Source organism: Cannabis sativa, chromosome 7 (assembly GCF_029168945.1).
Source record: "Cannabis sativa cultivar Pink pepper isolate KNU-18-1 chromosome 7, ASM2916894v1, whole genome shotgun sequence".
NCBI lineage: Eukaryota > Viridiplantae > Streptophyta > Magnoliopsida > Rosales > Cannabaceae > Cannabis > Cannabis sativa.
This window is the reverse complement of record NC_083607.1, coordinates 49962247-50034335: the sequence shown is the minus strand read 5'-3', so window position 1 is coordinate 50034335 and position 72089 is coordinate 49962247. Positions and strand designations below refer to the sequence as shown.

Here is a 72089-nt window from a genome sequence, read left to right as displayed (position 1 = left end):
CTTCCTAGCATTGACCAGCTTGTCGATGCCACTGCAGGTCACGCGCTTTTGAGCTTCATGGATGCGTACTTGGGATACAATCAAATCCCGATGTATGAACCAGACCAAGAACATACCTCGTTCATTACTGATCGAGGATTATACTGTTATAAAGTAATGCCTTTTGGTTTAGTAAACGCAGGTGCGACTTATCAAAGGCTAGTGAATATGATGTTCGCAGATCTTATTGGAAAGACGATGGAGGTATATGTTGACGATATGCTCGTAAAATCGCAACATGCGGAGGATCATATTGCCCACTTACAGGCCATGTTCGACATATTGCGGCGATACAAGATGCGTCTAAATCCGTTGAAATGCGTCTTCGGGGTAGGTTCTGGGAAATTCCTTGGTTTTATGGTAAATCAGCGAGGAATAGAAGCCAATCCTGCGAAGATCAGGGCATTGGTATAGATGCCATCACCGACTAAGCCAAAGGAGGTTCAAAGCCTCACAGGTAAAGTCGCAGCTTTAAACCACTTCATATCCAGATCCTCTGACAAGTGTAAAGAGTTTTTCCAGACTATGAAAGGCAACAAAAGGTTTCAATGGAACGAAAAATGCGAGCAGGCTTTCCAAGCTTTAAAAACGCATTTGGGGCAACCTCCAATTTTATCAAAACCGTTGTCTGGAGAAATTTTGTCTATCTATTTGGCCGTCTCCGAATATGCGATTAGTTCAGTGCTAATCCGCGTGGACCAAGGACGCCAATACCCGGTATACTACGTTAGTAAGCGATTACTAGACGCCGAGACGCGTTATCCTCAAATGGAGAAACTGGCTTTCGCCTTGATAATATCCTCAAGGAAATTGCGACCTTATTTCCAGGCTCACAGCATTGAAGTTTTGACAAACTTCCCCTTAAGACAGGTTTTGGCGAAACCAGAAGCATCGGGGAGATTGTTAAAATGGGCAATGGAGTTGAGTCAGTTCGATATCAAGTATAAACCGAGAACTGCGATCAAGGGGCAAGCCTTGGCAGATTTTATACTTGAATTCCCAAGCACCGAGGTGGCAGTTATAGAGGGTGGAAATGACATTGTCAAAGAAGCATGGACATTGTATGTTGATGGAGCCTCAAATAACGAAGGTTCCGGCAGCGGGATCTTGTTAATCAGTCCCAATAATTTCAAGGTACACGCTGCTTTACGTTTTGAATTCTCTGCATCTAACAATGAAGCCGAGTATGAGGCTTTAATCGCAGGTTTGAAACTGGCCCTCGAGATGAAAGTTGAGTATCTACAAGCTTTTAGCGACTCTCAAATCGTGGTATGCCAAGTGAATGGAGAATACCTAGCAAGAGGCGGAAGATTGGTTAGATACTTAGCCATCGTTCATGAAATAATGCAGAAGTTCAAAAATGTAGTTGTGTCTCGAGTACCGCGTGCTCTAAATGCCCACGCAGACGCATTGACCCGATTGGCCTCAACCAGAGAAGCCGAATTACTCGATGTGATTCCGGTAGATGTATTGGCTCACCCAACCATAGATCGAGAAACAATCATGGAGATCGATGATGTTCAGGAGATTACCTGGATGACTCCTATCCTCGCATACCTTGAAAAGGGGCTCCTACCTGATGATAAAATAGAAGCAAGGAAATTGCGACAGCGAGTAGCCCGTTATGTGATATATGATCAAAGGTTGTATCGCAGGAGTTTTAGCCATCCACTTCTCAAATGTATCAGTGGAGAAGACTGCGGTTATATACTGCGTGAAGTACACGAGGGGATTTGTGGCAATCATACCGGAGGTAATTCCTTTGCCTTAAAAATTATGCGGCAAGGGTATTACTGGCCAACATTGCGACAAGATGCCCTCGCATTTGCAAAAAGGTGTGATAGATGTCAGCGAATAGCCACTTACACACACCAGCCCCCGAGTAACCTCCATTCTATCACAAGTCCCTGGCCCTTTGCAATATGGGGAATCGATTTAATCGGCGAGTTACCCAAGGGAAAAGGCGGAGTCAAATATGTTGTAGTCGCAGTTGATTACTTCACAAAGTGGGCTGAAGCAAAAGCACTCGCAACCATCACTGCAACAAAATTACGCGAGTTTGTCTACACCTCCATCATTTGTCGTTTTGGCATTCCGCATAAACTCACTTCAGACAATGGAAAACAGTTTGACTGTAAAGAGATGCGACAGCTATGCGACGATTTGGGGATTAAAAAAGCCTTTTCCGCAGTTGCTTACCCGCAGAGTAATGGACAGACTGAAGCCGTTAATAAGATAATTAAACACACCATAAAGGGAAAATTAGAAGATCGCAAAGGGGCTTTGCCAGACGAGTTATCGCAAGTCCTATGGTCCTATAATACGACCCCTCGATCTACAACTGGCGAAACACCCTTCTCACTTTCTTACGGGTGCGAGGCCATGTTGCCAGTTGAAGTTGGGGCAGGTTCCCTACGCAGGGATATTTTCAACATCTCGCAGAACAACGAGAATCAGCTGTTCTGCCTTGATCTTTTGGAGGAAAAGTGTGATAAAGCGCACCTACAAAATGCGGCTTACCAACAGCGAACCGCAAGATACTTTAACTCCAAGGTGAGGGTAAAAGCCCTGCGAGCAGGAGACTTGGTCCTTAGAAGAGTAATGCCAAACACCAAAATCCCGTCGCACGGGGTTTTCGGGGATAATTGGGAAGGACCATACCTCATCGCAGATCAAATTGGTGATGCAACTTATCGACTCGCAACACTCGATGGAACTGCGATTCCACGAGCATGGAATAGCGAGAGCTTAAAATTTTATTATCAATAGTATTCGCATTATTCGATTATGTTCATTCTTGTACTTATACTTAGATATTTTTAATTCAACAAGAAAAAATCCTAAGTATAGGGGGATATATGCCCGAATGTACTATTGATTATATGAATAAAATTACTTGCCAAATTTTCAAATATTTGGTTTACCAGCTTTGCAAATTTTCCTACTTATTACACCAAGCTGTAATCAAAGTCGCAAATATATGTAAAATCGCGATTACACCGAGCTGTAATCAAAGTCGCAAATATATATAAAATCGCGAGTACCCGTGTACTGCGAAAATGTTAAAAGATAGCTATCCCCGCGAGGATAGAAATTTGTCCAAAACAAAAAGTAAATTCGTCTAAGTACATAAGTGCGAGTACCCTTGTACCGCATATATATATATATAAAAAAAAAAGGAGTGAAATTAAAAAACAACATAAGGGTAATTAAGTATCTGGAGCAGCAGGAGTAGTCTCATCCGGAGCAGTCTCGTCCGCGACTTTGCTGATGACCTCATTCTCGAATTCTTCAGCTTGTGCGCCGTCAACCTCGTCCAGAAGGTTGCCTCCCCCACCTTGAGTCTGAGTAGGCGACATGGCGCGAAAGGCCTCAGCCATCTCAGCAGCTTCAGCTCCAAGAAGAGAGAAGTCGAAGTCTGGGACTTTGGAAAGAGTGGTATAGATATAATCAGACACTGCCTGATCATACTGCCTCTTCCCATTCTCTTTCTCAGCCTCCAAATCGCGAGCCATCTCCGCGATCGTTGTCTGCGACTTCTTGACCTCGAGCTCCGCCTATTCTTTCGCCCTGCTGAGTTCCTCGAGCTCCTTCTCCTTGGCCTTGTTGAGCTCCTCAAGCTCTTTCTCCATCCTCGCCACATCCTGCTTCAGCTTTTTTATATTCTCCTGAAAATGAGCGTTCTGCCTCTTCAGCGAGTCGGCTTCCTTCGAAGGAGTAGCCGCAGCTTTTATGAACAAAGCCATGGACTGCGCGGCCAGTTCAGTGGATCGAGTAACAAGATCCTCGTAAGGGATCTCAGCCAGGAACTTTTCCTGCATGGCCAGGAAGTCGCGAGCGCGAACAGGAGGGTCAATGACGACTTTCTTTCCCTTGTCCTGAGTGGTCTTGGCCAGCTTCTTGGAAGAGTCTGCGACAAGCGAAGCCATCACATCGCTCTTCCTCTTCTGGGCAACGACCGGCGAAGTCGTCGCTGTTCCACCCTTTGGTTTGATCTTCAGGACAGGGGCAGACTTCAGAAAAGTCATATCTGTGAACATGAATGAAAGATAAGTATAAATCACAATTCTACCCGTTAGTTTATAACAAAAGACGAGCTACCTGAAATTTGTTGAGGAGTTTGCTTAGAAAGGCGCTTATCTATTCGCTCTTGCTGCTTCTCGGATGGTTCTTTGTATACTGGCTCCCGTTGAAGACTTGCGTTCTCGGGAATCAGCTGATGTTCTCGCAACTTCGCAGTTGTACACAATAATCGCCAGTCGCGATCTTGTACCGGAAGGCTCCCGAGAATTTCAGCTGTCTCCTTGCTAGTCGCGTCAAGAGTCGGTCGAGCTGGTCTATCTGCGAAGACAACAAAAAGCGAGTAAGCAAAAGATTTCAAAAGCAATGCAAAAAATGTCTAAGTCAAAAAATACGCGACATACTGGGTCTGCGATTAAAGTCGGTTCTAATCCCAGGAACCTTAAAGACGTAAAACCACTTCGACTTCCAATCACCCATGTTCGACACCATTCCCTCAACACCGTTTATTTCAGAAGTCGCCCATTTGCTAAAGCAGTAGAAGCCGTTATGGAGACCTACGCTCTTTATGTCGTAGAAGTAACTGAACTCTTCTACTGAGGGAGCCCTATGAACGTACTCCATGTACATCGCATAAAAAGCCAGGACAGTGCGATAACTGTTGGGAGTTAACTGAAAGGGTGATACGTCATATCGCCTGAGGATGGCTGCGACGAAGGGGTGAAAGGGGACTGATACACCACACCGAAGGATGGGTATTGAGACTACCACATCCTCTGTGGGGATGATCGCAGGGTTAGTGAATGGAAGGTGCGCTCTCTGAGATGGTTTAGGACGTTGAAACGCGAGTCGCAGCAAATTCAACCTCACAAAGGTGGTGAAGTCTGATTTGGCAACCCTCGAGATTAAATCCTCGCACACGAAGGGCTCGTTCAGTTGGGAGTCGTCGACCGAATCTGTCCCACTCCCTTCCGCCTCCTCCTCTTCCCCACTTGACTCGCGGGCTAAAGTCGTCCATTCCTCGTCCATCTCCTCGACCTCGATGTCGGGAGCATGCCTCGTATGAATGAGATAGTCGCGCGCCGACACTGTGGACTCGCTGTCCCGGATATCGATGGTCCCAGGTTCTGCGAGTTCCTGCACCATCCTCTCGATGTCTACAGAAGACATCGGACCTAATTCTATTTGAGCGGCCTCCACTTTAGAAATATCCGTGGGGAGAAAACTATCTCTCTCCTGGTCCGACTCACCGTCAAATGCGTGGCCTCCTGAGCCGAGCTGCTAGCTATCCGATAAATCGCTCATCTGAAAGATAGAAGATCTTTTCAGCGTGATGGATGTGTGAAAAATAAAGTAAGTGATCTCACCCGCAGTAGATTATAAAGTCGGATTCGACAGAATGGTCAGCCTCCATGCGAATACTGACCATCCCGTCAATGTGCGAGAAGAGATACAACTATCTTGGGCAAGTAATTCACGCATCCTCGGTTAAATGGTATACCTCCAGAAACGGCTGGGAGTTTCCCAGTGACTCAAGAGGTATGCATTTTCGAGCATAACCCTGAAGTTACTGGGAGACCCCCACCGTTCCGAGACTACCTATCAACCAAAGAGTGCGATCATTCGAGTATTAACGCACGTCAACAAATGGCTGGGTGTATCTCAGTATCTCAAGGGGCATATAATCGCATATATGGCCATTAGAATACTGTGACACACCCACCATTTGGAATGGTAATTAATACTCTCACAACTCGGCCCACGACATATACAAATCCTAAAAGATCTAGCTAATAGTCAAATGGAAATAAGTCTTGGAAATATGCGAGTATTCAAGCTTTTCATCTGAACACTCGCGAACATTCAAATTGTTCATCTGAATATCCGCGAGTATTCAAGACATGAAACAGTGCCTACGAATTGTGTGCGGTTATGACAGTTTACAGGTCATATTCTATGAATTTTACCCAGGTTTTCTTACCTAAAACACATAACCTCATCAACACCCACTAGCATACATTCCTAAAAAAAAAAAAAAAAAAAAAAAAAAAAAAAAAAAGCCTTTAAAACACCCAAACCCAGAAAATAAAGCATATTTTCTCCAAAACAGAAAACGAAAGTGCAGTGATTTGGAAACTAACCTTTAGTTCTGATTTCTGCGATTGCTCTCGATCACTTCTGAGATTGAAGATGTTGTGGAAAAATAGTAGAAAATCTGGGAATGGATTTTTCAAAGTGTATGCAACGGAGGGAGGTTAAGAGTAAGAGGGAAAAATGGGAAATTTGATTCGTATCAAAGCGTTTAAATACCCATATCCCTTATTTATTGGGATTGTGACACGTGGCAGCCAGAATGCTTAAGGTCGCCCAATCTAACGGCCAACTATGGCCACGCCTGCACGAAAACCGAAGAGTTTTGTGACGTGGCACCCTAAAGATAATAAAAACTAATAATTACAGCCGTCATTTTTCGAAACCCTCGATGGGACAACCAAAAGGTCACCTCCTCGTGACAACCTTTCACCTGTCTCTCGAGTAATAGTTTCCCACAGTGACCGCTCTTGTCACATCGCGAAACTAGGGGCATGTGTTATAGTGAGATTTCTCTCACCTAGAAACTCGAGACCAGATTCCTCTTTAAAGGACACGTGTATTCAGATTTCCAATGAAAGTTGAATGTCCGTGAGAGACTTCTCGAAGTTTAGACCTCACCCAGGATAAAACCAGCGAGATACTGCGAGTGCGACTTAAGTCGAACCACGTAACCGTAATTCTCATCATGCAGGGTAGATCCAACTCGCATGTGTCAGAACATGTGCGAGTGTCCCCTCTATATTTCCGCGACACGTATAGAGACCAACTCTCTATGATGCAGTTTGGTCCCAACGACCCAATAGCCCTGACCGACCGATATAAATTCGCATGTCCAGATTTTACCAGCTCCAACATGCGATGTCTACAAGGGGCGATTACCTAAGGGCGCAGACATTCCAAACGTACTGGCGACCCTGCGAGCTCAACAAACGGAACATGAACAGTCAACTCGCAGATGCGGAAGACGCATACGTTGATGAACTTAGTAACTGTCACGCATTTATTAATGTTAACGTTGTTTGGGTTTAATTATTGCAAATTCAATGTGTAAATAATGGATTAACAATGAATGTGATCCTTACATAACCGATTGGACACCTACTTTGTATATAAAGGGGTGATCCACCATGAAAATGCAGCTACGAATCCTTTGCTACAGTGTACTAAGCAGATCACAATCTGACTGAACCACTATAATTCTTTGTCTTATTTGCATTTTCCAGCCTTGTTATTTGTTCTTGCATTCCCAGTTGAGTACTCGCCATTCTAGGTCGAATACTCGCACTTGTCATTTCCCTGAAAATTCTCTTTTATATTAATTAAATAATACTTTTTGGTGTTGCGAAATTCACTCGACAACAATATATATATTTTTCTTAATCAATTTCGAAAATTGCATTTTATTTATGCTATATTTTCGAATTTTTATCTTGAAAAATAGATTGAGTTGTAAATTAATTATTTATTTTAATTAATTCTTGGACCAACTCAAGTCAATGATTTTTTCATTTAATTGATTAATTTAAAATAAATGAATTTAAAATATATATATTATTAGAATTGAATTAATTAGTCAAAAGAAAATCTAGATAGGTGATATTTTTGCTTGAAGTATTTCTTTTCTATTTTTTATTATTTTTTCGAAAATTGTATATTTTATATACTTTAAATTTTTGAATTCAATAAATATATTCTCAAAGGAAATTTTTAAGTTGCTAATTATTTAATTTAATTCAACTTAAATTAATTTCCTTAATATTTATTTTTAAAATTATTACTAAGATGGAAATAATTAATTTTATTTCAATCACCATCTAAGTATAATTTTATAAATATTATATTAAATTCTTATTTTTGAATTTCAATTCTAAATTTCGAATTTAATGAGAATTTATTTATTAGAATAATAAAGAAAATACATGTTAAAGAATGAGCTTTATTATTATTAAGATATTCGATCTCCATTGTGGGTTTTACACCGCGTTTGTTTTAGTGAGTAATCCTCCCTAATGGAGGAACGTTCATTAGCAATTTCGCACCGTTTAATCTCGCATGATAAGTGGTTTGTAAGTGTTTTATATGGTATAGATCACCGTAATGGTGGCGACCATATTTGACTTGCCAATTGCAAAACAATGGTAGAAGCTCATGAGATAGAATAGCCTTGACTCTCGCCTAAACGGGACAACGCTGGATTCCAATCTTGATCGAATAAAAGGTTGCTAGAATGTTAACATTTTAGATGAGCTGACAACTCTATTCAATGGATGGTAGCTTTGACTCTCGCCTAAATGGGACACTGATATCAGTTTGTTGAAAAACCTTGGAAATTATTTAGGATTGAATTTTTTTTAAGTATTTTCTTATATCATTCATACTTGTTATGTGCTTATAATTTCTGAATTGATTTTGTGTTAAACCATTATTTAATTTCTATTTGTTGATTTCTATTATTTTGTAGTATCCTATTTTGTCAAAATGAATCCCATGTTATCACTGTTGACTGAAAACAAGCTGGATGGATCTAACTTTAATAAGTGGAATGAGAACATTAATATTGCTCTCATAGGAGAAAGTGCCTTGTTTGTTTTAACTGAGCCGTCACCTGAAGTGCCTGGGGACAATGCTTCCAAAGCTGTGAAAGAAAAGTATGAGCGTTGGCAGAAAGCAAATGACAAAGCACTATACTTTATGCTTTCTAGCATGGTTGACACCCTCAAAACTCGGTTTTCTAAAACCGAGAAGGCTGCTGAAGTGATGACAAAGTTAAATGAGCTATTCGGTAAGGCATCACTTCAGTCACGCTTTGACGCGACTAAGAAGTACATTAATGCACGGATGGAACCTCATCAAAACGTGCGTGACCATGTTCTCCTCATGTCAAGTTATTTCCAAGAAGCCCAGGATCATGGTGCTGAAATGGACAGTGCTACTCAAGTAAGTCTTATCTTGAATAGCCTGACTCCAGCATTTCTACCATACACATCAAATTATGTCATGAATAAGAAGGAAATTGACTTTCATGAATTAGTCAATGACCTTCAAACTTATGAAAATTTGATTGGAGGACCCAAGAAGAAAGGGAGTAAACCTCACAATCCTGGTAATGGTAATGGGACGATGAAACCTGAAGCAAATGTTGCCTTTGCTTCGAAGCCCAAATCGAAGAAGAAGTGGAAGAACACCAAGAAGCGAACAAAAGCCATGAAGAATAAAAAGGCTGCTCCTTCTGGTGATGCTACACTTAAAGGAAAGTGTTTCTACTGCAATGAGAAAGGTCATTGGAAACCCCAGTGTCCTAAACTTCTTGCAAAGAAACAAGGTATTTCCATTTATAAACTTTAAGAGTTTTAGTGAATTATTATCCAATTGGATTTATGATTCTGGACTAACTTTGTTTATTTGTTTTCTTCTTCTTATAGGCCAAGCTACTTGAACTCAGATGAGTTGGATCAGCAAGCTGGACCAAGGGTGAAATCGTCCAGATGAAGATGAAGCTCTTCAATTTATTTTGAATTAATTTTTTTAGTTTAAAGACAATTTGGATTTCAAATTTTAGTTAGGGATATTTATCCCTGTTTCTCTCATATTGTTACAATACATTTTTTTTTATTAATAAAGTTTATAATTTTCAAAATTTACTATTGCAAATTATGAGATTGAGCTTCATTTAATTTATCTTCATCAATTATTACCACATTATATTTGTATGTTTGTATATGTAAGTGTTTTTATTATTGATGCAAATTCTATAATATTTACAACTCTTCGTAGAGTTATATTAAATAAACACTAGAAACTATTTCTATGTTTATTGATAATTGTTAATTCTAATACAATTATTAAGAATTTGTTTAATAAAAGGATCTTATGATCTGATAGGGGTGGAGAAAAGTTAAGAAAAATATGCAGTTCAACGATCTTTTATATCTAATGAACTCTGGATAGTATTCAACTCCACATAAACTCTATCACACTATGAGAACCATGATCTTTACAACCTTTAGGGGTGGATCATAATCTTTATATACTTAGGGGTGGAGGTTATCCACAAGTACCCTATATGTATATTCTTAGGGGTGGATTCTATTCCACAATTCCCTATATAACACATATCTTCTTTAAACATCGAAGTAATATAATGAGTCAGCTATTGTCTATATAAATTCTTGATCTTGATTGTATGTTCCATTTCGATTTTACTGTTGTAAGTAAAAGTATGATACCTTTTAAAAGTTCTTTGTTAAAGTTTCACACTACCTTAATTGAGTGGGAGAATTTTAAAATTCTATACCCATCTTCATTAGGTTGACACTTGTGATAGGTACTTAAGAACACTACTGAAAAGCAAATCTAACCATTCACATGGATAGGAATAGCTTATCAGAATTATGAGAATAAGATAAAGAACTCTAGTTCAGTCCATTCGAATGACTTGAACATAGAATTCTTAATCCTCATAAAATTTGATGGTATCTTAAAATTTTGATTACTTTAACTCTGGCATGTATTTTTCACTTCAAATACTAGTCTGCTATGTTGATGACTTAGTCTTAACTTAAAGTTTTAGACTAATACAAAAGTTACAACTAGGTAACTCTCTAAACAATCAGAGGTTAAAAGTATTATTTAACCAGACATCTGCTATTGAGTGGGAGCTATCTGAGATGTAATCAAATAGGGAACATTAGAAGATATTCAAGAAAGATTTATGAAAGTGATCTATATGTCAGATATTAAGGAACTGTGTATCAGTTGTCTTTGTATCACACCATCTAATTTCGAAATTCTTAAGATGGTGCTTACTTTGGGGTGGAGGAATTATTGTATAATAATTCAAGCTCTACCAGAGAAGAACTGTAACTTGGTCTATTCGAAAATACCAGAAAGTTATATCACTGAAGAAAAGTCTACACTATATTATCTCAATTACATATTTTAAAATATGAGAGATATGTCTTCTGTTAATTCAGATGTACTTTTAAAACAGTAAAGATTTCAATATCCCTTGATGAGTAAAGCATATAGTAAAGGATGTTTCATAAGTGTATTTATGAACTAGTTTCCAGAAGTTTGGATGGATTCAAATATACTACACTTGATCTGAAGATCAAGACATCAGATTGACCTATTTGCACAGTTTGTTTTATATTAGTGCAAGTGGGAGTTTGTTGGGTTTTATGCCCTAAATAAAACTCTTTACAATCTGATTAGTTATCAACATAAGAAATTTGAAGTGATTGATGTTTGCATGAATTTTACATGCTAATGGTTTAATATGTTTGATATGTCTATTACATTCATACACACAAAATCAGTTAAATCCAGATCATATGTTTATTCACAATTACAGTATTGTCAACACAATGGAATGTGATTGTGATCATATGAATCAAAAGACTTGGTCCCTGTTTCATCAGTGTTATTGAATTTACACTAATGTGATAATCAGCGATGATGTGTACTTACACTTGGAGTAAGTGTTATGTTCTTTCCAGGACATTAGTAAAGTATACTAGTTTCGAATGTATGGAGTATACATTGGACTGGACCGATATTGCAACTAAGTTAAGATATTACAAACTTATTGTTATACATATCTTTCCAAGTCAATATCAGTAGTTGATCTTAAGATTAAAAGAATCTAAATCCTGATATGCTTAGGCTCAACTCAAGAGTGCTATTCATGTTCTTAGATTTATTAGTTAAGCCTACTTTTGGGTCAGGGTGATACGTATATTTTGGGAACATGATAGTATGATTGAGTGGGAGTGCTGAACATAAATATGGAATCTATAGCTTCTACTGGTGTATAGAAGTCAAGTGATGATTCCCTTCGAGCTTAGCAAATAGAAGTAAATGGATGAGCTCTTGTTTAACTGACTAATTATTAGATCACTAAACACCATTTACAGGTAGCTAAGTATTTTAAGGGGCAAAATACATTGAGGGGTGAGAACGGTAAAGAAATCCCATCTCGATGTAGATCATCTATATAGAGGATCTTTAAATCACAATAAGATTATAACAATGGTTAAACGAGATAGCATATTGATATCGTGGAACATACAATATGCTCTATATAAGTCTGAGAGTGCAATTCTAAGTTCTAAGAGTGGATTCAACGAAGAATTAATAAGTAGGAATTTACTTGGTAAATTTGGTTCACTTATTGGAAGCTCAGCATACAGATCCATGGTCCCCATTCTAGTTGAGAACATTCTGCTTGTAAGACACATTAATTGATTCGCGATTGGTCAATTATAATTCCAAAGTTAGACTATGTCTAATTTTATGAATTTTCACTAAGCAGGGGTGAAATTGTAAAGAAAAGAGTTTCTAGGTTTATTTATTTATTAATAGACTTTATATGTCTAATTAATAATTAAAATAAATGACAATATTATTTAATAATGTATTTTAGTTATTAAATAATTAGTTTTGGCATTTAAAAGGTTAGAATTGGAAAATTGGCATTTTTGAGAAAGTAGAGATAAAATTTGATAAAACTGCAAAATCAAGTGAGGCCCACTAACACACCATGGCTGGCCACTTAAATAGGTTTTTCAAATTAATATTTTCATTATTTTAATGCCAAATAATTCCTAACCTAAACCTAGTAGTTGGCTATAAATAGAAAGTGATGGCTCAGTCAAATCATAAGTTTTCAGATCATCTTTCTGACAGAAATTTCTCTCTTCAGAAAAACTGAGCCTTCCCCACTTTCTATACCTGGCCGAAACCCTCTCTCCTCTTTTCTCCTTCTTCTATTTCGACCCTAGTGAAAGAGTAAGTGCCCACACACAGCAAGCAGTAACTCAATCATAGATTGGAAGACTGTGAAGGATCAAACTTGAAGAAGAAGGACATTCGGGCTCAGATCTTGATTATACTCTGCTACAGAAAGGATACAAGGGTTAGAGATCTGAGTGGAAGGAGACATTAATTCCGCTGCATCAATGTAAGGTTTTCTTAACTTTATATGTGTTTAATTTATCGTTTTAGAAAGTTCATATTTAGGGTATTTAAACAACATACTTTTGAGTAGATCTAAGATCCTGGTAAAATAAATATTCCAACAAACTTAGTGATATTGAATTGAATAGATATTACGGTAAGTTTTATAAATCTATTTCAAAGTTCAATATCGGTCCATTCCAATGCATACTCCATGCATCCAACCTGAGCTTTACTTTAACCAATGTTCTGGAAAGAACATAGCATTTCTCCAAATGCAAGTAAACTCTGTTGTAGATTGTCATATCGCAAAACCCGGTTCGATAAATCTAGGAATCCTTTATTCACATAGTCATGTTTACTTTCCACTGTGTTGACAACACAATAAACATGATCAAGTATGTGAAAGGGGTTTGAATGAATTTATAAATCAAATAGACAAACAATTGATAAGGTGAACCAAAACATACACAAATGAATGAAAAATACTTCTATTACTTTATTGATATTGAATAATCTGGATTACATTGAAATAGAGTTTTATTTAGGGCATAAAACCCAACAATCCTGGGCATCTCCGGGGGGAACAACTTGAGCCAATACTCCTGTCGCACCCTCTGGTGTTCCCTGTGGCAAGGCTCCAGCCGCTTGACCCGGGTTGAGATGAGGCAACCGATTCTTGATCCACTCGTAGAGGTGTCCCAATCGGATTAAGTTTTCGATCTCGCCTTTGAGATTTTTGCATTCATTGGTGCTGTGCCCAATGTCGTTATGGTACTCGCATCTCTTGTTGGGGTCCCTCCGGGAACTATCCTTGTACAGAGGAGGTGGTATTCGGTAGTGTGTATTTTGCCTAGTAGCAAAGTACACACGTTCTTGGGAGTCCGTTAACTCTGTGTACAGGGTGTATTGGGGAGTGTACCCCCTTTTCTGTCGCTTTTCCTCCGTCCAGGTGCTGCCTTTGGAGGACCTTTTACTCCTCGAGCCCTGGGAAGGACTATCTAGGCTGGCATTCGGAGCGGAGTGCGAGGGGGCTTGTCCATTTATCCCTAAGGGATTTCCAAAATGGGACGATGCGGGGGCCAAGGCCTGGCCCTGGCTATATCCTGGAGTAGCGGAAAACTGTATGCCGCTCATCTAAGTGGAGCCGTCGCCGGCACAAAGGCTCCGAGGGCTGGGCTCCGGGCACATATCCCGCTATCCCGGTGGGATAATATCCTCCATAGGCCACTATTTGGGCCTCTTCAAGATTGATGTATTTTTGGACTCTCTTCTGAAAATCCTGAAGGTTTGCAGTTCCTTCCTATTGTAGTTCGTTCCAGAATGGAGTCCCGGTACGGATGCCTGCCTGGAGAAGGGCAAGCTGTTGTCCGTCATCAACTTTCTTGGTTTTCGAGGCTTCCTCCCGGAACCTCTTTATATAATTCTTTAGGGTCTCCGTAGGCAGCTACTTGATGTTAGTCAAGGCGCTGACCTCCAGATTGACCTTTCTCGCGGCGACAAACTGTCTCCAGAAGTTGGTCTGTAGTTTATTCCAGCAGCCCACGGATCCTGGCTCCAATTTCTTGAACCACTCCTCCGCGGACCCGCTTAGAGTAAGCGGAAAGCACAGAAATTTAGCGTCATTGCTGACTCTCATGACTGTCATGACCCGGTTGAACCGTGACAGATGGTCGCTTGGATCAGAGTTCCTGGTATAAGCTGCCATTTCGGGCATTTTAAAGTTCTTGGGGAGCTCTGCTTCCAGGATGTGCTTGGCACATGGCTCCCGGTCCTCACAGTCTGAGTCGGAGTCGTCGCCCTTCTGTCTCCGGGAGACTTGGGCGATATCTTTTCGGAGTATGGCGAACTCTGCCATGATTCCTTCGTTTAATGTTCCCGTGGAGACCGCGGGTCCATATTTCTTCTGGTCAAGGTGATCCCGGAGGTCACCTTGATTCCCATTGATTTGATTCCTCAAATCAATGGGAGGACATTTCTGTCCTCTTCTTCCTCTCCCTCCGGGCTCCTGGTGCACGGAAATGCTTTTTCGATCCTCTCGATCCTGAGGGCCAAGACTCCCTTTTTGGAGTTTGCCCCTCTGCGGACCTTTCCCTTTCGGGAAATCTGAGCGGACCTTTCGCGGATCCTGCACCTTTTTCTTTTTCCTGGGGGTAGAAGTACGGTTTTTCTTTTGGTTCTCCTCAGCGGGATACCTTATAGGGCTTGGTTCCCTAGATTTTTGCCTTTGGGTACTTGGCGAGGATTCCTCTGGTTCCTTTCCAAGTCCAACTGACATGGCTTTAGGATGCATGTGGATTCCAGTTGCCTCCATGGCTTTTTGCATGGCCAGCATTACCTCTTGCATCTTTTTATTTTGTGCTTTTTGGGCTGCGATCTCAGCTTCACGATCAACAGCCTTTTGTCTTAAGAGCACCAATTCTGAGTAGCTACTTTCATCGTAGGCGTACTCATCGAGGTTTCCCTCGTAATCATCATTAGGAATTCCTTCTTCTTCCTCGGAACCCTCAGTTGCCCTTGAGGCCACGTCTTCCTCATTTTGGTCTTGAGCATCTTCAAGAGGGCGAGGTTGGCGAGTGCTTCGAGTCTCCACCATTGTTGTAATGCATTGTGTGTTTACAGAAGCTTTCTTCAGCTCTCAATGAAAGCACCAAAATGTTGACCGAGGTTTTCGGCAATCAATAAAATAATAAGAGTTTAAAGAGCTGTAAGAAATTAAGAGAGAGATTTTTACGTGGTTGGGGCGTTAATGAGCCTTAGTCCACGAGTCTGTATATTTATGATTGTATTTAATATAGAGAATGTTCTTGGTGAGTATTTACTCTTCTGCACTTATGCAACCCAGAATTCTCGACCCCCATTAATGAGCTTTGAGGGGGTATTTATAGTGTTTTTGTGGGGTGAATCCCCAGAATTATAGTACATGTATTTCTGTAACTATCAATAAAGTTGTGTATTCCCATTGAATATACCATGGGTAATGCATGGTCAAAACCCTAGGTGCTGTAGGGATTTAATGAGGGTTGTCCTTATTCTCTTTTGACTGATGTGATTCTTCACAGAGTAGCTGTCATTAGACTTTATTGGTCATCGTCTTGTAGGTGCAGATCGGGGGTTGTGTCGTCAGACTTTATTGCGTGTGGCAGTCCCAACACGCCTCCTCCCATGCGGCATTAAATGCGAGATGATTGCTCAGAGGAAGCCTGACACCTCCCGGAGATGCTTTGATGCCATCTTGATCTCCGGGAGCATATAAAACCTTGCATGCCTTCTCTGGGAGGCATATCCAAGATAATGCCTTTCTTAGCAAAGACTTAGCTATTAATTTAAGTGCTAAAACCTTTGTGTCCACGTGTCCTTGTCTGGTTGGTCCACGTACATTGGGCAAAATCAGGGGCAACAATTTTCATGACTGTTTTTTTTTTAAGTAACTAGTTTTCATAACTGGTTTTTTTTATTGTTGTTCATAATTGAGTTTTAAGTTTCAATTTTTTATTTGATTATTTCAAGAAACTGGTTTTTATTTTGGTTGTTTTACTAACTGGTTTCTCACATTTCACAATTTTTTTGTTATTCTTTTATGGTTTTTATTGCATTTTTGTCTCTTTAATTTTCTTTGTTTCTTTTTATCTCTTTGATTTTAATTTCTGATTCTCTTTGTTATATTTGTTGCGTATTGTATGTTTAAATCAACTCTAATTTTTGAGCAAGCAAATAAAAAATTAAATGCCAAAATAAAGAATAAAGTTAGAAGTTTGGTTATTAGGTATTGATATAAAATTTATATGTTCAAAACTGGTTTTTAAATTTAGTATCGTTTGTAAAAAAATTTACTTATTAGACATTGTGTATTTTTCATTATGTTATTGATGAAACTATTTTTTTTTTGCCTCTTTTAATGAAATAATTAGTTTCTTTTAATATTGATGAAACTGGTTTTTAAAGTTAGTATCGTTTTTAGATTGTAATTTTCTTATTATCTTGTTGATGAAATTTGTAAAGTCCTTTTTTGGCAAGTTAGGTGACAAAATAATTTTTCCATTTATGGTAAGATTGCTATGCATTCATTTTCGATTTCTTGCCTTATAAATTCGGTTTATAGTTGCCCTTTTCCTTGTTAGGAAAGTTACACTTTCAGCTGAACTTTCCTTTGTTGAAAACTTCTCAAAAGAGAAGGAATTCTCTTTTGGAAAGTTGTCTTTTTTTTAGGGAAACTTTGTTTATTGCCTTTTCCTTATTGATTTCGATTGTATCTTGATACAATCAGAATATCTAATCTATTTTTGGCAGGAATCAAGCATTGAAAGAAGATCGGACCCGGTTTTAGTAAGTTTCCCGTTTCTGGGCAGATCTGTTGCGTCAGCATCCGAATCTGATGTAGTAGATCGTGTTTCTTTTGGAAAGTTTTTGTACAGCTGCTAATTCGAACTTGTGGTTGCCTCTTTGGTTTCTATGATCTATAAATAGAGCCTAGAGAGCAACCATTCGAATTACCTCTTCCATTATTCATTTTCTACATTTATCTTTTGAGAGAAGAGAGTCTTTCTTTGTTTTGTGAGAGCCTAGTTGTTCATCTAGGTTCTAGTTGTTCTATTTCTATTCTTACTCTATCCTAGAGGTTGTGAAGAACTACTTGACTGAACAAGAGATTGGTCTTCGGGAGAAGACTTGATAAAGCCTTACTTCGGGAGGAAGTAAGCACTTGGTCTTCGGGAGAAGACTTGTTAAAGCCTTACTTCGGGAGGAAGTAAGCACTCACACTTCAAAGACGAAGGGAGTTCGGGCTTGAAGGGTTTCAAGAAGTCAGATTCATAAAGTGGATTACAAAGGATTGCGGCAATACTTTAGAGGGAGTCTAAACTTGTTTAAGTCAATTGTCTTTGTAATTTTGATACTTTATTAATTGATTTCATTCTCTGGGCGTGGCCCCGTGGACTAGGAGTGTTCGGGAGAACACTGATACCACGTATAAATCTCTTGTGTCAAGTTATTTATTTTTCTGCAAATATTTTATATTCTGCCTGTTCAGTTTTGTTGTAGCAGAATTACTTTCTGCTGCAGCAAACGCTTACAGTTTTTATATTTTCTTATATACAACTGACATTTGCAAAATCACAATTTTTCAATTGGTATCAGAGCGGGACACTAAACTCTTAGTGTGGTCCTATAACGTTTTTGTGTTAAAATGTCATTTTTTGCAGAAGGAAGTTCTATTTCTAGACCACCGTTGCTTAATGACTCTAACTATCCTTATTGGAAAGTTAGAATGAGGGCCTTCATCAAATCTCAAGATGAGAAGGCTTGGAGAATGGTTCTATCAGGTTGGTCTCTTCCAGTTGAGACAGATTCTTCAGGTAATACTACTATAAAATCTGAACTGGAATGGTCTATTGAAGATGATAAACTATCTGCCTACAATAGCAAAGCCTTGCATGCTATCTTTAATGGTGTAGGTGAGGGTTACATTAAACTTATATCATCTTGTGTTTCTGCTAAGGAAGCTTGGGAGATTCTTCAAACTCAGTTTGAAGGAACTTTTGATGTGAAAAGATCTAGATTTATCATGCTTCAAACTAAATTTGATGAGCTTAGAATGTCTGATAATGAAACTTTAACTGAATTTTATGAAAAATTATCTGACATTGCTAATGAATATTTTGCTCTTGGAGAAAAGCTTGATGATTCTGTTCTTGTGAGAAAAATTGTTAGAGTTCTTCCAGAAAGGTTTGATACTAAACTTTTGGCAATGGAGGAAGCTAAAGATTTTAGCACTATGAAAGTGGAAGAATTGATGGGTTCCTTACGTACTTTTGAATTAAATCAACAGATTAAACAAAAGGACAAACCCAAATCCATTGCTGATAAAGGTAAAAGTATTGCTTTGAAAGTTGCTGATAATGAAAATTCTGATAGTGAATGTGATGATGAGATTGCTTTATTAACTAAGAATTTTCAGAAATATATGAAAAAGATGGGAAATAAAAAGAATATTTCGAAAGGTTCAAAAGGTAATACTTTCATTAAACCATCTGTCTCTAACAAAAAGAGAATTCAGTGCAGGGAATGTGAAGGTTTTGGGCATATTCAAGCTGAGTGTGCAAACACTTTGAAAAAGAATAAGAAAAGTTTCAATGTCACTTGGAGTGATGATGAAACCGAAAGTGATGAAGATATTGCTGAAAATGTTGCCCTAACCTCTGTTATGACTAATGTGTTGTGTGATTCACAGGTGAAAGCTAGATTGGTATGTCTGAATAATACCACCAAACAAGAGGAATCGCATTCGGATGAGTCCGAAATCCGTGAAGAATCTCTTGCCGAATCATACAAAGTCATGTATGAAAAATGGATTCAAAGTTGCTTCGAAAATAGAGAGTTGAATAAATTGAATAAAAAATTGTCTCATCAGATTGAAATGTGTAATTTGAAAATAAAAGAATATGAGACAAGTTTTTGTGATAAAGATGAAAAAATCTCTCTATTAAAGAAGGAACTTGAAAATTTTAAGAAAAATGTTCAAATGCTTAACCCTGGATCTTCTATTTTTGAAAAAGCTCAGAATGCAGTCGAGAGGTTTCGCAGGCCTTGGTTCTAATGGAATGGAAAGTTCTGAGTCACGAAGTTTGTAAAATCTAGTGTTCCAACGAATCACCTTGAGGCTACAAACTCGCCGTAACGATTTCACGACTGTTGCAGCAAGAACAGCTTCTGATGCTGCAAAATCTCCAGGATTTTCAAAAAGGGTAAGATCTCAGGTAAAAAGATTTGTTCCCATTTGTCATTTTTGTGGTAGAAAAGGTCATATCAGACCTAAATGTTTCACATTGAACAATCTCTTTAAAACAAATTATTTTGATAATTTGAAAAAATCTCAAAAGAAACATAAAGGTTTGAAACAAATATGGGTGAAAAAGAAGTGTCTAGCTGGTTTTTCTGATAAAACTGTTGCATCACAAATGTGGTATTTTGACAGTGGTTGCTCTAGACATATGACAGGTGACAAGGATTTTTTGACTAACATTCGGCCTATGCAATGTGGAGAAGTCACCTTTGGTAATGGCCTATCTGGAAAAGTTGTTGGTATGGGAACTCTAAATTTTGAAGGGTTACCTAGACTGAAAAATGTGATGTTAGTTGAAGGACTGATGGCTAATTTACTTAGCATCAGTCAAATCTGTGATCAAGGGTTTACTGTTTCTTTTGATAGTGATCATTGTTATGTTCTGAATGATGACAATGAATGTATCTTGCAAGGATTTCGATCCAATGATAACTGTTACACTCTAACCCCTGTGTTTACTTGTCACTCAGCTATCAACAACACCACAGATTTGTGGCATGCCAAGCTTGGGCATATTAATTTTAAAAACCTGAAAAAATTGTCAAATGCAGGTATTGTTCGAGGTCTTCCCAAGCTTGGTAAGGAAAGTGAAGGTAAGTGTGAACCGTGTCAACTTGGGAAGCAATTAAAAATCACTCACAAGCCAGTGTTTGATATCAATACCTCAAAGGTATTGGAATTGCTTCACATGGATCTTATGGGTCCAATCCAAGTTGAAAGTTTGAATGGTAAACGATATATCTTTGTGTGTGTTGATGATTTCTTTCGTTTTACTTGGGTAGATTTCTTAAGAGAAAAATCTGACACTTTTGATGCCTTTAAAACTCTTTGTCTGAGATTAAGAGTTGAGAAAGGTTGTAATATTGGGAAAATTGTTCGAATTCGAAGTGATCATGGTAAGGAGTTTGAAAATTCTGTATATGATGATTTTTGCAAGTCTACAGGTATAACTCATGAATTTTCAGCTCCCAAAACTCCTCAACAAAATGGAGTTGTTGAGAGGAAGAATCGAACTTTGCAGGAAATGGCAAGAGTGATGTTAAATAGCAAGAAGTTGACAAAGCGCTTATGGGCTGAAGCTATTAACACAAATTTTGCTACATAATAAACAGAGTGTTTATTCGTCCAGGTACCTCAAAAACATCTTATGAAATCTGGAAAGGTAAGCGCCCCAATGTAAGTCATTTTCATGTTTTTGGATGTGTGTGTTATGTCTATAGAGATCGTGAGCATATTGGTAAATTTGATGCTAAAAGTGATGTTGGTGTATTTATTGGATATTCCTTAAACAGTAGAGCTTATCGTGTTTATAACATGAGAACTCAAACTGTTTTGGAATCAGCTAATGTGATTGTTGATGATTTTAGAGATTTTTCAGAGTTTTCCACAGAAGCCAAGATAGATAGTCTCATGGATACTCCTCCAGAAGTTGTAACAGCAGATCCTGATGCAGCAGAACTCATTGTTGATGCTGCAAATGACGAATCTACTGTTGCAACTGAAACTGGAGAACCAGAACCGTCTATCTTGACTCATCCAAACATCATCACTGACTCTATTCAGAAAGAACCAAGCACCAAAATCAAACTGAATCATCCAAAAGATCTCATCCTTGGAAATCCTGAAGAAAGCATGGTAACTCACAGAAGGTATATTAATTTAATCAGCTTTCTTTGCTTTGTTTCTCAATATGAACCGAAAAATGTGAAGGAAGCCATGACCTTTGAGGAATGGCTCAATGCAATGCAAGAGGAACTCAACCAATTTGTTCGCAACAAGGTATGGATTTTGGTCCGAATACCAAAAGGTATAAATGTTATTGGAACAAAGTGGTTGTTTAAAAATAAAAGTGATGAGTTCGGTACAATTGTGAGAAACAAGGCTCGTTTGGTGGCACAAGGATACACACAGGTAGAAGGTATTGATTTTGATGAAACTTTTGCTCCTGTTGCAAGATTAGAATCAATTCGTTTACTTCTGTGTATTGCTTGTATTATGAATATTAAATTGTTTCAAATGGATGTGAAATCTGCCTTCCTAAATGGTATTTTGAATGAGGAAGTTTATGTTGAGCAACCAAAAGGATTCGAAGATCCTCAATTTCCAGACCATGTATACAAACTTGAAAAAGCTTTGTATGGTCTGAAACAAGCTCCTCGAGCTTGGTATGAAAGGTTGACTCAATTTTTACTTTCTCATGGCTATCACAGAGGAAGTGTGGATAAAACTCTTTTCATCAAACGTATAAAATCTGATTTTATCATTGCTCAAATTTATGTTGATGATATAGTTTTTGGTTCTACATCTAACCATGAAGTGCAGGTATTTGTTGATCAAATGAAAAGTGAATTTGAAATGAGCATGGTTGGTGAGCTTAATTTCTTTCTGGGTCTTCAAGTGAGACAAATGGAAGGAGGTACATTTGTATCTCAAAGCAAGTATGCTAAGAACCTTGTCAAGAAATTTGGCCTTGAATCGGCTAAGGTGTAAGTACTCCTATGAGCACCACACTGAAATTAACAAAAGATGAGAATGGAGTAAAGGTAGACACTACACTCTATCGTAGCATGATTGGAAGTCTTTTGTATTTAACTGCTAGTCGTCCTGATATCTGTTACAATGTGGGAGTGTGTGCTAGATATCAAAGTAATCCTATGGAATCTCATGTATCAACTGTAAAAAGGATTATTAGATATGTTAATAGCACTCCTGATTATGGAATTTGGTACTCGAAAGATACCAATTCAAATCTTGCTTGTTTTAGTGATGCAGATTGGGCAGGAAATGCTGATGATCGAAAGAGCACAAGTGGAGGGTGTTTCTTTCTTGGGAATAATCTAGTATCTTGGCATAGCAAGAAACAGAATTTCATCTCCTTATCCACTGCCGAAGCTGAGTACATCGTCAGCGCTGTTGTACTCAACTATTGTGGTTGAAACAAATGCTGATTGATTATGGGTTTGAATTGGGTGTTTTGACTATTTTTTGTGACAATACTAGTGCCATAAATATTTCCAAAAATCCTGTTCAACATTCTAGAACAAAGCACATTGACATAAGACACCACTTTATCAGGGAACTTGTTGAAAATAAATCATTGCAATTAGAATATGTTGATACTGAAAAACAATTAGCTGATATTTTCACAAAGGCCCTAGATGCAAGTCGCTTTGACTCCCTCAGAAAGTCTTTGGGAGTTTGCATTGTTTAATTTTATCTGTTCATAATTCGTGTACAATAGTGTTATGTGATTCATCTCTAGCTCTTAATCGTCTATCATTGTATTTTGACAAATCATGTTTATGCTTTTGGTTTATAATTAGTTAGGATCTCAGTCTGATCATACTTTGTGATGTTGTGCTAAAAGGTTCATGTTACTCTTTATGTGTGTCTAGGATTAAATAATGTTCTTATACAGAGTTGAGCAATTTTTGTTTTAGTCTTGTCAGGCCCCTTGCTGAAATAGAGCTACCCATACTGAGGTGTGAAAGCCATCTGATGAGTAAGCTGGAACATTGTAATTAGCAACTATGATGAGGATGCACTACCATAGAAAAGGGCTACCTTCAGTATGGTGTGAAAGCATCCAGTTGCGGGATCAAATTGAAAAAGGCGAAAATGAAAAATCTTGCCAAGGACAATGATCCTATTTTCACTGCACACACTTATGTTTGACAAGTGTGTTCAAATCTGTAAGTCTCCTCTATTAAAATTAAATTGATAATCCTGGTTCACAATTTTCAGTAACATGCATATCTTTTTCCTCAACATCAATTAAGTATGATTATTTCATGAGATACTAATTAGTTATTTTCCTTAGAAGCATAACATGTAATTTATTTTGTCAATTGTCAATGATATTTGATTTCTTTTGCTTGGTTCGAATCACATATATTTATTGTACACATTATATTTTCTTTTCAGTTTTAATTTAAATAAAAAAAAAAAAAAAAAGAGGGAGGCGTGTGACTTGCTTCATGGGTTAAGAAAATCTTGTGCATAAATGGTAAGTATCAACATTCATTCTTTCTTTGATTTATTATGATATTTTTCCAAGTAAAGATTAATCTTTATATGGTAATGTGCCTTTATTCTTGAAAGATTGATTTATTTTTGGAAAAATTTGTTGGCTTTTCTAGTTTCCTTTTATTTATTTTTTTTTAAAAAAAAGGAAAGGAGTTGAGAAGTGGGCGGTTTCCTCTTTTGGTTCATGGGCTGGCGGTTACCATTTGAATTTTCAAAATTGGTTTCTTTTTTCTTGTTTTGATTCCAAGGTTATATAAACCAAATTTTGACACTTATTTCACCACCTACCCGAACCTTCTTTCTTGTTCTTTGTCTGTCACTATTCATCTTCTCCTTCAGTTCCAAAATGGTGAGAACCAAGAATCTAGGGCACACTAAAAAATTAGAAGAAACCGTTCCAACTCCTTCTAGTGCACCCCCCGCCGCCTCGCTCCTCCTCCTGCTGTTGCAAAGCCTGGAGATTCATCGCTTCCCCAGCGTGAATCTCAAGCCGTGAAGCCAAAACGTCCACCCAAGCAAGTTTCTCACAAATCGGTAAGGCCCTATCGCACCTGGACTTCCTCATCTGAATCCTCTAAGGAATCTCCTCCTCCATTGGCTGTTCCTCCTCCTGCTGCATCAATGGCTGGCACCACTCCAACAGGCCCTTCCACTCGAACTCGAGCCCAAAGAAGCCTCTACCGAGAAAGAACTTCAAGCCTCTCAATCTCGAGAGAAGACTGTTCCTCCAGCCAAGAAGAAACTCAAGTCTAATCCTCCCTCGGCTTCCTCGAGTTCCAGTTCAGAAGAAGAGGATCCAATAGAAGTCTCTTCAGACAAATCAGTATCTCTGCATACTGAGAAGGACAGTGAGGACACAGAACTCGAGCCAGAGCCTCCTCGTTCAAAAACTGCTTCTGCAGCAAAGGCCTCTGCTGCTGCCAAAGGCAAGCAGCCCATGGAAGATCCTACATCTGACTTTATCGGAGAGTTTATGTTAGGGGTCATTGGTTCTCATTTTCTGAAAAAGACATTGCTCAGGCTCTGCAATTGCCTGAGAATGTATCCAATGCCGTGATGTCCATGGATCGTGAGTTGATGCACTCTGAACTCACTGGTGCTCGTTCAGAATTGAAACCAGGGGAGAGTCTTCGAATCACTCACCTCACTTTTGCTCATGCTTCCCTTATGCGGTTTGCACTAAGCAATTGGGTTCCAAATTCTAACAAGACCGTGGTGTCTCAAGAAGTGGCTACACTCCTATACCGCATCACTTCTGGAACTTCCATTGATCTAGCCTCACATATTCTAAACCAGATTGTCTCCTTCCGAAGAGGTAAAAAGCCAACCTTCAAACTTGTATTTCCAAATCTAATTTATAAGGTTTTATCCTCTCAGAAGAATGTGGCCCAAGCACATGAAACACTTGAGCCTCCCATCACTGGTCCTACATTCCAACCCTCTGAATACTTTGAGGGTGTGTTTCACAAACGGCCAAAGGCTGGTGCCGCCGTCGCTTCGCAGTGCAAGTTCGTGCTCGCCGCAGCAGAACTCCTGGAGGTCAAGTCTGAACTTCAGAATGTGTATAGTCGTCTTGAAGCAATGGCAGATGTCCAGCATAGCATGTCCAGGCAACTGTCCACTTTGGTTAAACTCTACAAAGATTAAAGTGTTTTTCGTTTGTCCCTTTTTAATTAAACTTTAGTCTATTTTTTGTTCTTTGTTTACTATGGCACTCCGATAAACAAAAAGGGGGAGAGATATTTATTTTTTGGTTTGTTGCCCAACTCTGGACCCTTTTTCCAGGGGGAGTTGTGGTTTGTTAGTACTTGTGAACTTAATGTTTAAAGTTAGCATGTTTCTGTTTTTATTGTGATATTCGATTGTGTTACTCAGGGGGAGTAGTATCTTTTGCTCTTGCTAACTTTGCATTGCAGGTACTTTATGGTAAAAATTATTTTGTTCATCTAAAGTGCCAAAGGGGGAGATTGTAAAGTCCTTTTTTGGCAAGTTAGGTGACAAAATAATTTTTCCATTTATGGTAAGATTGTATGCATTCATTTTCGACTTCTTGCCTTATAAATTCGGTTTATAGTTGCCCTTTTCCTTGTTAGGAAAGTTACACTTTCAGCTGAACTTTCCTTTGTTGAAAACTTCTCAAAAGAGAAGGAATTCTCTTTTGGAAAGTTGTCTTTTTTTTAGGGAAACTTTGTTTATTGCCTTTTCCTTATTGATTTCGATTGTATCTTGATACAATCAGAATATCTAATCTGTTTTTGGCAGGAATCAAGCATTGAAAGAAGATCGGACCCGATTTTAGTAAGTTTCCCGTTTCGGCGTATCCGTCGCGTCAGCATCCGAATCTGATGTAGCAGATCGTGTTTCTTTTGGAAAGTTTTTGTACAGCTGCTAATTCGAACTTGTGGTTGCCTCTTTGGTTTCTATGATCTATAAATAGAGCATAGAGAGCAACCATTCGAATTACCTCTTCCATTATTCATTTTCTACATTTATCTTTTGAGAGAAGAGAGTCTTTCTTTGTTTTGTGAGAGCCTAGTTGTTCATCTAGGTTCTAGTTGTTCTATTTCTGTTCTTACTCTATCCTAGAGGCTGTGAAGAACTACTTGACTGAACAAGAGATTGGTCTTCGGGAGAAGACTTGATAAAGCCTTACTTCGGGAGGAAGTAAGCACTTGGTCTTCGGGAGAAGACTTGTTAAAGCCTTACTTCGAGAGGAAGTAAGCACTCACACTTCAAAGACGAAGGGAGTTCGGGCTTGAAGGTGTTTCAAGAAGTCAGATTCATAAAGTGGATTACAAAGGATTGCGGCAATACTTTAGAGGGAGTCTAAACTTGTTTAAGTCAATTGTCTTTGTAATTTTGATACTTTATTAATTGATTTCATTCTCTGGGCGTGGCCCCGTGGACTAGGAGTGTTCGGGAGAACACTGATACCACGTATAAATCTCTTGTGTCAAGTTATTTATTTTTCTGCAAATATTTTATATTCTGCCTGTTCAGTTTTGTTGTAGCAGAATTACTTTCTGCTGCTGCAAACGCTTACAGTTTTTATATTTTCTTATATACAACTGACATTTGCAAAATCACGATTTTTCAAAATTATTATTTTTTTATTCTTTTAATGAAATTATTAGTTTCTTTCAATGTTGATGAAACTAGTTTTTAAAGTTTGTATTCTTTTTAGATTATGAATTTTTATGTTGTTTTTTTTTTTTTCAGGATGATGTTGATGAAACTGGTTTTTTTTTTTTTTTTTTTCTGTTTTTAATGAAATAACTAGTTTTTAACCAAAAAAAAAAAACAAGTTTAAATTCTGTAAAAAAAAATGATATAAAAATGTACACTTATTATCTATATTTATATGCATAAAAAGAGAAAAAAAAATAGTTTTAGAAAAAAAAATTAAAAAAAAAAGAGAGACAAAGAAAAATTAGAAAAAAAAAAATAAAACAGAAAAATAGAGAGAGAGAAGAGAAAGAAAGAAAAAAAAACATAAAATAGAGCTAAAATTGACTAAAAAATATATAGAAAAGACAAAAAAAAAAGCTTTTTTGAAGCTTTAATAAGTAAAAAATAGTAAAAAAGAAAAAAAAAATAACAAAAGTATAATTGTAAAAATTTCTTTTTCAAATTATAAATGTGTGCCGTTTGGTAACACTTTTGTTTTTTAATTTTTTAATCATAAAATGAAAGTAAAATTTTTGTTTTTAAAAAAATTATTTTTAAAAAACAAAAATGCGTTCTGTAACCACTTTTGTTTTTCAATTTTAAAAACAGAAAACAAAAGTGTGTTCTGTAAAGTTCATTTTCGTTTTTATTTTTTGATTTTATTTAAGTCGGGTCAAGATCCGGGGTTGGATTCGGGTTCGGGTCGAAAGCCGGGTTCAGCGCCAAGGCCGTGAGGAGAGGATTTTAGTCCGGGTCTGATTGTAATCCAAAAGATTGATTAAGAAAAAAAACTGTTTAAAAAAATATTAAAAGTGATTTTTTTTTTTTGTTTTTAAAATTTTAATTTCTAATTATAAAATTAAAAAGTAAAAACAGTTTTATAGAACATGTTTTTCAAAAGTATTTTCACTTTTTCACTTTTAAAAACAGAAAACTGATTAAAAAAGTGTTACCAAACGCCACCGTAATGTTTGAAAAAAAGTTTGTATTTTATGTAAATTTTTTAAATAGAAAGAAACTCTAAAATGTAAATGTAAACTATGACACATATCAAATATCATAAAAAATCTTAAATGTGAAAAATACCATAGAAGAGTGGCAAACTTAAAATGACATATATTTGTAATTTTTTTTATAAAACTCCATATTTCATATAATTTTTCCAAGGTGACTGAGTGAGCGAGCTGGGGTTTCGTTTCGACCCTCGGAATCGGGCTGGGCCTTATGTGGCCAGTGTAACCCATTCCGGCCCGGTTTCCTATTAATTAGAAAAAAGAAAAAATTAGAATTCTCTATCTGACTAACACTCAGTACTCACCCATTCTGAAATGAAACCCTTGAGAAATAACGGCACTCTCTCCCACTCCCTCACTTTTCTCTCTCTCTAAAACTCAAGAATCAAGATCCAGACCAGCACAGCACCAAGCAAGCCGTCGATCAACCCATCCCGTCGCACCGTCGGACCGTCCCAGTCGCACCACGATTCGCCGCCAGCCACCGCAGTCGGAGCCATTCTTCCACCGCACTCCCGCACCAGTCGCACGCCCTCCTTCCAGTCGCACCACCAGTCTTCGCCAGCCGGAGCCATTCGCAGGTAGTTTCTCACTCTCTCTTGTCTCTTTTCTTTCATTTTCTAATATGTATATATTATTATTTTGATTATAGTATTGTATTGACTGTTAGGATGAATATAACAAATTTTTGTTAATATTTTTTCAGATTCTTTTATGTCATTGTTGTAGTTTTTTCTTTTACAATTTTTTGTTGTCTTGATTTTGTGTGTGATGAGTGAAAATTTTTACTATCGAGCTGATAATTTTTTTGAAAGTTCTATAACCAATCTGTTTGAATTGCTTCTATATTTATATTTAAACTTAACTAAGACAGAAATAGCTACCCTCTCTTAACAGAGGAGGTTAGCTGTTACAAAATTCCTAGTGAGTTATGTAAAAAGATTTCTTCGAAACTTTCATAATTTCATGTATTATAGAATTATTTAGTCTGGTCATTGGATTTTTGGATTGTTCTTTTGTGAATTATATATATATATATATATATCAAGATTAGTTAGTTAGGTGTAGTGTTAATTAGAAGTTCGTTGAAAGTTGGTTAGTTTGTTTTAGCTCTTAGAACTCTGTATAAATACAGATTGTATTCATTCATTTTCATTAATGAAATTTAGAATATACATTTCATTCTCTCTTGGTCCTTAAACTAAAATGGTATCAGAGCCACACGATTGGTGAGCTCTTAGCTTCCACCACTCTTCGTTCTAGCTTTGTTTCCTCTTTCTTCTACTCGAGCTACTTTATTCTTTCATGGCGTTAACTCGCAACAGCAACAATGGAGGTGCTGGATACTCCAATCAATTTGCAGCTCTCAATGAAAACAATAGATCTTCTACCATTGATCCACGCATGCCATATTTTCTTTCCAATGGAGATAATCCATCGTATCTCTGGTTTTAAAGATCCTCACTGGTGTAGACAACTACAGTTCTTTGCGAAGATCAGTGGTGGTTGCATTATTGGCGAGGAACAAGATCAAGTTCATCAATGACAAACTTCCAGCTCCCGACGAAGATGATGAAGATTTTGTTGCGTGGATCAGATGCAATAGTTTTGTAATTTCATGGATCTTACATTCTGTTTCTCCTACTATAGCTGATAGTATCATGCATGTAGAAGATGCATCACACATCTGGTCAGAATTGGAGGAAAGATTTCACCAAAAGAATGCTCCAAGGGTGTTTGAGGTGAAAAGATCAATGCAGACATTAACTCAGGGATCCAATGATGTCACTTCATACTACACTTGACTCAAAGGACTATGGGATTTGCTGCGCGAATACAGGCCACAACCTGTTTGTACCTGTGGCGCAATGAAGATCATACAAGAGTACAAAGATGAAGGCAAGGTTCTTAAGTTCCTGATTGGGCTCAATGACTCTTATCTCAAAGCCAAATCTCAGATTTTACTCCAATATCCACTTTTGAATGTTAACAAGGCTTATGCCTATATAATCCAAGAAGAAAAACAGAGAGGATTATCATTTCTCAACCTGAAACTCCCAAGCCTACAAGTGACAATTTAGGGAAATTTGCAAGGAGTACACAAGCTAATCGAGGCAACAATCGATCTAATAATCGACATGTTTGTTCTCATTGTGGAATTATTGGACATATTATTGCAAAATGCTACAGAGTTCATGGATATCCACCTAGTCATCAATTGTATGGCAGATTTCCAAGGAAAATTCTTAACAAACCAGGAAATCAACAAAATCAACCAATTTCAAATAATGATATGAACGAAGATTAGGATTTGTCCATACAATTTCCAAAGCTCATGGCAATGCTAGCACAGAAAATGCAAGAAACTTGTTCACAATCTCAACCATCTGATCAACCTGTTGTATCAAACATCTATGGTAATGTCTTTTTTGTCCTTAAATCTAGTTGGATTATTGACATTGGTGCTACACACCATGTGTGTTTTAACTGTTCTTGGTTCTCTTCCATTCAGAAAGACATTGTTTAGTGATTGAGTTATTATATTATATTTTATTTTTAACCCTATGCCCTTCGACCCTCCTCCGCCACTACCACTAGTTTTTCTTTACCTTTCTCTCTTTCCTTTAGCCTTTTCTTCTTGGAGTGTTAAACCACACATCATATCTGTTAAGGTATGTGATTTGGGGGTTTTGATTTATGTTTTGAATTTATGGTTTATGGCTTCGATGTAATGCATCTCCTCAACTGATTCGTTCTTGAACTCAGTCAACCTTTTTGTGGAGAATCCTTCCTTTGGCTCTTTTTCTCCACTGTGTCATGATTTTGTGTATTAGAGCAATATTTAGTTTTTTCCTTTTTATATGTTTCTGCATCTTTTTCTGTTTAGTTCATTTGTCTTATGGTGAATATTTTTCTTTAATTCATTGCATTATTGTAGGAATTGAATGTTGCTTACAAGCACAAATGTTCTTACTAAATGTTTTGAGATAGAAAATTCAAATGTTTGCTTAGAAAATATGTGCATAGCTATTGCTTCTTGTTATTGATATTCAAATCCTATAATCTTCCTTGGGCAAACATGTCATTGTATCTTCTTTAAATCTGATAAGTTTTTCCATCACATATGGAACACTCACCAACTATGTTAATAATATCTTCATCACCGGCTTGGCCATACTACAAGATTGTGTCTGTACTATAGATTTCTAGGTGGTCTTGAATTATTGTTGGAAACTTATTTGTTTGGGTCGCTTCTTGCATTCTTGTTTTTTTCCTTTATGTGAATTGTACCCTTTTTAAGTCTATTTTTTTACAACAGGTTTGGTTCATTGGGAAGCTCTAGAAATGGAGGACATTGAAGATTTGTTAGTTGGAAGCATTAGCGGAGCTCCTCCTGGATTTCGGTTGCCACTGACTTCAGTTGGATTGAACCCAAAGAAGGCAAAGAAGAAACCTCCTCTCAATTATGCTAACACCAATGGTTTTGCCCCTAAAATTCCTGGCACTCAGACAATTTACATCAAAACCTTCGGGTGCTCTCACAACCAGAGTGACAGTGAGTATATGGCTGGTCAGCTTTCAGCATTTGGTTATTCATTGAGTGAAAATCCCGATGAAGCCGATCTATGGCTTATAAACACTTGTACAGTTAAATCTCCTAGTCAATCTGCAATGGACACTATAATAACTAAGGGAAGAAGTTCCAAAAAACCGCTTGTGGTGGCTGGCTGTGTTCCTCAAGGAAGCAGAGATCTAAAAGAATTGGAAGGAGTCAGTGTAGTAGGAGTCCAGCAAATTGACAGGGTGGTTGAAGTTGTTGAAGAGACACTGAAAGGTCATGAGGTGCGACTTTTGAACCGCAAAACTTTGCCTGCACTTGACCTTCCAAAGGTAAGAAAGAACTCATTTGTTGAGATTCTTCCAATTAATGTTGGTTGTTTAGGGGCCTGCACTTACTGCAAAACAAAGCATGCTCGTGGTCACTTGGGTAGTTATACTGTTGATAGCCTTGTAGGACGTGTAAAATCTGTTGTAGCTGATGGTGTTAAAGAGATTTGGTTGAGCAGTGAAGATACTGGAGCTTATGGTCGAGACATTGGGGTCAATCTCCCAGTTTTGTTGAAGGCAATTGTTGCTGAACTTCCTTTTGATGCAAGCACAATGCTTCGCATTGGGATGACAAATCCTCCTTTTATTCTAGAGCACTTGAAAGAGATAGCAGATGTTTTGTGCCACCCATGTGTCTACTCCTTCTTGCATGTACCTGTTCAATCTGGTAGTGATGCAGTCTTGAGTGCTATGAATCGAGAATATACTTCGAGTGAGTTCAGGATTGTGGTTGATACCTTGACTGAGCTTGTGCCTGGGATGCATATTGCAACTGATATCATATGTGGATTTCCTGGTGAAACAGATGAAGATTTTGCTGAAACTGTTAGCCTTATTAATCAATACAAGTTCCCTCAAGTTCATATATCACAATTCTATCCTCGACCAGGGACGCCTGCTGCAAAGATGAAAAAGGTTCCTAGTACTGTAGTGAAGAAACGGAGCCGTGAGTTGACTACACTCTTTGAATCCTTCACACCTTATAGTGGAATGGAAGGGAGAGTGGAAAGGATATGGATAACAGATATTGCGACCGATAGAGTTCACTTGGTTGGCCATACCAAGGGATACATCCAGGTGCTTGTAGTTGCCCCACAGAGTATGCTAGGAACTTCAGCCATTGTGAAAATAACATCTGTAGGAAGGTGGTCTGTTTTCGGTGAAGTGATTGAGACTATCAAGGGTAGGAGTTCCAAAACATCTTCAAACATGGGGACTTTGTCTATTGATGACAAATGTAGCCCTTGCTCCAATGCTTGCGGTGATGGTTGTGAGTCAAGAGTGCAAGAAGAAGCATGTGATTGTGGAGCAGGAGGCTGCTGTACTGGAACTACAATCAAACATAGTGTTGCCTCAAACAATTCCATTTCGCGCAAGGATGGAAGCAGCATAAATCTCGTCGGATGGTTGCTTAGGAAACGGAAAAACCATGTGCAGAAGCAGATGGAGTCTGAAATTACAACTGAATTTGATAACAAACAAGAACAGGCTGAACAAAGTATTGCTTCGTGGAACGCAATGGATAAAGTTCTTCTCGGTGGAATGCTTGTGAGCTTCCTGACAATCTTAGTTCTACTGATTCATCTTGGATTTAGGACTTCGTCTAACTAATAAACAATTTTGTTTGAAGGCTGCTTTTGTTGTTATTTCCATTTGGATCCGCTTTTCTAATATGGTTGTTATTCAATTTGTAAACACTTGAAAGTCATTTCACTTTTCTATAAAAAGCAATATGCAAGACCTACCGAATCTTTTTCTATCATAAACATGTCAATACTCATTTGTAATAGATATAGAGTTAGTAGTATAAAATGCATTAGTATATCAGATTTGATCTTTCTCGTAGACCTTTGGCAGATATAGAATTAATTGGAGCTTGAAGCGTTTGTTGAAAAACAAAGATTATAAGGAAGCTTAGCTAAATCACCAAGTTAAAACCCAAATGAAGGTTATTTCCCCAAAAGTTGTCAGGATATTGAAACAAGTCTTGATATTAAGAACTAACGTCTATTTTAATCTTGTCTTAAGCTTGAAACAACAAACACTTTATTTCCATATTAAAAGCTTGAGTGGTATAATTGTTCTGCTTAAGCTTGAAATGACAAACATTTTTTTTCAATATTAAAAGCTTGAGTGGCATAATTGTTTTGCTTTTTTCCATAGAAATTTGCATGAGGATGTGTTTATGATTCTACCTCAAGGGTATAGTCTTAAAGGGAAGTTGCTCTCTAATGCTGTATGCAAGTTAAAAAAATCTCTATATGGCCTTAAGCAAACCTCTAGATAGTGGTTTGAAAAATTCTGTACAGCTTTGATTGAAGAAGGATTTCAACATTCAGCTTCTGATTATCATCAAACAGAATGGATGAAGCATCATAATCCTCCTTGTTTACGTAGATGATGTTATTGTAGCAAGCAATAACATGTCAGCATTGGAGAGTTTAAAAGTCAATCTGAATAACAGATTTAAACTGAAAGACCTTGGTGATCTGATATACTCCCTTGGCCTTGAAGTTGCTAGAACAAGTAAGGGCATTTTTCTATCTCAGAGACACCTCCAATCATTAGAAGACCTGGGACAATTGGGGTGTAAATCTGCTAGCAGTCCAATGGAAGTAAAGCTAAAACTAAGTCAAGAAGTAGAACGACTAGCTGATCCAAAACTGTATAGGAAAGTCATTGATAAGCTGCAATATTTAACTATAAACAAAACTGATTTAGCCTATACAATTAGCTATAACCAGACCCGATTTAGCCTATACAGTTAACAAACTTAGTCAGTTTTTGGTTACTCCCAAAGCTACTAATATGAATGCTGCACAAAGGCACTCCTGGACAGTACTCTGCAGATTCTGAAATCAGACTTGAGGCATATACATGCTGACTGGGCAGCATGTGTAGACACAAGAAGGTCCAAAACAGGTTTTTGTGTTTTCCTTGGGAGATCTTTAGTGTCCTGGAAAAGTAAGAAACAACACACAATACCGAGGTCCTCAGCTGAAGCTGATTGTAGGGCTATGTGAAACACTAGTGAATTGGTATGGCTGCTATCATTACTAAAGGAAGGAACTGAAAATTGAGCACAAAGGCCCTACTGTCTTGCATTGTGACAACAAAGCAGCCCAACAAATTGCTGCTAATCCTCTCTTTCAGGAGAGGAAAAAGCACATAGAAATAGATTGTCACTTAGTAAGGCAGGAAGTTCAAGAGAGAATCATAAAGACAACTTACACTTTGAGCAAAGAACAAACTAACATTTACATTCCACCTTAAGGGGGAGTATCAAGATTAGTTAGTAAGGTGTAGTGTTAATTAGAAGTTAGTTGGAAGTTGGTTAGTTTGTGTTTGCTCTTGAACTGTGTATTAATACTGATTGTACTCATTCATTTTCATAAATGAAATTTAGAATATATATTTCATTCTCTCTCTCTCTCTCTCTCCTAAAACTAAAAATATATATTTATGGGAAATATGGATATGGATATTGCATATGCTCTAGCTTATAGGAAAAACAGCCATTACTGAACAGGGATATCCCTCTCTCACTCAGTCACTCTCATTGAAAATATTAGGTACGGCAGCATTGTGATTGATTTCTTCTTTATTATTCATAAATCTTATACTCTGTGTTATTGTGTTTCTTGAGTTTATGTCTTGTTGAATCTGTTATTACTAATAGTATATTATCCGTTTAACATATTTTATGGTCTTTTATTAACAGTTCTTTGGACAAATAAAGGGATACATAGTAATGTACAAATTTAATGTTAGTGTTGTGAAATGTATGTTTTTTCTGGTTTGTGCTATATTGAAATTATATAATATGTTTTGTGATATTGTGTATGCCATGTGTTTACTTGTGCTATTGTTTATGTTATTTATTTTTCTTAAACCATATGAATTGTAGACAGTAAACCTAAAGTCAAGGAAGTACGAAATATGAAGACCAAGACAACTATTGCCCCTATTGAAGATCATTAAAGATTGGAGCTTTTCAATTTATTTTAATGTCTAGATTTATATTTGTGATTATTGATGATTGTGAAAACTTATTTTGGATGACCCTTATAATAAGGGTGGTTAATTACTAGTCATACAAGACATTAATTTTTCTTTGTTTTAGTCTTAAAATTGATCTAACTTATTTTTCTAATACTATGATATGATATGAATGGCTTAGAATTTTCTAGGCCAAAGTGATTGGGTTAGCTCATTAAAATACCCTCAACCCGTCCAACCCAACCCAACCTATCTCACCCCGTGTGCAGCCCTAAATATGATAATGGTTCAGATTTGCAGACAAGCATTGACTTATAGGTACAAAACTTATATTGACGTTGGACTTTTGTGTGTTAGGACAGAGATGAGGAAAATACCCTGTGTTAGCATATTTCATGCTTTGTTTGCTTTAGTTCCCATACTAGATTGAGTTTGGATGCATGGTTCTCATATGCATATAAATTTATTAGTATCTTTATCCACAATTGGGTCAATTTTGTAATAAGTATTTTGCAATTGTATGAATTGTTTTATATATACCGCTAAGGTAAAGCTTACTTTGCCTCTCTAAGTCGGAAATATATGTTAGTTGATATTAACACTGTCATGTTATTCAAATTGTAGGACTAAGAAAGTAGATCCCTTTACCTCAATATATTTCTACAAATTCAATTTTAAGGCGCATCAGATCAACAAAAAATAGGTAAAGTTGTATTTATTATAAAATTGATTAAATCTTAAATACATCTAAAAGTTGTTGAGAATTTAGTTTATTGTATTTGAGTTTCATATTCGTTTTTTTTTAGTCTCAGTGCAATTTTCTTGTTCTAGTTTCAGGTAGTTACAATTACTCTAAGGTTGTGTGATGGAATTGATCACAGAATTTATTGTCCAGAACTGTTATTTTTTTTTTTTTGTAATCTCAGGTTCCTTACGTGGTTCATCAGTTAAACATAAAATTTTTATAATTTTATTCACTGCTTACATCAATCAGAACAAAATAGAGCTATATATATATATATATACATATAGCTGAGTATAACAATTATAAATCTTCTTTTTTGGAGCACAGTGCGTTGCACTGCCTAGTATGTACATATATGTATATAACATCTTTGTTATCTATTATTATCAGTAATGTCACGTATTGATATTTTTTCTTTGATTTAAAAAGGCTAATTCTTAAAGATATGTTTTTAGTTATTAATTTACTTGAAATGCAGCTTTACATGCTAACTGAGTGATGCTCAATTGCTCAAATTTGTGAAAGAAAAGTCTCAAATCCCATTTGTGTTTGTGCAAAGGGTATTGATTTTTACTGTTTGTAATTTGTATCTTTTTCGCTACACAGGAAATGAGTCGATTTCAAGGTCCTTCGTCTTTGAAACGTAAACAGCAAGAGTCTAGTTCACCATTAGATTCTCTGTCAGAGCAAGAGCGAACCGTTTATAATGTAATCAAAAGCAAACAAGATATGGGAATATGGTCAAGAGATTTGAAGAGAGAGACTAATCTTCTTGACAATATAGTCAACAAATGTATGAAAATCCTTTTAGCCAAAAAGCTAATCAAAGAAGTTGTCACCAAAAACAAGGGGAAAAAACACTTCATGGCAGCTGAGTTTGAGCCCTCTAAAGAAATCACTGGTGGGAATTGGTATGTCGATGGGAGTTTGGATACAGAGTTCATTAACTTGTTGAAAGATCAGTGTTTTAAGTGGATTTACAAGATGAGAGTTGCTACATCGGAGGGACTTTCAGATGCGATTCGAAGGAGTGGGATCTTTAAGGTTGAGTTCACTAGCCAACAGATTGAGGAGATTGTTAGAGCATTGGTTTTGGATAACAAGATTGAGGAGGTGAATAGTAATGGAATGGGAGAGTTTGATTATATTCCAGTTGGGAAAGTTTGCTACAAATGTATAAGCAGTGAAGGTAAAGGAGAGCCCAAGTTAGGAGCCATGGCTTCTATCCCATGTGGAGTTTGTACCAGGATCAGTGAGTGTGCTCCTGATGGTGTCATCTCTCCCAAAACCTGCATTTACTATGAAAAATGGTTGGACTTTTGAGTTGATTATATATAAAATCTCAGGGATAGAAACCTTAGCCAAAGGTATACATTCAAACCTTTTTATATATAATAAGAGTGATGTTCACCTCCGGCTTAATAGTCATTTATAATCTAGTTTTTGAGTTGCTTCATAAGGAGTGAATTGTAATTTTACAAAGTAATGTTCACCTCCCACTTAAGTCATTTATAACTTTATTTTTGAGCTACTTATGTTCATAAGGAGTGCTTTATTTTTACAATTAAAATTTATTATCAGTTGTCACTACAAAAAGTTGATAGGCATAATCAAATTTAAACATGTCAAGAGTATTCTCTAAATTTCTCTAAATTGTAATTTAGTTTTTATTTTCTTTTTATGACCTCTCAGTTTTTTCTTTTTTCATTTTTCATTTATACCTTTATTAATTTCTAAAAAATAATTTTATATTTTATTTGTTAGCAGAAAAAATTCATACAAAATCATCAATTTTAGTCCACGTCCAATTCCTTTTTATGCTCATTTATACCATATTTTTAAATGGGTTTTCTTAGTTTTTTTAGAATGTCTTTAATTACTTCAGGCAACTCTATCATAAATTAGTTAATTATTTATTATTTATTATTTATTTTTCTTTTCCATCCACAAGAATTCTTTTTATTGTTCAAGTGCAAGTTTGAATGATTTTGTAGAATAAAGAAATACTAATTGTACTGTACTGAAATTCAAATGTCAAACTGCATACCATGTTAAATGTATTGAGATAGTTGGCTAAGCGGAATATATAATAGGTTCAATTGCACAGAAATAAAGTCTTGACAAAAGAAAATAAGTGTAGATATCATTCATGCTAGGTGATTTTCTATTACTTTTGAGATTTCAATTTAAATCATTGTTCGACGTATACGATTTTTATTTTAAATTTGTTTAATTTTTTGTCTTTCAAGGACAAATTAGTCTATTGTATGTAGTGATTATTAAATTGTAAAATGAGAATGAGTTGATTTAACAAGTTGGATGAAATAATTGTACATAAGAGACAATATTGTCCTATGATTTTTTTTTTTTAACATTATATATCAATTGTTTTTTTTAATAAACATAAGGGGATCACGTGGTGCAGATCCCTTCCCCACTCCATCAGTTATTTAGATAATTTTGAGAATCATGTGTCAGCTATAAGAATTTTATATCTCAGCTTACTTTAATTGGATCATCAATAGTGCTGAAATAGGTTTCGAACTCTTGACCCAAATAAAGAAGGATGTCAGTAAAAGCAATTCTTACCACTACACCACACAACACGTGGTTATTGTATATCAATGGTTGTTTCTACTAACTTGCACTTAACATATTGTATAGAGCACGTGCAACACACACTCCCTTATACTAGTTTAAATATTGTATTTTTATAATTTTCATTTTTTTTCATTTTGTTATTTATGTATTATGATTTTAGATTAAAGATTTTCCCCCAAAAAAAATTGCACCCATATAAAAACTAATATAATTTAAGATATATTTTTTGTAAATTAAAAATTATTAAAATGAAATATATTTATAAATTTTTAAAGTGTAAATAAAATTATATATCCATACAAAATTGTTAATGAGTATTCTCATTTTTCAGCAGTATCAAAAACCTTGACCTACGCATAATCTTCTCTATAAAATGCATATTAAAGTCATTGAAAAGTAAACTATACTACTAAATAACAAATTTATATATGATTTTCATAGTTTTAGAATTGACATCATTCCAAAAAAACATACGTGGAGTATTTTACTTTAATAACTCCCACAGTCATAAAATATTTGCTTTGATACATATTATTATATATCTTTAAGATGATCATGAGAAGTCTTTGGATCTTGGTAATACATTGTTTGGCTTGAAGTTGCTTAGTGCAGCATTCCATCACTCAATGTAAGACCTACTTACGGCAAATAATACAATTAATTAATTAGCTTTTCAATTATCAAAAAAAAAAAAAAATTAATTAGCTTTTCAATTCTATATTTAAATATATACAAGGAAAATAAAATGAAAGTAATACATATGATAAAGTAATTACTTTGAGTTATATAAAGAGGTTCCAAAAATTTGGTCTAAAATAATAAGATTCTAAATACTGCAAGTAAGATCCATCCAAATATTTGAAATCTGTTAGCTCACTTGGAAGTGATATATAAAGTCACTGTTTCCATATGTTGTTCCTAAAATCTAAATTTTAGTGCAAATATATTTTTATAAAAACATAAATTCAAAATAAAATTTTTAAATAGTTGTTTACCTTTAAGATCATTTTTTCTTGTAAATCATGGGTAACACATTGGGTTGAAATTGTGGATACATCTTTCCCTTTTGTAGCAATATCATCTACAATACTTTCTTCATTTGAAACCTTTAAGAAAAGAAAAAAAAAGTACTTTAGTATAAGAAAATATAAAGAGAAAGTCAAAAAATATATTTAAATTAATATTACCTTAATTCTTTTTCATAGGTGTCGACTTTCTTATTATCTCGTACATTTTTCTTCATAGAAGCAACTTTCTCTAATTTAGAAATTTTATGCTTTTTTGGTGGTCATTCATGTCTTTGTACAACCATCATTCTGAAAATACGGGTATCGCTATTTAGTTATTACCTCTCAATTAGAATATAATGTATTCTTAGATAGAAGTTCCACTGTATTCACTACAAATTTTTTTACTTTTAGTCACAATAAAATTTGTGACTAAAAGTAAAAAAATTGTGACAAATTATAAATCATTATTTTTTATATTATGATTAAAAATTTGTAGTCACAAAAATTACAATTTGTTTTGACTAAATGTATTTTTAGTCACAATATTTGTTCGGTCTAAAACTAATTTTATGATAAATTTTATGTAAATATTATGTTTTAATACAAGTAACTTTTTTATTGTAACTAAAAATCACATTTTTTTTTAATATTAATGTTAAGTAACTATTTGTTGTTGTGATTGATAAGAAATATATTTAGTGATTTAAATTAGTTAAAAAAAAATAGTAATCTAATTAGTATCATCCTCCCCTTCTATGTGGCCAATTAATTTGAAACGAAATTGACAATTGTAAATTATTGATTCCTTTTTGGCTTTCTATTTTTCCTTTTGTCAAAACATTACTTCCTATTTGAAATTTGCTAATAAGGTGCTCTTGTCCGTGGATATTATTTTGGTGATCGCCATTGTTCAATTCAATGTGTTTTCATTTTATTTTGTCCGTTTATTCAGTTTGACTTTTCTTCCAAATTTCATTATTTTACAGTTCTCTATATGCAATACATTTTTTTTAATCTTTTAACAGATTAATTATTAATATGACCATACCTTTTCTAATGGAGATTAAATACTGGAACTACAAATAAATTATTAAAAATTAGTGATAAAAAGAAAATAGACTAAATACTCCTCACAAATTTAATTCTCAAATACAATATAAAATAAATACAGGGAAAAAATTAATACAACAACAAAAAAAAAAAATTAGTGCGGACATGTTATCTAGCTAGCATTAGATTAATTTGTTTGAAAGCTAACCTCTCATTAAGATTTGATAATATTAATTTGATTATGGGTAGTTTGACCAACAAATTCTTTTAGAACCAAACACTTCTCTTCTGAGTACAACCTCTCTTGAACAATGGGAGATGTTAACACCTCAAGCTCTTTCACGTTCAACACTTCTTCTTTACCCATCTTCTGTTTCAGTATACAAATATTCCATTAATTAATCAAACTTTCATTCATAGAAAAGAAAAAGTTATTATAGTGAGAAATAGTAATGTTAAGCAGCATTTAATTAATTAACCACTTGAGGCCACAAATTGCCATAGGTGGGTGTGTTGGAGTTCCTAGGTTCGAGTTCCAAGTAAAACATATAAATGCTTAAATTAAAAAAAAAAAAAAAGCAGCAATTAATTAATTACCTGAAGAACTGAAATTTGTGCCTTCAAAAAGTGGACATACTTAGAAGCAGCTTGGAACATTTCAGCAGTGGTCATCTTATTCCCACCAGGAATGAGTTTACCCAATTCTTGTGTCTTCTCTGCTATTTTCCTCCTCCTCTCTCGAGCCGCCATACTCTGCGGCGACACCACCTTACTACTGCTGCTGCTCCTCCTCTTCAACTCACTGACATGATCAGCACCAGTGATTACCATCTCGCTATAAGGGTTGTTGTTATTAATCATCATTACTTGTTGATTCTGATCAAGATAATTTTCAGGTACGGCTACTTGTTCGGGCAATAAGGGAGCCAGTAGTAGTTGATCATCAATGTGTTGATTAGGATCAATGAAGAATTCCATTTCTGGGTGATGAGATGAAAAGGCAGGTTCAGAATAATCGAGATTAGTGTTGGTAATGGGATCGTAGTAATAATCATATTGGAAAGAGGAATAGAGGGGTGGTGATGAGAAGAAAGGGTTTTGATTTGTTGGGTTAGAGAGGAACAATAATGGTTGAGGAGGATCCACATTATGATTAGTGGTGAAAGAGTAGGTGTTTGATGAAAAGGACAATGTGGATGATGATGATGATGATGATGATGATCTTTGTTTCTTTGTTTGTGGAAAAAGGACAGTATCTGTGTTTATGAGATTTTGTGGGAAGTTATTAGAGCAAAAGGTTAACGCCATAGGAGCTATATAGTATATTATACTTACTAAGTGAGAAGAGTAGAAGAATATTAAATATATAGAGAGTAATGATTTTACAAACAAATGATGAGTGTGAGATGTATATAATATAAAGAAGAGAAAGATAGCGAGAGACGTGGGAAGTGGGTAGTTGTGAGTTGTGAGTTGTAACATGAGAAATTATAGGGATTAGAATAACCGTAAACCATTTTCTCCTCCCCCACCAAAAAAAACCTCACGTTGAAAGTTGTATAAGAACATACATTTAGATTTATATATACAGAAAAAGAAGAGTTGTATACGTATATTATTAAGCAAAATGATATATGCAAGTGTTTGAGAAAAATGAAAAACTTCAAGTGTAGCAAAATAATAAAGAAATAAAGTAAAATAATTTATTTTATCTCCTAAAATTACTTGTAATACTCTACTAATTTAGTGTTTTAGTGATTTAAAGTTAACCGTGTAATTCGCCGCTAATTAATGGGTTTATTAGAAATTGTGTTTAATTAAAATTTTACTTAATTAAATTTTAATTAAAATAAAATAAACTTTACATAAATTGAAATTACGTATTTTAAAAGTTATACCTAAATTAAGATTGACGGTTTGACAAAAATACAAACCGCAACTGCAACACAAAGAATTTCAAACTGCATTTTTTGTGCGTTAGTGCGAGCAGTTTGTGCGATGTGGTGGTTTGATGAGCATGATTGATTTAGTGTAATTGAAATTGTATGGAATCATTATTACCATTACATTTGTTTGCTTTCATTTTTAAAGCTTTGTAATGACTTTACATTGTAATGGTCATTAGCTTTGTAATCCACACTATATTATAAAACTAATGTAACGATGCTTACATTGTTAAAAAATATATCTTTTGCCCTTTTATGTTACTTTTATTTAAATTTTAAATATTAAAAATAATAAAATTAAAGGTATTTTTGTCAATATACAAATTATTTTATTTAATTAGAGTGTTTAATCAAAGATCATAATACATTTATATTAAAATTCTTATTCCATTATATTTCTATTTATATTATGGGATGTTTATTATTAAGTAATGAGAATAAATGATAATAGAATCATTGCTTACATTTGTTTATTTAATTTATCAAATTTAGAAAATGAAGAATTTGATTAAATAAAAGAGAAAAAAATGGAGAACTTTCCCCACTAATTTTTTAAAAAATACCATAAAAGTAATGACTTTTATTTTATTTTTTTAATACTAAATTTATAATAACAATTTTATTCTTTAAAACATGTCTTACAAAATAACTACTGTATATTAAAAAGTTTAACTCAAAAACGTAATTTAATCAATTTAAATACTCAAATTACGTTTTCTGATAAAGTAAAAAAGATAAATTAATATTATTCTATTTCTAAACAATTTTAGTAAACAACATATTATAAATATTGATTCTGATTATTCTTTATTTGTTCTCTTACATTTCTCCGTTAATTTATTGCATTCTAAATACTTTAGGGAAATTTGATCTTTCATGCTAAAAAATAACACATGGTGTTATTTTGAACCAAAAAATTACACATTGTGTAAATATGCCTATTTTGTCAATAGTAACACCAAAATGCCCTCCCCTACCACACAGCCTCCCCTTTCTCTCTCTTTCCCTCTCGTTTGATCTCTCTCTCTCTCTCTCTCTCTCTCTCTCTCTCTCTCTCTCTCTCTCTCTCTCTCTCTCTCTCTCTCTCTCTCTCTCTCTCTCTCTCTCTCTCTCTCTCTCTCTCTCTCTCTCTCTCTCTCTCTCTCTCTCTCTCTCTCTCTCTCTCTCTTCTCGCACTCTCTCTCTTTTACTTTCTTTCTCTTTCTCATTTGCTCTCTCTCTATCACTGCCTACTGCCGCCGACTGCCACCACCACCAACTCAACGTCTCAGCCAACTGTCGCCTACACCTTCACCATTTTCAACCTCAAGGTCCACCACACTCAACAAAGCAATGGGTAAGTGTTTTTCTTAGTAAATAGTGTTGTTTTTTGTTATATTGTATGGATCTGAACGTTGTTAGTTGTAATTTGTGGCTTTTGTGTCCTTAAAATGGAGGTAGAGTTTGTTCCGAACAGTCTGTGTTTTTCTGGGTTTTTACATTTTTTTGCGATTTTATGTGACTTTATACGATTCTTTGTGCGATTTCATGAGAAATCTGAGGTTAGGGGTGACATGATTAATTTTGGCGACATTGTACGATGGTTATGCGATTATGTGCGATTTTGATGTTAGGCGATTTGTGTGCGACATTTTGTGCAGCATTATGCGATTTTGTCATGTATGTGTTCTTGTGCGACTTTATGCGATATTTTCCCTTTTCTGTGCGATTATTGTGCGACTTTATACTTCACCATATTATTGTTGTATTAGGCGACGTTGTGCGACCTCTGTAGTACCTTGTGCGATTTATGTGCGATATTGTATGCTGATTTTTTCTGTTTATTTCTTTGTATTTTTCTTTGGGACAGATTCAATTGTATTTGTGCCTGTGCTGTATGATGGCGTTTGGACTGTGGAGGGTTTCAACTGGGTATTTGATTCCTCAAAAAGTAAGACATTGATGTTTGACATTGACTCTACACTGGAAAAGGTGCGTGAAGTTTTGCATGAGGAGTTGGATGTGGACCCATTGGTGTATGAATTGAAGTTAAAAGTGCTTTACATGTACATGAAAGGCACTAAGTTTTCGCCTGAGGTTTTAGTGAAAGATAGTCAACTACGAGTATTCTTGAGCATGAAGGCAAAAATGAGTGTCGACAACTTGTTGCCACTATTTGTGACTAAGGTGAAGAAGAATGTGAATTCGGAGCCTACTCCCAGAAATGTAACCCCTAGAAGTGTTGTTGGGACGTTTTTCCCAGAAACTGATCTGGTGGTTGGTTTGAATGAGCAAGTTGGCACTAATATAGATGATGAGAGAGTGGGTATCGCATTTGATCATTCAGATGAGTTCGATGCTCCCTTTTACAACAATGATCCTGTGGTTGATTTGGGTGTGAATGATGATGTGGCTACAGATGTACCTCCCCTGAGGATGGAACTAACTCCAAGCAACCAAGTAGAGCGACAAAGAAGACCCCCCGTAGTGAGAATCACCAAACACCAGGAACTAGTAGCAGTCGGCCAGGTCCTTCTAATAGTGCTCCTGTATTTGAATTTGAAGTTTCTACTAAATTCAAACCTCTTGTGTGGACAAGGGAAGACATAGAGGAAAATAATGTGTGTACAACATCTCTTAGTGGTACGCCTTCAGGGGAGATATATCTTGGCAAGTTGTACAAAAACAAGGAAGAATTGAAGAATGTAGTGGGAAGGTATGCACTGAAAAATAATTTTGAGTGGATGGTAAGTAAGTCTGGCACTGATGTGTTTTACGTTACTTGTAAGGATGAAAATTGTAAATGGAGATTAAGGGGGAAGAAGAAGGCACTTTGTTACATGTTTGAGGTTACTGTGTTTCACAACGAACACACATGTAACTTGGATTCTAGACATTCTGATCACCGACAAGCAGCACCGTGGGTTATTGGTCACATTATTAAGAACAAGTACACATCATATGGATCTAACTACAAGGCAAAAGACATACAGAGGGATATGTTTGATGAATATGGCATCAAGATGAGTTATGAGAATGCTTGGAGATGCAGAGAGAAGGCAGTTATGTACAAGAGGGGTACTCCAGCAGAATCTTATAAGAAGTTATATGGTTACTTCTACATGCTAGAACAGAAGAATCCAGGTACTATTACTGACATTGTCAGCGAGGATAACCGGTTCAAGTACTGTTTCTGGTCACTCGATGCTTGTAGGAAGGGATTTAAGTTTTTTCGTCCTGTGATTAGTATCGACGGAACATTCTTGAAGACGAAGTATGGAGGAACACTGTTAGTTGCTGTTGCGTACAACGCAAACAACCAATTGTTTCCGGTAGCCTTTGCAATTGTTGACAGTGAGAATCATGACTCTTGGAAGTATTTCTTGCGGAAGTTAAAGGAAGCCATTGGTGAGGTTGAAAATCTTATGTTCATATCGGATAGGCATCAAAGCATTGAACATGCTGTTGAGGTTGTTTTCCCAGAAGCATGCCACTGTGCATGCTTCAAGCATATTACTATGAATGTCGTTCACAAGTTTAAGACTGATGTATGCAACCAGCAAATATGGCTTGCCGCTTACGCATGGAACAAGACGGAATGTGATAGACATTTTGAGGTGCTGAAACAGATGGACCCTGCCATTGCTACATACGTCGAGCAAATAGGGTTTGAAAAGTGGGCTCGTCCTTATTGTTCAGGCGATCGGTACAACATAATGACAAGCAACGCTGCCGAAAGCTTCAACAAGGTGACAGAAGAATTTAGAAAATATCCAGTAACTATTTTAGTTGACTTCATCAGGTTCACACTTCAAAATTGGTTTGCTTCTCGTCTCGAAAAGGCAAGTAAGTGCACTACTCCTTTGGCTACTACTTTTGAAAATGATTTAAAGGATCTAGACAAAGATGGTATGTTCAGGATTGTCCTTCGTAATGGTGCCCAATTGTTCAACGTTGGTACGAGTCCTCAAGGTGAGAGAGGTGGTGATGTGAACTTAGTGGAGAGAACATGCACTTGCAGACTTTTCCAAACGCTCACAATCCCTTGTCCCCATGCATGTGCCGCAGCAGTTAGTCAGAATGTGAGCGTGTACACACTTTGCTCTCTATATTACACAAAAGAAACATGGAAGAAGATCTACGATGCCACAATTAATATTGTTGGGGAGGAGGATGAGTGGGTACTACCGGAACACATAAGGAACATAAGAATCGGGGTACCAGTGGAGAAAAAACCAGTAGGTCGGCCTAGGAAGAGCAATGCAGGTAGAAGATCGACGAAGCGTCGACCGTCCAATGGTCAGGTGGTAGTGCAACCTCGTCACTGCTCGCTATGTCACGGTACAGGGCATAATAGAGCTACATGCAAAGCTCGAGTTTGAACCATTTCTCTAATATTTAAATGAATATGTGTTGTATTGCTGGTTGTTGGATATTGTGCGATTTTCTCCTAGATTAATACTTTTTTGGTTTGTTTACCGACTTTTAGGCGACATTATGCGATTACTGTGCGATTTTAGTGTGATGTTAACTGACAGGATCTTGATTTTTCAGTTTGTTTGGTTCTGTATTTTTTGGCGATATTATGCGATTACTGTGCGATTTTAGTGTGATTTTAACTGACAGGATCTTGATTTTTTAGTTTGTTTGGTTCTGTATTTCTTGGCGATATTATGCGATTACTGTGCGATGTTAGTGCGATGTTAACTGACAGGATCTTTATTTTTTAGTTTGCTTGGTTCTGTATTTTTTGCCGATTTTATGCGTTTACTGTGCGATTTTAGTGCGATCTTAACTAACAAGATCTTGATTTTTTAGTTTGTTTGGTTTTGTTTTTTTGGGGATATTATGCGATTAATGTGCGATTTTAATGCGATTCTTACCAGAATCATTTTTCAAGATGTCATCATTTCCCTTAGTTACCGTCATAACAATAAAATAGGTATTTATCAAAAATTAAAAAAAATAAAGAAATTGATACAAGCAACAATTTAAATAGCTTTAAATTTACTTGTTATATATAATTTTGGCGAGATTATAATACAATTACAAAAGGGGAGTTTATGTGTAAAAGAATAACATTACAAAAACCTACAAAAAACTACCATGTTAAGTTCTGGTAAAATAAGTCCACACACCACCTATGTCTAAAGGTGAGCATGTTACCATCATTAACTAGCTCTAACGACCGGTCCAGCATGCAGTGCTCAATGTACTCCATGGCATACACTCCACAATTGGCACTACAAATAAAAAAATTACTAAATATTAGCAACAATTAAGTTAAGTAATTCATAATGGAGTGCAAAATTAAATAAATCACTTAAAAAAAAAAAAGAGATTCACCTGCTCTCTGTTTGTGGTGCAACCTTAGAGGTAGCTCGTCTATAATGTAGGGGTAGGAGTTGACTGAGATCGCCAAACTCCATCGGATGTACATAATTGTTGTATGGAAAATAACCGCTAGCTTGAATTAGATTCGCAAATAGCTCGCTGTAAGGCTTCAAATATGACTTCATGGCTTCCTCAACGGTGGCACCGATATCAGAATCATATACAATGATCTCCCAGTTGTCAATATCCACCTCAACTGCCACCCAGTGGCGCTCTTTAGGAAGGTGCAAGACAAAGTATATGTAATCCTGGTTCTCCCAACATGGCAAGTATCTGTGCGGTATCCCCTGTACGTAATTCATAACGGCCTCATCCCATTTCATCTTGCTCTTGTCACCCTCATAGAAATTCCAATACATGGCAAATATCTGTGGAGCAGATGTGTCCAAAACTACACCTTTTCGAGTGTAGACTTCTGGGTACAGGGTCCGTCTTCTTCTCAATAAGTGTGCCATGGCATCAAGTTGCTGTGTTCCAAAAGAAAACAGTAAGACAGATATCGCATAAATGTCGCACAAATATTGCAGGAAATCGCACAAGAAATTACCAAAATATAAATCGCACATAAGTCGCAAAAATAATACATAAATTAATGAATAATCGCACAAACATCGCACCATCATCGCATAAAATTCGCATATAAAGATTTAACAGAAAGTGCAAACATCGCATATAAATCGCATATAAGTCGCACAAACATTTAAAAACACAATAAATTAATTATGTTAAGAAATAACTTACAGCATCATCGAGCCATTCTTTCAGCACCATCAATTTCATGATTATATGTACATAATGTATAAATTCATCTGAAACCCTTTTCACATACTTGATCCTGTTTATTGTGCTGTCAGCACATTGGAAAGTAAACATGACTATGTGAATAAAGTTTCCTAGATTTATCAGACATAGGGTTTTACTGATATGATAATCTACAACAGAGTTTACTTGCATTTGGAGAAATGCTATGTTCTTTCCAGAGCATTGGTTAACGTAAAGCTCAGGTTGGATGCATGGAGTATGCATCGGAAGGGACCGATATTGAACTTTGACTTAGATTTATTAAACTTACCGTAATATCTATTCAAGTCAATATAGCCTAGTTGATCCTAGATCAAATGATCTTAATCCTGTTATGATTAGGCTCAATCTTGAAAGGCTATTCGTCTTCTTTGATTTGTTAGTTAAGCCTACTTTTAGGTCAGGGTGATACGTACATTTTGGGAACACGGTAGTGCAATTGAGTGGGAGCGCTAGCGTAAACATGGAATCTATAGCTTCTATCTGGCGAATAGTAAGCAAAGGATGATCTCCTTCGAGCTTGACCAAACGAACATAAATGGTGGAGTACTCATTTCACATAAGCTGAAATATCATTTATACGGGGTCAAGTGCTTTAAGGATAAAATACATTGTAGGGTGTAACGGTAATTGTTGGAAATTATTTTACCAGGATCTAGATTTACTAACAAGTATGTTGGATTAACAACCTAATATGAATTCTAAAACAATGAAAATAAACACATATAAAGTTAGAAAACCTTACAGTGGGTGCAGCGGAATAATATGACTCCTTCCGTTCAGATCTGTAGCCCTTGATTCCTTTCTGTAGCAGAGCATCACCAAGATCTGAACCTGGATCTTCTTTTCTCCTTCTTTGATGCAGAAATTCCATAGTCTTCCATACTATGATTGAGATACCACTTGATGTGTGTGGGCACTACTCATTCACTCAAAGTTTCGAAATTACAAAGAAGAAAAGAGAGAGAGAAGGTGGCGTGAGAGGCTTTTTCTGAGAGAAACAAAGTGATCAAAGATGTGTGTCTTAGTTTCCTCAAGCCAACACTTTCTATTTATAGAAAACCCTCTAGGTTTAGGTTAGAATTGCATGGCATTAAAATAATGGAAACTACAAATGGAATTTCCTATGCAAGGGCCGGCCATACTAAGGGTATTGGGCCTCACTTTGCAACTTTCCCATTTTGTTATTTTCCATTCCCATTTTCTCAAAAATGCCAATTTTCCAATTTAGCCTTTTAAATGCCAATTCTAATTATTTAATAACTTGGAAATAATTATCAAATAATATTGCCATTTAATATATTTATTAATTTAGACATATAAAATATCTTAATTAATAAATAAACCTAAAATCTCTTTTCTTTACAATTTCGCCCTTGCTTAGTGAAAATTCATAAAGTAGACATACTCTAACTTTTAGAATTATAATTGATTAATTAAAATCAATTAACTGAGTCTTACAAGCAGTATGGCCTCAACTAGTATGGGGACCATGGGTCTATATAACCGAGCTTCCAATAAGTCGAACCGAATTTACCAAGTAAATTCCCTAACTTATTAATTCCTCATTGAATCCACACTTAGAACTTGGAATTGCAATCTAGGTCATATAGAAACGCTCTATATGTTTCACGATATAGACACGTCATTAGTTATCCATTGTTATAACCCTAATGTGATCAATGATCCTCTATATAGATGATTTACACTGTACAGGGATTAAATTACCGTAACACCCTACAATGTATTTTATCCTTAAAACACTTAACCCTGTATAAATGATATTTCACCTAAGTGAAATGAGATCTCCACCATTTATCTTCGTTTGGTTAAGCTCGAAGGAAATCATCCTTTACTTCTATTTGCCAAATAGAAGCTATAGATTCCATATTTATGTTAGCGCTCCCACTCAATTGCACTACCGTGTTCCCAAAATGTACGTATCACCCTGATACAAAACTAGGCTTAACTAACAAATCAAAGAACACGAGTAACACTCTTGAAATTGAGCCTAACCATATCAGGATTTCGATCATGTGATCTAGGATCAACTTATGATATTGAATTGAATAGATGTTTACGGTAAGTTTCAAAATCTAATTCAAAGTTCAATATCGGTCCATTCCAATGCATACTCCATGCATCCGATACTGGTAAACTTTGCCAATGTCCTGGAAAGGACATAACACTTTTCCAAGGTGTAAGAATACCTATCGCTGATTATACCATGTCAGTCTAAATCCAGTGTTCTGACAAATCAGGGAATCAACTTTTGAACATATAATAAAGATTATATTCCACTGTGCTGACAACACTATAATCTTTAACAAACTCATATGTTCTGGACTTAAAAAGAATTCATACATTATATACATATAATCATGAAATAAATCATGTGAACCATGCAACATAAAATGTTATTTCTGATCTTTATTAATAAGTAAATCTGATTATATGAAATGAGTTTTATTTAGGGCATAAAACCCAACAAACTCCCACTTGCACTAATATAAAACAAAAAGTGCATTTCAAATAATCATTAACACTTTGATATACCAATCAAGTGTAATAGTAGTAAACTCCTCGTAATAGGATCTGATAGGTTGAATTAAACACAACCTCTTCTCCACCATTACTCTTCCTTAATCACAAAATCCTTGATAATGTGAAATTCCTCTCTATATGTCTACTCTTTTGGGATACTGGATTCTATACTTTTGGGCAACTACTCTTTCGTTATTCAAGAAGTAACCCTAGTAGTTAAGGCAAGTTGGAACACTGCCACAAATGTATAGAACTTTCCTTAGACTGAAAAAGTATCTTTCCTGCAACTATTAACATTCAGTCTCTTTCTGGTAGACCAAGAGATTTCAGATAGGTTTTTACACTTCTCCAAAATCGCTACTCCACCCCCAAAGTAATCACCATCTCATCAGCAGACTTTCTAGCACAAAGGCAAGTCTTGAAATCTGATGTGGTGTAGTCTAAGAGTTTTAAAACCACCCTTATTGACTAACATATAGTTCCTCTTCTTAATCTTAAGATTTACTTGATTGTCTTCCAATGTTCCTCTCCTGGATTAATCTGATACCTACTCATTACTCCCACTCAACAGCAGGTGTCTGGTCTAAGGCATACAAAAGCATATCTTAGACCTCTCACTGTTGACTTAAGAATTCTTTCATGGCTTTATCTTCTCTGGAATAGTTGAAACTTTTCCTTAGATAAATAAAATCTATGTCTAAGAAGTTGTGAAGCTTCTATAGATTTCCATTGGAAAGAAAATGCATCAGCATCTCATGCTTGCATTAGAGTAAGTAATTACCAGGTATACCACAAGCCATAGGTTTAGATAAACTCAAACCTATAATACTAGGAACAGGAAGTTTTGTTAAGTCCATTGAATAGATTTATTAACGAAAATTTCCTTTCATGTCCTTGTAACAGAAAACTTTAGGTTACTCCATGTGAATGGATCAAACTATAGTTCTCTTGGCTTTCTTCTTAGTTTCTTATCTTGACAATCCATTACTTGTTTAAACTCACAATGGATTTTTAATCACTAGTGTCTTCCAAGTCATAAGAAGGTGAGTTCCTAGAAACTCTCCCACTACAACAAGGTACCGTGAACTATGTCAAAGAAAACTCAATGGTATTGACCTCTTCAGTTGTGTTAAGACAACAGAGGCAGTGGGATCATCTTGTAACGAATAAGATGATAGAACACTTATGGAATCAAGAAAAAATATCTCCTTTATTTGCTACTTTACTTTCAGACTTAGTCATTTTCTTAGAAAAAGTGGTATTTGTTTAAACAAACACTTTCTTATCTAATGACTATGGGATGCTCCACCCCTAATCACTTAGAATAGCTAACAAACATGCAAACCAGGGTTAGCAGTTCTAGCTTTTCTTAAGATTTCGATTAGGTCATCCATGAATCTAGTAATGATTTACATTAAGTATACAACCATTGCATCATTCTGAAATTTTATTTCCATAGAAGGATTTAGGCAACGACTAGTAACTAATCATCAATATGCAACTCGAATTTCTGGGGAGGTAAGTTTGGATATTATTCAAAATCAAATTAATGATCTTTGAACTGCATATCTACTAACTTTTTCTCCACCCCTATCAGTTCGCAAGATCTTTAACCACTTACCTTCACCATTGCTAGAAATTCATGAAATTTTTCAAACATTTCAAATTTCTTTTGCGTAAGGTAAAATCTAGAGTGATCGTTTTAAGAATACAACGAAAACTCATATCCACCCCTGAATGTACATCCATCTGCGAATGAGATGAAATTACTTTCAGTGGATATAGGCATATTAACTCTTTGCAGAGAATGATCTTGTCAAAACCACTATGAACAAGATACAAATGCCATAGATTTATAAAATATGTGGTTGAATCTTTTGATGACTTAAGTTACATCAAAGAGTTCATAGAATAGTTTAAGTGGATTCTGGTCACAGAATACTAAACTCATACAGTTTAAATCCATTGAAAGAAAATGGTCATGAAACACTTGTGAAAGTGTAACTGTATAATTAGTAATTCTTTCTTGGATCACCACTACTAATCTAACTCTATGATTTTCCTATACAAGTAGGAGATATCTAAGATTGAGGATTTATATCATTTAGGGATAGAATTCCGGGAATATAATCATATGAGTCATCTAATTTCTTAAGAGAAAATATGACTTTATATGATTTATAGACCATTCATCCAATGATATGTCATTAATCTAATTCGAAATGAATAAGCTAAGAGGAATTAGGATAATTTCGTTTTAAATAAGAATCCAACAATGCTCCGATTAGCGAGAGTCAAAGTAATCTTATTTATACAATCTTCTTGTTTCATATTGTAAAATACTAGTCTAGGGTGTCATCAATTGATGAACAACTAGATGTTGCATTTACAATATTTATCTTTCGAGATCTAACACTACTATGTTAGTCTAATGGTGAAAATCCATTAGGGATTTATCTCATTAGAAAAAACAAATCAAGTTAGACCAACAATGAAGATTCGAAATTAAACTACAATTTAATAACAGAAAATAACATGGTTCAATACAAATTCATACACAATTCAGAAATTATGAAGCACATAGCAAGTAGGAATGACATGTGAAAATACTAAAACATACAATCCTAAATAATTTCCAAGGTTTTCAACAAACTGATATCAGTGTCCCGTTTAGGCGAGAGTCAAAGCTATCATTCATTGAACAGAGTTGTCAGCTCATCTAAAATGTCAAACATTCTAGCAACCTTTTATTCGATCAAGATGTGAATCCGCGTTGTCCCGTTTAGGCGAGAGTCAAGGCTATTCTATCTTATGAGCTTCCACCATTGTTTCATATTCTTGCAAGTCTTATATAGTCGCCACCATTAGGGTGATCATAAACTATATAAAAAACTTACAAGATTACTTATCTTTCGAGATTAAACGGTGCTAACTTGCTAATGAACGTTCCTCCATTGGGGAGGATTACTCACTAAAACAATAGCTATGTAAAACCAACAATGGAGATCGAATATCCTTATAATAATAAAGCTCATTATTTTCTGAAGGGTTGTATTTTCTTCTAATATTTATTTTAATCCATTTATTTTAAATATATATTTATTTAATTAAAATTTCCAATTTAGAATGAAAAATTCCAAATATAAATTTTAATTTAATATTTATAAATTATACTTAGATAGATAAATAACGTGAATTATTTCCATCTTAGTAATAATTTCCATAAATATTTAGAAAATCATTCAATTTAAGTTGTTTCAAAATTAATTTAAATTAATTTACAACTCAAATTTAATTTTCTATAAATATATATTGCATTTTCGAAAATGCTTTAAAATAAAATAAAATAAATCCTCGAAAATTACTCTAATTTTATGTTGGCCCAAAATTAATAAAATTAATTTTCAACAAAAAATATAATTTCCCTATTTAATTAAATATCTAAGAAAAATTTCAAATATTTAAGTATCATGATTAAAAAATCAACTTAAATATTAATTTTCTATTTAATTAAATACACTAGAAAAATACTTCAAGCAAAACAGATAATATCTATCTAGACTTTCATAGACTAATTAATCCAATTTCTAATTATAATATATTTTAGTTCATTTATTTTAATTAACCATCAAATGAAAAAGTCACTGATTTAAGTTGGTCCAAAATTAAATAAATAATTTTCAACTTTAATCTATTTTTCAAATAAAATTCGAAATTTCTACATTAAAGAAATGTAATTTCGAAATTTTGGGAAATGATTAATAAAATAAAATAAAATATATTCTGAAAATTATTTAAACTTAAGTTATTCTGAAATAAAATTCCAAACTTAAAATAATTTTCAACTTTAATTAAATAACATGAAAATAACAATATTAAAGTATCATGATGAAAATCAACTTAGATATTGAAATTTTCAATTTAATTAAATGTATTAAATTCAAGAAATAAATAATTAAGTAAAGAGGAAACTTAATTATTAATTCTAGTTTAATACTAGGAAAATATGCTAAACTTAGATTGTACCAAAATTAATTATGAGACAATTAATTTCACAATCAATGATATTTTCCTATTTAATATTAGAAATAATAACTAGTACTAGAAATAACTATCTAGAATATATCACTGACTAAGTGTTTTTCTAAAATTAACTTTAAAATATTACATGAAAAATAAATTTCATATATTTTAAAAGTTAATTATGTTGCTAATTCAATTTTAATTAAGTTAGACTAATATAATTAACCTAATACAATTATTTAAATAAGGCAAATGAGCCTTCACAATTGGGGTAGTTCATGTGAGGGGGAGCTGGGTTCAGTATGTCGTACCCACATCTATGGCCCCCAACTCTCACACAAGGCCAAAAAGAGAGGAATTTAACCTTAAAATAAACAATTGTTATTCATTGAATAAGCCCAAATCTAATTGGGCCTAAATAAATTTCCTTATGTCAAAATTTATTTTAGCAACCTAGTCCATTTACTTAGTAAAAACTTAAATGGGCTCCCTATATGTATCTAAGCCCAAAAGCAAACATATAGGCTCACACAGGTCAAATGATTTGGATGGACCCTATCATGTTACTAGGTTTACACAGATAAAAGAAGTACAAAATTTACCTATTACAAATTATTTATAAGATCTATCGTCAATTGGACTATGATTAAAATCAGATCATTGGATCATGATCTGTCAACAAGTTAATCATAGCAATTTAGATCAGATAAATAATAGGTTTGTTAAAAAAAAAGTTTTTGAATAAACAATATAAATAAACAAACATTGTCCATGTAACAGATGTGAAATAAGATATTAATATAATTAAATTATTATTCTTAAACTAACCAAATAAAGGAAACTAATTTTAAAATATCTAGGTTTATTTGAATCAAATTAAATATCTAATAAGATCAATGATTTGAAAGGAAAGAATCTCCAATATCACTTTCAGATCTTATAATTTAATAAAATAAACCAATTTTAAAATAGATTTGGTTAGATAATTATTATTTTAGGAATAAAATAATAAATAAATAATAATTACCATAATTATATGTCAAAATATCTCAAATTAAGCAATATTCAAATCTCTACAAAAATATCTATGTTATTTAAATATTTAAGATATGATTTATAAATTTCTAATAAGGAAAAAATGATATATATAGAAAAAATATCATTTTTATACTTATAATTTATAAATAATTAAATATTTAACAAAATAACAAATTTTCGAATTTGAAAAACATTATGGTAAGTATATCTATAAAAATATCTATGTTAATTTCAAATTTATTAATTATTTAATTTGTCATATAAGATAATTTTAATATAATATTTTAAATAAAAAGACAAAGTTATCTTTTAATTCAAAATATCTTTAATATCAAAATATCCAATCTTATAATTAAATAATAAATAAATTTTAAAGAAGTTAACAAATTTTTAAATCTGACCATAATAGGAAATATTTAAAAATTGGAAACAATCCAAAATAGAAATATTTAAAATTGGAAAAAATTCCAAATTGAAAATATTTAAAATTGGAAACATTTCAATCTAGAAATATTTAAAAAAGGAAAAATGAATTTTGGGAAACAATCCCTTCGAAAAATTGGATTTTTGGGAAAAAAATCCCAAAAATCGCAACTTTTTGGGAAACTGCCCAGGAGGCTGCACGTGCAGCCCAGGAAGGCTGCACGCAGCCTCCTACGCGCGCGGACACAAGGCACCCAGCCGAGGTTTCTCGGCATCAGCAGGGTGCATGAGCGTGAAACATGGCTCTGGCAAGATTTTCACGGGCGGACAGCAGGGTGCTCGCGCGCGCGTGATGCGTGCGATTGAGCATCCATGCATACCCGAAATCCCGATTTTCCAAAATTCATAAGTTTTTCAATTTTTATCGGAATCGAGTTCCGTACAAAACAAAATTGCTTAATTTTTCACAAGGAATCCAAATAAAATATTTTCAAAAATTGAAAAAATATTTTTCATGGAAAACGAAACTGTACAACATCAACATTCATCAAACAACACATAAACCAACATGAAACCATCCAAATCAACACAGAAACATGCAATCATCGTTTTAATTCATATTACATGAAAGTAAATCATTACCATGGCTCTGGTGCCAGTTGTTGGAAATTATTTTACCAGGATCTAGATTTACTAACAAGTATGTTGGATTAACAACCTAATATGAATTCTAAAACAATGAAAATAAACACATATAAAGTTAGAAAACCTTACAGTGGGTGCAGCGGAATAATATGACTCCTTCCGTTCAGATCTCTAGCCCTTGATTCCTTTCTGTAGCAGAGCATCACCAAGATCTGAACCTGGATCTTCTTTTCTCCTTCTTTGATGCAGAAATTCCATAGTCTTCCATACTATGATTGAGATACCACTTGATGTGTGTGGGCACTACTCATTCACTCAAAGTTTCGAAATTACAAAGAAGAAAAGAGAGAGAGAAGGTGGCGTGAGAGGCTTTTTCTGAGAGAAACAAAGTGATCAAAGATGTGTGTCTTAGTTTCCTCAAGCCAACACTTTCTATTTATAGAAAACCCTCTAGGTTTAGGTTAGAATTGCATGGCATTAAAATAATGGAAACTACAAATGGAATTTCCTATGCAAGGGCCGGCCATACTAAGGGTATTGGGCCTCACTTTGCAACTTTCCCATTTTGTTATTTTCCATTCCCATTTTCTCAATAATGCCAATTTTCCAATTTAACCTTTTAAATGCCAATTCTAATTATTTAATAACTTGGAAATAATTATCAAATAATATTGCCATTTAATATATTTATTAATTTAGACATATAAAATATCTTAATTAATAAATAAACCTAACCGTAATGTGATCAATGATCCACGATATAGACACGTCATTAGTTATCCATTGTTATAACCGTAATGTGATCAATGATCCTCTATATAGATGATTTACACTGTACAGGGATTAAATTACCGTAACACCCTACAATGTATTTTATCCTTAAAACACTTAACCCTGTATAAATGATATTTCACCTAAGTGAAATGAGATCTCCACCATTTATCTTCGTTTGGTTAAGCTCGAAGGAAATCATCCTTTACTTCTATTTGCCAAATAGAAGCTATAGATTCCATATTTATGTTAGCGCTCCCACTCAATTGCACTACCGTGTTCCCAAAATGTACGTATCACCCTGATACAAAACTAGGCTTAACTAACAAATCAAAGAACACGAGTAACACTCTCGAAATTGAGCCTAACCATTTCAGGATTTCGATCATGTGATCTAGGATCAACTTATGATATTGAATTGAATAGATGTTTACGGTAAGTTTCAAAATCTAATTCAAAGTTCAATATCGGTCCATTCCAATGCATACTCCATGCATCCGATACTGGTAAACTTTGCCAATGTCCTGGAAAGGACATAACACTTTTCCAAGGTGTAAGAATACCTATCGCTGATTATACCATGTCAGTCTAAATCCAGTGTTCTGACAAATCAGGGAATCAACTTTTGAACATATAATAAAGATTATATTCCACTGTGCTGACAACACTATAATCTTTAACAAACTCATATGTTCTGGACTTAAAAAGAATTCATACATTATATACATATAATCATGAAATAAATCATGTGAACCATGCAACATAAAATGTTATTTCTGATCTTTATTAATAAGTAAATCTGATTATATGAAATGAGTTTTATTTAGGGCATAAAACCCAACAGTAATTTAATCCCTTTACAGTGTAGATCATTCATATAGAGGATCATTGATCAAATTAGGATTATAACAATGGATAACTAATGATGCGTCTATATGGTGGAACATATAGAGCATTCTATATACTGAGAGTGTAATTCTAAGTTCTATGCGTGGATTCAACGAAGAATTAATAAGTTAGTGAATTTTAGTGCTAAATTCTTGATCTACTTATTGGAAGCTCGGTTATATAGACCCATGGTCCACGCACTAGTTGAGATAATATTGCTTGTAAGACTCATATAATTGGTTTTGATTAATCAATTATAATTCTCAATTTAGACTATGTTTATTTGTGAATTTTTCACTAAGTAAGAGCGAAGTTGTAAAGAAAGAGTTTTAGGGGCATATTTGTTAATTATGATACTTTGTATGGTTCAATTAATAAATATGATAAATGACAATATTATTTAATAATTATTTATAGTTATTAAATAGTTATAATTGGCATTTAAATGGTTGAATTAGAAAATTGGCGTTTTTGAGAATATCAGATGCAGAAAAGATAAAACTGCAAAATTGCAAAAAAGTGAGGCCCAAATCCACTTGTATAGGGCCGACCACTTTTGTAGGGAATTTAAACTGATATTTTCATTATTTTAATGCCAAATAATTCAAACCTAACCCTAGTGGAATGCTATAAATAGATAGTGAAGACTTCAGGAAAATTACACTTCTCTCTCCCTATCTGGCCGACCACTCCCTCTCTCTTTCTTTTCTCTTAAATTTTGAAATTCTTAGTGTATGAGTAGTGCCCACACACAGAAAGTGATACCTCAACCATAGTGAGGAAGATCGTGAAGAAAGACTTTCAGCAAGAAGGAGTTTCAGCATCAAAGACTCAGAGAAAGAGATCCAGGTTCAGATATTGATAATGCTCTGCTACAGAAAGGAATCAAGGGCTAGATATCTGAACGGAAGGAGTCATATTATTCCGCTGCACCCAATGTAAGGTTTACTAAACTTTATACGTGTTTATTTCATCGTTTTAGAAAGTTCATATTTAGGGTGTTAATCAACATACTTGTGAGTAGATCTAAGATCCTGGTAAAATAATTTCCAACAACTGGTATCAGAGCCATGGTAATTGATTTTCTTGCAAGAATTTGAACTTTAAAACGATTGTTTGATGTTTTGGATGGTATCATGTTGTATTGAGTGTTATTTGATGATTAATTGATGTTTGTGAATTTTTCGTGAAAAATCATTCAATATCTGTTTCTGGAATTATTTTTATTGGATATTATGGAAAAAATTAAGCAAGTTACTTTTTTACAGAACTCAATTTCGATTTAATTTGAATTAGTTATGATTTTTTGAAGTTTCGAAAAAATCGGGCTGTGTCGCTGCACCACCTGCGCGCGCGGAAATCATGCTGATTTCCTCTGCGCCGAGTTTGCACGCCCAAACAGCACCAGCACCCGCGCGGACGGGTATGCACAACATCCCGTTCGTACCGCTTGCAATTTTTTCGTTTTTCTTCGTTTTTTCATGCTTTTTCATGAAATTAACTTCCGATTTTTTGTGTAGTTCTGTATTTATACTATTACTATTCCTAATTCAACTCTAATTATCATAATGAATTAATTTAATATTTTTTTTTTAAAATTTAATTCATGATATTAGTGTAATTTGAATTTAAAAATAGTTAGTATCTATCTTTTTTGCTTAATAATCCATCTTATTTTTAAATTTGATTATATCTTATCTTATTTTTAAATTTAAAGTCAGATTTTAATATTTTAAATTAAATCTTTTTTTAAATGATTTGACCTTATTTAAATTTAAAATAAGATAACTATAATCATGTAATTTTAAATAGACGTAAGATATTTTGCTAACTTTTAAATTTTGTTATTTTATTTATTTAAATTACATTTAAAATCTAAAAAAGATATTCATTTATCTTTTTTAATTTTTATTTAATTTTTATTTATAAAATAACATTTAATTTTTAAAAGTAGTTAGCAAATTTTGAAATGATATTTAGGTTGGTTGAAACCTAATTTTTTAAAATTGTAGGTTTAATTTTAAATTTAAATTTTTTTTTCGAATTTTTCAATTTTTTTTAAATTTTCGAAAAATATTTTTTTATTTGATTAATTATTTCGAAATTAATTTTTTAATTTAAAATTAAATAAATCCTACATCTAACTATCCAACTAACCTTGTTGCAGGATTATGTGTTTTAGCTTGTATGTAAGTTTTCAAAATCTATTATTACTTGATTGCAAATAGCCATGGTTACTTTTTGCCAGATCTAATGATCTGACGGCTCCCTTGGTCAAGTAAATAATTTGTAACAGGTATATTTACAATCTTCTTTCATCTGTGTATGACCTAGCAACATGATAGGACCCATCCAAAGTGTGCCTGTGTGAGCCTATGTGTTTAATTCCATAATAGATGCATATAGGTTGTTGTTGCTAAAATAAATTATCATAGTTCTTGATAGATTTTATTTAGGCCCATTTAGTTTTTGGGCTTATTCAATTAATAACAGTTTTTCATTTTAAGGTTAAATTCCTCTCTTTTGGGCCTTGTGTGAGAGTTGGAAGCCATAGAAGTGGGTACTACATACTGAACCCAGCACTCCCTCACATGAACCACCCCAATTGTGAAGGCCCATTTGCCTGATTTGAATAACTGTACTAGGTTAATTACACTAGTTTAACCTAATAAAATTGATTAGCAACATAATTAATTTCATTTATTTTGAAATTAATTTAAGAAAATTATAGTTTAAAGAATTTTTTATTCTAAGCTAAACTATATGTATTTTCTTGTATCTAATTAAATATAGAATTATAACCATCTAGATTCTTTCTGAAGCTTAATTTAAATTTTTCATTAAATATTCCTATTTAAGTCGATATTTAGTTATCTCTAGCTAATCAACTTAAATCTGAATATCTTTTGGATTTAAAATTTCAAAATTAAGTTGAGGAATTTTAGGCATTGGTTTGTAAGATTCTTTAGATATTTTTTAAGTTAATATCTTTTCGAATATTAACTTAAAATAGAATATTTTAGATATTTTTTTTAAGATAATATCTTTTCGAATATTAACTTAAAATGGAATATTTTCAAATTAAGTGGTTACAACTTAATTTTTGATATTTAATTAAATTTAAATTTGAAAAATATTTAGGTTCTAGATTTTTTCTAATACAACCTAAATTAGATATTTTTTCAAATTTTGTGAAAAAGATACTCAGTCAAATAAGATATTTTCTAGATAGTTATTTCTAGACTACTTATTATTTCTAATATTAAATAGGAAAATATTATACATTGTGAAATTAATTATTTAAATAATTTATTTTGGTACAATTTATTTTAAGTATATTTTTCCTAGTATTAAACTAGAGATTAATAATTAAGCCTTCTCTACACTTAATTATTTATTTCTTGAATTTAATACATTTAATTAATTTGAAAATTAAATATCTAAGTTGATTTTCATCATGATACTTAAATATTTCTTTTTCATGACACTTAATTAAATAGAAAATTATTTTTAGTTGAAATTTATTTTTTCAACTAAATTTAAATAATTTTCAAAATATATTTTTTCTTTATTTTATTAATCAAATTTTGAAATTGCATTTCTTAAATGCTGGAATTTCGAATTTTATTTGAAAAATAGATTAAAGTTATAAATTATTTATTTTAATTTTGGACCAACTTAAATCAATGATTTTTTCATTAATTGATTAATTTAAAATAAAGGAATTAAAATATATTATTAGAAATTGAATTAATTAGTCAAAGGAAAATCTAGATAGGTGATATTTTTGCTTGAAGTATTTTTCTAGTGTATTTAATTAAATAGAAAATTAATATTTAAGTTGATTTTCATCATCATACTTAAATATTTGAAATTTTTCTTATGTATATTTAATTAAATAGGAAAATTATATTTTTTTGTTGTAAATTAATTTTATTAATTAATTTTGGGCCAACATTAAATTAGAATAATTTTTCTAGGATTTATTTTTTATTTTAACATGCATTTTCGAAAATTGTATCCTTGAATACTTTAATTTTTCGAAATGCAATATATATTTATAGAAAATTAAATTTGAGTTGTAAATTAATTTAAATTAATTTTGTAACAACTTAAATTGAATATTTTTCTAAATATTTATTGGAAATTATTACTAAGATGGAAGTAATTCATGTTATTTTCATATCCATCTAAGTAAAATTTATAAATATTAAATTAAAATTTATATTTATAATTTTTCATTCTAAATTGGAAATTTTAATTAAATAAATATATATTTAAAATAAATAGATTAAATAAAGAGAATCAAAGAAAATACAACTCTCTTTAAATAATGAGCTTTATTATTATTAGGACATTCGATCTCCATTGTTGGTCTTACAATAGTTAAATGTTTTCAATATAACCTCGAGACGCTAGACTTCGTCCCCCTATGGATGGTTATTCGTTGAACGCATTTAACATCGTAAGATCTCATTCGATAAGTGTTTTGTAAGTTTTCGTCTCTATTAGACTCTCCCCTACGGTGACTACTTAGAGATAAACTTATAAAACATGAAACAATGGTGGAAGCTCATAAAATGAGAATAACCTTGACTCTCGCCTACCGGGACAACGTTGGATTCTTATTTTGATCGAATAAAAGGTTGCTAGAATGGTTTCTATTTTAGATGAGCTGACAACTCTATTCAATGAATGATACTTTGACTCTCGCCTCTTAGGGACCTTTGTATCAGTTTGTTGGAAACCTTGGAAATTATGTAGGATTGTATGTTTTAGTATTTTCACTTGTCATTCCTACTTGCTATATGTTTAATAATTTCTGAATTGTGTATGAATTTATATTGAACCATGTTATTTTCTGTTATTAAATTGTAGTTTAATTTCAAATCTTCATTGTTGGTCTAACATGTTTGTTTTTCTAATGAGATAAATCCCTAATGGATTTTCACCATTAGATATACATAATAGTGTAAGATCTCGAAAGATAAATATTGTATATGCAACATCTAGCTGTTCATCAATTGATGACACTTTAGACTAGCATTTTTACAATATGAAACAAGAAGATTATATAAATAAGATTACTTTGACTTTCGCTAATCGGAGCATCGTTGGATTCTTATTTAAACAACGAAATTATCCTAATTCCTCTTAGCTTATTCATTTCGAATTAGCTCAATAACATATCATTGGATGAATGGTCTATAAATCATTGCATGTCATTCTATATTTTCTCTTAAGAAATTAAATGACACATATGATTATAATCCCGAAACTCTATTCCCAATTGATATAAATCCTCAATCTTAGAAATCTCCTACTTGTATGGGCAAATCAGACTTAGAATTAAATTAGTAGTGGTGGTCCAAGATAGAATTACTCATAATATTTGGTATAAATTTAAGTCTTTGACTTTAATTTTAGATTCCAAACAGAAATTTTATTATATTTCTAATTCCAAGAATACAATACAGTTACACTTTCTCAAGTGTTTAATATCCATCTTCTATTAATGGATTCAAACTGTATGGAATATGAGTTAGGTATTTTGTGACCAGGATCCACTTGCACTACTCTAAGAATTCTTTGATGTAACTAAACCTAAGTCATCAAAAGACACTACCACATTTTTTTTTTAATCTATGGCATTTGTATCTTGTTCATAGTGGATTTGACAAGATCAATCTCTGCAAAGAGTTAATATGCCTATATCCACTGAAAGTAGTTCATCTCATTCGCAGATGGATGTACATTCAGGGGTGGATATGAGTTTTTCGTTGTATTCTTAAAACGATAACTCTAGATTATACCTTTTAGCAAAGAATTTGAAATGTTTGAAAAATTTCATTAATTTCTAGCAATGGTTCAAACCATTAAGGTAAGTGGTTAAAGATCTTGCGAACTGATAGGGGTGGAGAAATAGTTAGTAGATATGCAGTTCAAAGATCATTAAATTGATTTTTGAATTATATCCAAACTTACCTTCCCAAAAATTTCGAGTTGCATGTTGATGATTAGTTACTAGTCATTGCCTAAATCCTTCCATGGTAATACAATTTCAGAATGATGTAATGGTTGTATACTTAATGTAAATCATTACTAGATTCATGGATGACCTAATCAAAATCTTAAGAAAAGCTAGAACTGTTAACCATGGTTTGTTAGCTATTCTAAGTGATTAGGGGTGGACCATCCCATAGTCAATAGATCAGAAAGTGTTTGTTCAAACAAATACTACTTTTCTAAGAAAATGACTAAGTCTGAAAATAAAGTAGCAAATAAAGGAGATATTTTTCTTGATTCCAAAAGTGTTCTATCATCTTATATGACATATGATGATCCCACTGCCTCTGTTGTCTTGTCACAACCAAAGAGGTTAATACCATTTAGTTTTCTTAGACATAATTCACGGTACCTTGTCGTAGTGGGAGAGTTTCTTGGAATTCACCTTCTTATGACTTGGGAGACACTAGTGATTAAAATCCATTGTGAGTTTAAACAAGTAATGGATTGTCAAGATAAGAAACTAAGAAGAAAGCTAATAGAACTATGGTTTAATCCATTCACATGGAATAACCTAAAGTTTTCTAATACAAGGACATAAAAGGAAATTTTAGTTAATAAGTCTATTCTATGGACTTAACAAACTTCCTGTTCCTAGTATTATAGGTTTGAGTTTATCTAAACCTATGGCTTGTGGTATACCTGGTAATTACTTACTCTAATGCAAGCAACTTACTTTAGTAAGATGCTGAAGCATTTTCTTTCTAATGGCAATCTATAGAAGCTTCTCGACTTCTAGGCATAGATTTTATTTATCTAAGGAAAAGTCTCAACTATTCCAGAAAAGATAAAGCCATGAAAGAATTTCTTAAATCAACAGTGAGAGGTCTTAGATATGCTTCTGTTTGCCTTAGACCAGACACCTGCTGTTGAGTGGGAGTAATGAGTAGGTATCAGATTAATCCAGGAGAAGAACATTGGAAGACAATCAAGTAAATCTTAAGATTAAGAAGAGGAACTATATGTTAGTCTATAAGGGTGTGTTTAAAACTCTTAGACTACACCACATCAGATTTTGAAATTTGCCTTTGTGCTAGAAATTTTTTTTGATAAGATGGTGATTACTCTGGGGGTGGAATAGTGATTTTCGAGAAGTGTAAAAACCTATCTGAAGTCTCTAGGTCTACCAGAAACGGGCTGAATGTTAAAGTTGCAGGAAAGGTACTTATTCAGTCTAAGGAAAGTTCTATACATTTTTGGCACCATTCCAAATTGCCTAAACTACTAGTGTTAATTTCCCGATTAACCAAAAGTAGTTGCCAAAGGTATGTATAGAATCCAGTATCCCAAGAGAGTAGACATATAGAGAGGAATTTCACATTATCAATGATTTTGTGATTAAGAGAGAGTAATAGTGGAGGAAAGGTTGTGGTTAAGTCAACCTTTCAGGTCCTATTACGAGGAGTTTACTACTACTACACTTGATTTGTATATCGAGGTGTTGAGATTATTTGAAACGCATTTTTTGTTTTATATTAGTGCAAGTGGGAGTTTGTTGGGTTTTATGCTCTAAATAAAACTCATTTCAATATAATCAGATTTACTTATTAATATAGATCAGAAATAACATTTAATGTTGCATGGTTCACATGATTTATTTCATGATTATATGTACATAATGTATAAATTCATCTGAAACCCTTTTCACATACTTGATCCTGTTTATTGTGCTGTCAACACATTGGAAAGTAAACATGACTATGTGAATAAAGTTTCCTAGATTTATCAGACATAGGGTTTTACTGATATGATAATCTACAACAGAGTTTACTTGCATTTGGAGAAATGCTATGTTCTTTCCAGAGCATTACTTAAAGTAAAGCTCAGGTTGGATGCATGGAGTATGCATCGGAAGGGACCGATATTGAACTTTGACTTAGATTTATTAAACTTACCGTAATATCTATTCAAGTCAATATCGCCTAGTTGATCCTAGATCAAATGATCTTAATCCTGTTATGATTAGGCTCAATCTTGAAAGGCTATTCGTGTTCTTTGATTTGTTAGTTAAGCCTACTTTTAGGTCAGGGTGATACGTACATTTTGGGAACACGGTAGTGCAATTGAGTAGGAGCGCTAGCATAAACATGGAATCTATAGCTTCTATCTGGCGAATAGTAAGCAAAGGATGATCTCCTTCGAGCTTGACCAAACGAACATAAATGGTGGAGTACTCATTTCACATAAGCTGAAATATCATTTATACGGGGTCAAGTGTTTTAAGGATAAAATACATTGTAGGGTGTAACGGTAATCTAATCCTTTTACAGTGTAGATCATTCATATAGGGGATCATTGACCAAATTAGGATTATAACAATGGATAACTAATGATGCGTCTATATGGTGAAACATATAGAGCATTCTATATACTTACAGTGCAATTCTAAGTTCTATGCGGGGATTCAACGAAGAATTAATAAGTTAGTGAATTTTAGTGCTAAATTCTTGATCTACTTACTGGAAGCTCGGTTATATAGACCCATGGTCCCCGTACTAGTTGAGATAATATTGTTGGGTTTTATGCCCTAAATAAAACTCATTTCAATATAATCAGATTTACTTATTAGTATAGATCAGAAATAACATTTAATGTTGCATGATTCACATGATTTATTTCATGATTATATGTACATAATGTATGAATTCATCTGAAACCCTTTTCACATACTTGATCCTGTTTATTGTGCTGTCAACACATTGGAAAGTGAACATGACTATGTGAATAAAGTTTCCTAGATTTATCAGACATAGGGTTTTACTGATATGATAATCTACAACAGAGTTTACTTGCATTTGGAGAAATGCTATGTTCTTTCCAGAACATTGGTTAAAGTAAAGCTCAGGTTGGATGCATGGAGTATGCATCGGAAGGGACCGATATTGAACTTTGACTTAGATTTATTAAACTTACCGTAATATCTATTCAAGTCAATATCGCCTAGTTGATCCTAGATCAAATGTTCTTAATCCTGTTATGATTAGGCTCAATCTTGAAAGGCTATTCGTGTTCTTTGATTTGTTAGTTAAGCCTACTTTTAGGTCAGGGTGATACGTACATTTTGGGAACACGGTAGTGCAATTGAGTGGGAGCGCTAACATTAACATGGAATCTATAGCTTCTATCTGGCGAATAGTAAGCAAAGGATGATCTCCTTTGAGCTTGACCAAACGAACATAAATGGTGGAGTACTCATTTCACATAAGCTGAAAAATCATTTATACGGGGTCAATTGTTTTAAGGATAACATACATTGTAGGGTGTAACGGTAATCTAATCCCTTTACAGTGTAGATCATTCATATAGAGGATCATTGATCACATTAGGATTATAACAATGGATAACTAATGATTCATCTATATGGTGGAACATATAGAGCATTCTATATACTGAGAGTGCAATTCTAAGTTCTATGCGTGGATTCAACGAAGAATTAATAAGTTAGTGAATTTTAGTGCTAAATTCTTGATCTACTTATTGGAAGCTCGGTTATATAGACCCATGGTCCCCGCACTAGTTGAGATAATATTTCTTGTAAGACTCATGTAATTGGTTTTGATTAATCAATTATAATTCTCAAATTAGACTATGTCTATTTGTGAATTTTTCACTAAGTAAGGGCGAAATTTTAAAGAAAGAGTTTTAGGGACATATTTATTAATTATGATACTTTGTATGGTTCAATTAATAAATATGATAAATGACAATATTATTTAATAATTATTTATAGTTATTAAATAGTTAGAATTGGCATTTAAATGGTTGAATTAGAAAATTGGCATTTTTGAGAAATCAGATGCAGAAAAGGTAAAACTGCAAAATTGCAAAAAGTGAGGCCCAAATCCACTAAGCATGGCCGGCCACTTTTGTAGGCAATTTAAACTGATATTTTCATTATTTTAATGCCAAATAATTGAAACCTAACCCTAGTGGAATGCTATAAATAGATAATTAAGGCTTTAGGAAAATTACACTTTTCTTTTGACACTTCTGATTCAGAAAAACCTGAGCCTTCTCTCTCCCTATCTGGCCGACCACTCCCTCTCTCTTCCTTCCCTCTTGAATTTCGAAATCCTTAGTGTATGAGTAGTGCCCACACACAGCAAGTGATACCTCAACCATAGTGAGGAAGATTGTGAAGAAAGACTTTTAGCAAGAAGGAGTTTCAGCATCAAAGATTCAGAGAAAAAGATCCAGGTTCAGATATTGATAATGCTCTGCTACAGAAAGGAATCAAGGGCTAGATATCTGAACGGAAGGAGTCATATTATTCCGCTGCACCCAATGTAAGGTTTCCTAAACTTTATACGTGTTTATTTCATCGTTTTAGAAAGTTCATATTTAGGGTGTTAATCTACATACTTGTGAGTAGATCTAAGATCCTGGTAAAATAATTTCCAACAACTGGTATCAGAGCCATGGTAATTGATTTACTTGCAAGAAATTCGGACTTTAAAACGATTGTTTGATGTTTTTGGATGGTATCATGTTGTATTGAGTGTTATTTAATGATTGATTGGTGTTTGTGAATTTTTGTGAAAAATAATTGAATATCTGTTTCTGGAATTATTTTTATTGGATAGTATGGAAAAAATTAAGCAAGTTACTTTTTTACAGAACTCAATTTCGATTTAATTTGAATTAGTTATGATTTTTTGAAGATTCAAAAAAAATCGGGGTTGTGCTGAAACCCACCTGCGCGCGCGGAAATCATGCACGACATGATTCTGCCGAGCAAACTCGGCCCAACACCTAGCATACGCGCGCGGACGGGTATGCACTGCATCCCGTCCGTACAGCTTGCAATTTTTTCGTTTTTCTTCGTTTTTTCATGCTTTTTCATTGAATTAACTTCCGATTTTTTGTGTAGTTCTGTATTTATACTATTACTATTCCTAATTCAACTCTAATTATCATAATCAATTAATTTAATATTTTTTAAATTTAATTCAAGATATTAGTGTAATTTGAATTTAAAAATAGTTAGTATCTATCTTATTTGCTTAATAATCTATCTTAGTTTTAAAATTTGATTATATCTTCTCTTATTTTTAAATTTAAGGTGAGATTTTAAAATTTTTTTAAAATTAATTTTTTTTTAAATAATTTGACCTTATTTAAATTTAAAATAAGATAACTATAATCATGTAATTTTTAAATGAAGTAAGATATTTTGCTAACTTTTAAATTTTGTTATTTTATTTATTTAAATTACATTTAACATCTGAAAAAGATATTCATTTATCTTTTTTAATTTTTTATTTAATTTTTATTTATAAAATAACATTTAATTTTTAAAAGTAGTGAGCAGATTTTGAAATGATATTTAGGTTGGTTGAAACCATATTTTTTAAAAATTGTAGGTTTAATTTTTTTTTTTAATTTCGAATTTTTCAATTTTTTTTAAATTTTCGAAAAATATTTTTTAATTAATTATTTAATTTCGAAATTAATTATTTAATTTAAAATTAAATAAATCCTGCATCCAACTATCCAGCTAACCTTGTTGCAGGAGTATGTGTTTTAGCTTGTGTGTAAGTTTTCAAAACCTATTATTACTTGATTGCAAATAGCCATGGTTACTTTTTGCCAGATCTAATGATCTAATGGCTCCCTTGGTCAAGTTAATAATTTGTAACAGGTATATTTACAATCTTCTTTCATCTGTGTATGACCTAGCAACATGATAGGACCCATCCAAAGTGTGCCTGTGTGAGCCTATGTGTTTATTTTTCATTATAGATGCATATAGGTTGATGTTGCTAAATAAATTACCATAGTTCTTGATAGATTTTATTTAGGCCCATTTAGTTTTGGGCTTATTCAATTAATAACAGTTGTTCATTTTAAAAATTAAATTCCTCTATTTTGGGCCTTGTGTGAGAGTTGGGAGCCATAGAAGTGGGTACGACATACTGAACCCAGCACCCCCTCACATGAACCACCCCAATTGTGAAGGCCCATTTGCCTGATTTGAACAACTGTACTAGGTTAATTACACTAGTTTAACCTAATAAAATTGATTAGCAACATAATTAATTTCATTTATTTTGAAATTAATTTAAGAAAATCATAGTTTAAAGAATTTTATTCTAAGCTAAACTATGTGTATTTTCTTGTATTTAATTAAATATAGAATTATAACCATCTAGATTCTTTCTGAAGCTTAATTTAAATTTTTCATTAAATATTCCTATTTAAGTTGATATTTAGTTATCTCTAACTAATCAACTTAAATCTGAATATCTTTTGAATTTCAAATTTCAAAATTAAGTTGAGGAATTTTAGGCATTGGTTATTAAGATTCTTTAAGATATTTTTTTTAAGTTAATATCTTTTCGAATATTAACTTAAAATGGAATATTTTAGATATTTTTTAAGTTAATATCTTTTTGAATA

At 34.1% G+C, this 72089-nt stretch overlaps 3 protein-coding genes across 7 annotated transcripts; 2 read left to right on the top strand and 1 right to left on the bottom strand.

Moving 5' to 3' along the window:
- Window positions 1-28457: 28457 nt before the first annotated feature.
- LOC115697255 (uncharacterized) lies at window positions 28458-38048 on the top strand. Of its 4 annotated transcripts, none has more exons than XM_030624186.2 (3): window positions 28601-28739; window positions 36391-36469; window positions 37118-38048. In XM_030624186.2, the coding sequence occupies exon 3, from the start codon at window positions 37121-37123 to the stop codon at window positions 37832-37834; it is 714 nt and encodes a 237-aa protein (XP_030480046.1). In that variant the 5' UTR covers window positions 28601-28739; window positions 36391-36469; window positions 37118-37120; the 3' UTR covers window positions 37835-38048. The 4 variants fall into 4 exon arrangements, with proteins under 4 accessions (XP_030480047.1, XP_030480046.1, XP_060974905.1 ...); XM_061118921.1 differs by lacking the exon at window positions 28601-28739 and adding an exon at window positions 34828-35339; XM_030624187.2 differs by lacking the exon at window positions 36391-36469 and having other exon boundaries at window positions 28458-28739.
- LOC115697254 (uncharacterized) lies at window positions 28608-33594 on the top strand. 2 transcript variants are annotated; one of them, XM_030624185.2, is made up of 2 exons: window positions 28608-28739; window positions 31478-33594. In XM_030624185.2, exon 2 carries the CDS (start codon window positions 31504-31506, stop codon window positions 33376-33378), a length of 1875 nt encoding a protein of 624 aa, XP_030480045.1. In that variant the 5' UTR covers window positions 28608-28739; window positions 31478-31503; the 3' UTR covers window positions 33379-33594. The 2 variants fall into 2 exon arrangements, with proteins under 2 accessions (XP_030480045.1, XP_060974903.1); XM_061118920.1 differs by lacking the exon at window positions 28608-28739 and adding an exon at window positions 29212-30575.
- Window positions 38049-41335: 3287 nt separating the features above from the next.
- Window positions 41336-42870, bottom strand: LOC115696470 (transcription factor bHLH52-like). The gene is made up of 2 exons (XM_030623372.2): window positions 41770-42870; window positions 41336-41542 (listed from the first exon to the last, which is right to left on the bottom strand). Exons 1-2 carry the CDS (start codon window positions 42652-42654, stop codon window positions 41387-41389), a joined length of 1041 nt encoding a protein of 346 aa, XP_030479232.2. The 5' UTR covers window positions 42655-42870; the 3' UTR covers window positions 41336-41386.
- Between the last annotated feature and the right edge of the window lie 29219 nt (window positions 42871-72089).

What these genes read in the sequence shown, in the direction of transcription:
- LOC115697254 (XM_061118920.1), top strand. Translation starts at nt 30,494, where the DNA reads ATGGCAATGCTAGCACAGAAAATGCAAGAAACTTGTTCACAATCTCAA. An exon ending in TGTTGTATCAAACATCTATG is followed by an intron (nt 30,576 to 31,477) that starts GTAATGTCTTTT and finishes TTTTTACAACAG; the next exon opens with GTTTGGTTCATTGGGAAGCT.
- LOC115697255 (XM_030624187.2), top strand. Translation starts at nt 37,121, where the DNA reads ATGAGTCGATTTCAAGGTCCTTCGTCTTTGAAACGTAAACAGCAAGAG.
- LOC115696470 (XM_030623372.2), bottom strand. Translation starts at nt 42,654, where the DNA reads ATGTTACAACTCACAACTCACAACTACCCACTTCCCACGTCTCTCGCT. An exon ending in CACAAATTTCAGTTCTTCAG is followed by an intron (nt 41,543 to 41,769) that starts GTAATTAATTAA and finishes ATACTGAAACAG; the next exon opens with AAGATGGGTAAAGAAGAAGT.